Here is a 72,089-nt window from a genome sequence, read left to right as displayed (position 1 = left end):
GAGAATATAAACCTGCCTCTGCTTTCCAAGTGTTTGGATAAAAGAATGCAAAAATATACAAAAAGAGGCCGTGATTTTGAAAATAGCATGAAGGAGTTTAAGAGATTGCTTAGAGAGAGGAAGGAAAACATAAAATTAAAAAAATGCAAAAATTGAAAGTTTTTGAAAGTGGCTCTTAAAGATTTCATTTGTGATCTGTGAAAAACATTAAGTGGTTTATGTGCTGCTTTCTTGACAACCTTCTATGAAAACTGTTTTGTTTTGTCAATTCCAGTATTTTTACTCATGTTCCTTTTTCTTTGCAACTATTTTATTACCTTTTATATAAGTCTTACATTTTGGGCTATTTAAGTAAACATGTTCTATGTACTCTATTTTGTTCATCTAGATACATTAAAGTTACAAGAAAAGACTTTTAGGTAACTATTGGTTGAAAACTTCTGGAGAATGCCTGATTGTGGTGTTACATGCCTTTAATAACAGCATTTGGAAGACAGAGATAGGCAGATACCTATCAGTTTAGTGCTATCCTGGTCTACGGAGAGAGTTCCAGGACATCTAGGAATACACAGAGAAACTTTCTGTCAAAAACAACCCACCAAACAAACAAACAAAGTATAAAACAACAATAAAATCTGAAGAGTTACTTAGCAATAAGAAGTCAGGGTAAAATTAAGTACTGTGGTGAAAGAAACAATAAAATTTAAGTTCAGCACCATAATAAGTTCTATTAAATATAGTAAGAGTGCACTACTCTCTTTCCCAGTTCAGTTATATTTTACCTCCCCACTGATTTGTGTATTCCAAGCATATTCCATAAGATTGAAAAGGTACACAATTTTGAAGTAACTCACCTAAATTCAGTCTGTCCCAGTATCAATTTCGATAAAGTTGTTGATTAAATTAACAAACCACATGTGTAGTCATCTCAAAATTAAAATTATTTTATAATTTTCCCATATTAGTACTAATTCATCAGTAAAACTGAATCAAATTAAGTACATAAGTCCTAATATTTTAGCAACTTGAACAATCTGTAAAGAACAAAGAGGTGTCAGTAAGAAGACAGAAACCTGACAATTTATTTCATGATATTGTTGATTGTTTAACCTGTAACTACTTGACACTAGGGACATGGACCCTGCGGAATCATGATAGCTTATTATGATGAAACATGTAGAAGTAATTAAAAGAAACCTCCCATCAGTTATTGTAAATATAATTTTTTTCTTATTAATCAGTATAAATCATCTCATGACCTAATAAATGTTAGCCCCATAAAGATGATACATATGAAAGTCAAAGAAATACAATAAATATATTACATTTATTCTAATATATCAAGATAATTAAATTTTACATAGTTTTACATGGCATGAAAATTTGTACATAATTTATGAGTAGACATAATTTATATGGAAATAGATCTTTACTCTACCCAAAACATATAGACTAGGAGTACATTCTAAATATTTATTTGACTATGGTATCATTTGTTTGGAATGCATTGATTGTCAAGATCATTCTATAGCTCCATTTATGCATATCAGAACAAAAAGGAGGCACAATAGTTATATTTTAAATATACATGCAGATATTCTTGCTTGTTAAAGTCAAGAGATAGACTCTGGTCAAGAAAACAGATAGGCTAACACCAGAGACTTCACTTTGCCCTCCATTTCTCCAAAACCAAACCAGCAGTCTCATCTTTTATTCTCCATCATAAACACCTATAGCGACCTCCTCCCACTTCATCTTTGCTGGATTCTACATATATTGCCTTTCTAACCTTTTTCTTCCCACTTGTAGCTTGGCCCCACACTCAACTTCCATCAGATATTCCCAGCTAACACACAGGTCACTCAAGCAAGGGAAGCAGGTAGGCTAACCACAGATCTTCACCACTCCTTCTGCTGCTCCAGTCTCATCCCCAGCTCTGCAGCAGAACAATTATAACTTCCCTTCCTGTCTTGCAACTGTCACCAATGGATCAGATAGATCTTCCACTCCAAACTTCTTTTCTTCCAATTATTGCTTTATTATACCAGCCTCAACTACAGCAGACACTGCCCGGGAAAACCACAGACCATTCTGACTAGGGGAGCCAAAAATCTAACTGCATATCTTCATCTCTCCCTCTCTTACTGAAAGTCTAATTCTCTAGTCTCATCCCCAGCTCAAACTTCTGCCATGGCCTTTTCTCAGGCATTGCCCCCATTCCTAAGGCAATAACTAAGAAGACTCTAGGTGGATTCCTTGAACTCTTCTCTCATGTCAATTCACTCAACCGCCCCAGCCATGCTCATTTCTAAGTCTCAGATTCCAACACACAGAAAAATATTTTACCTGAATCACCCCAGTGACCACACCTATCAGGACTAGATACTAGCACCTTGAATGTCAATTTTTTTTTCAATTCCAGATGCCAAGATCCCAGCAAAAAGACACTATCAATAATGACCAGGACAATATATACCCAATAGATGGAGATGCAAAGGGGTATGTGTGTGTGTGTGTGTGTGTATACATAGACAGATAGATAGAAAAATAGATAGACAGATAGATAGATAGATAGATAGATAGATAGATAGATAGATAGATAGATAGATAGAGACATATGTTACCCAAGCAACTAATATACATGAGTCCATGAATATTTCAATATTTTTACAACAGAAATAAAAACCTTAGGACAGTTTTTATGCATTTGATAGTGATCCATAAAGATTAAACAAATAAATGCCTTAAAGAAATCAATGAAGGCATGAATAAATGTCAGATGAAAATGAATAAAATGATTCAATATCTAAACGTGGAAACAAAATCATAAAGAAAAACAAACTAAGGAAAATCTCGAAATAAAAATGTTAGAAACTCAAACAGAAATCACAGGTGCTAGCTACACCAACAAATACAAGAGATGGAAGAGAGAATATCAGGCATTGAAGATATGATAGAAGAAATGGATTTCTCAGTCAAAGAAATTGTCAAATCTAAAAACCCCTGGTACAAAACCTCCAGGAAAATGGGGATAGTTATAATAATAGGAACAGAGAAAGGAAAAGAAACACAGTCAAAAGGCACAGAAAATATTTTCTGCAAAATCATAAAAAATTTCCCTTACCTAAAGAAGGATATCACTTTCAAAACACAAAAAGCATAGAGAATATCAAATAGACTTGGCCAGAAAAGAAAGTCCCCTTTGGCACATAATAATCAAAATACTAAACGCACACAACAAACAAAAGTTCCTTAAATCTACACATGAAGAAAATCAAATAACATATCAATCAGACCCATTTGAATTATACCTGTCTTCTCAATGGAATGGAGACTCTAAAAGAAAAAAGGACTAAACAGATATCCTGTAAACACATAAGAGACTATGAGTTCAAGTCTAGACTACTATACTGAGAAAAAGCCAATATACTATGTAGTGGTATTTCATTTGTACATTAATAGATAAATATTGCCTAGAGATTAGAGAGTAAAACAACTCTACTGCTCAGACTTACAGACCAGGCAGTGGTAATTCTGGTAGCCATACTAGTTTGCCATAGACCCAGGCAGTAGTGGTGCATACCTTCAATTCCAGCCCTGGAGAAGAATATAAGACAGAAGGAGACAACTCTCAGAACAATCTCCTGAGATATTTGGAGGCAGGATTGCCATTTCAGACTAAGGTGAAGGTATGAGCCAGTGTCTGGCTGTTTTGATTTCCTGACCTTCAGATTGAACCCCAATATTTTGTCACTGGGACTTAATTAATTGTGCTACAGTACTATACCAATGGACCTAAGAAACAAGTTGGTGTAGCCAGTTTAATATCTAGACACTTCAAACAAAGCTAATCAGAAGAGATAGCAAAGGATGATATATACTCATAAGAGAAAATAATAAAGTAATAAAGACAAATTCAGATTTAAAAACAGACCTCTAAATGGGTCACAGTGTTGGATTAATGTACATAGGTTTTAGAGAAGAAAAAAAAGAATATAGACAGTTATAAAAAGAAGTAAATGGTTTTAAAATTAAAACAATGTCTCTAAAGAGACAGAGTAAAAATGGTCATACATTAAAAGGGTTAAGAAAAAAGTAAATCATATAAAGATGGAAAACAAACAGAGAGTCTGGATTATGTATATTATTATGTTTTATTTGATTTTTTTGGCTGTGAATGAGTTTGATTGTGAATGACATAACTATAGAGAAACATTTCATTGTACAGGCTTCTAAGTTAACCAACATATATATTTTAAAGATAGCTTGACTTCAAAATTTGGGTTTAAGGTTTGTTGCTTTGGAAAAGAGGTTCTTCTTTATTTCCACAGAGGATGAGAGCCTGTGGATTCCTTTCAGACTAATGTTGTTTGGTGGACCAAGATCCCAGGAATGATTGAACACCCCCCAAAATTACTTTGCTCAAGAAAAGTAGAAAACATTTTGGAGAGAACTACACCCAAATTCCCAAATATTATTTATAAATGTTTGTTTACATTTAAAGAGGATATGCTATAGAGATTTGCATTGATCTGGATCTAGGTTTATTAATCTCTCTCTCATTGTGCTTTTACAGCTCATTTAAAATTGTAATGTATAATTAAGAAATACAGGTTAATCGAGATTTTCTATAATAGTCAAGTTTGTAGTCATTTTCTAGATGTATTTCAGATGGATAGATATTCTTCAGATCTAAAAATCTACAAATTATGGCATTTAAAATGTTTTGTTGATTTAGGAGTTTTCATGACAATGAGATGTGTATGCTCCTGGCAACACCAACCTACATCAAGGGAATGATGGGTATCAGAGAGGCTCTTCATTGAGTTTGTTAGTCATTTGGGAAAGAAATTGTTCTTTCCTGAACTACCTTACTGGACTTGTTGGACCTACAGAGAAATGACTGCTGAAGTTGCCTAAAGAAGGTGAGACAGTTTGTGGGGGTCTCTGCTTCATGAAATAGTCTGCCAGACATTCTGCAAAACACAGAAAAAATTCACTGATAACCAACAATATAGATGGAACTGTCTTTGAAATTTCCTATTTCATAGGAAAGTCTGCCAGATACTATGGGCCTGTAGCCTGAGAATGGATGCTCCAGTGATACAGAAGAACTTTGGGTGACTGTCCAAGCAGTGAGATTGCTATCTCAATTCTAAAGTTTTGGAAGTTACTTATACTGTGCTTCCTGTTTACTTATCTAATATTATATCCTTCTGGAGTCTTTAATGGAATTGAAGAAAGACAGTAATAATTATGAAAGGTAAAGTAGATATAAATATTGTAATTATAATTCTTGCTTGATAATGGTCTTATTATATGTAATTTTACTATGTTAAAGTTAAAACCTACCTTTTCCTTTAGACAAAAAAGGGAAAATGGTATGGGTGCCACGGACCGGCTCAGGGGAGCCACTCAGACCATGGGGAATCAGAGCGAAGGCACAGCAGAAATCAGGATACAGCGAGGAAATTGACAGACAGTCATTATCAACGAGACATACTGCTGTAACTTTATTCTCTCAGTGTGAGGTTTTTATATCTTAACAAACAAAGAACTTTGGTAAAGGCATACATCATCAGATTATAAAATAGAAAAGATCAGCACAAAACAGTTTTACAAAGAGAATCTTTGAAGATGCTTTGGCATGGGTACAAGGACTTTTGCTGCCTCATATTCCGTTAAGTCAGCCCTTTTTTCTTGTTATTATAGAGACCACTGTTCTTGAGTTAGGTCTTCTTTATCAGCTTACACCAGGTGGCTGGCTTGTCTGAGCTAGGTGACCTTGTGTGCCTGGGTGGGAAAGAAGAAGGCTACTATCTTCCTGGGGAAACTTTCTGCTAGGAAATTTCTAAGACATGATCTCAACTCTCCTCCCTTCCTGATGCTCAGGTGTTGTTATCATTCTAGGTTTTCTGGCCATAAGGAAGGCTGCATAGGCCTCCCATTGAATTGCAGTAAATGTCTAATACTGTTTTCCTGTAGAAGTTTTCTAAGGTTTTCCCTAGTAAAATTAACTCCTTTTATTCCACATCATCAAGGAATTATCCTGATGATCCTGCCAATTCCCAGAATTGGCTACTTCTTTTGAGGCTTTAGTGAATGATGGGGCAGAATTCAAAAATGCCCTCAGCAGTCTTGCTTGTATCTGCAACTGCCTGGAATAGTCTGATCTGTTAGCAATATGCAAGGATCATAAGGAACACACAGACAAGGGAAAAGACACACATTGTGGCTCCAAGGACAGCGAAGTCGAGTCAGTACAAACGGTAACTCAGGTGGCATTACACCACAACTGATTGCCACGGGGCAGCCAGGGACTCAACTTTGAGAAGCACGGATCCCAATCCTCTGGCAACACTTGCCTGCCCAGTCAGCATTTCTGCTACACTGACATGACAGCCGTGGATGTAGCATATGGAAAGTCCTTTTGTATATGTGTTGCTTTTATTGATTAATAAAGAAACAGTTTTTGGTCAATGGTATAACAGAATATAGCCAGACTGGAAGAGATATATACAGAATGAATAGGTGGAGTCAGTGAGAAGGCATGAAGCTGCACACAGGAGACAGATGCATCCATTGGAGCCCACCAGAACCTAGTCAGTAAGCCACAGCCACGTGACAATATTCAGATTAAAATAAATGGGTAAATATAAGATATGAATTATTCGGAAATACCTGTATGCTATTGGCCAAATATTAATATAGTTTCTGTGTGATTATTTCAAGTCAGGGTGGTCAGGAAATGAACTAGTAACATTTCCCAACATATTAATACTATATTCAATAAAGAACAATAAGCAAAGGTGCTTTAATCAAGGTCACACGGGCATAGTAGAGGTTTGAAGATAAAGTAACCCAACTCTCAAATCCCAAAGTTCTGTAAACACTCATAGCTACTTTAGTAAATTCTTAATATATTAATTTGTCATTGAATATTCTTGGAATTTATATTTATTTTAAATTTTCTGACCTAGTAATATCTTTATGTTATGCTAGAAACTCAATAAAGTATGGTTTATACCACTCCAGATTATTTAGCAAATTAAAGATAAAGTATTATCAATCAACTTTTCAATTAATAATAAATAAACAATAAGTGTATGGTCACCAATGGCAAAACATTGAACGATGATAAATTTACAAAATATAGAAAAGATTCTTCTTTTTTTTTGTTTATTCAAGTATCCGAAAACACTCTTTCCACTTCCTCCCCTTCTCCCAATACCCTCCCGCTCCCCCCACTCCCTCTCCTCCTCCCTCACCATTCCCAAGAACAGTCAGGGTTTCCTGTCCCGTGGGAAATCCAAGTTCCTCCCCCCTCCCTCCAGGTCCAGGAAGGTGAGCATCCAAACAGGCCAGGATCCCAAAAAGCCAGTCCATGCAGACGAAACAAGACCCAGTGCCATTGTAAATGGCTTCTCAGTCTTCATTTGGACCTTGGGGGCTCAGTCAGCGCCCATGTTAGCCACATTCAGAGAATCCGGTTTGATCAAATGCTCTTTCATTCCCAGTCCAGCTGGCCTTGGTGAACTCTCATTTGATCAGTCCCCTTGTATCAGTGGGTGAACGAGAAAAGATTCTTCTTATGGTTTATGGAGAGAAAGTATATTTCCTAACACCAAATAAAATTTGACAACAGATTCTGGGCACTGTATGGATGATCTGTATCTTCACAACTAAGTTGGGAGTCAAACTTCTTGCAAAAAAAGAATTCTGAATTCTTATTTTTGTAATAAAAATTTTTGTCAGAGGATATTCTGCTCACCCTTTTCTACTCCCACAATTTCTTACAATTCCTCTCCACTCCCAATTCACTGAACGTAACACGCTTCCTTTTACTCCCTTTCTTTATTTTTAAATGCTTTATTTATTTTACATTCTGGACACAGTTTCTCCTCCCTCCTCTCCTTCCAGTCCCTCCCAGCCCGAGCCCCCTCTGTTCCCAACACCCAGTTCATCTCCTTTTCTCTTTAGAAAAGAGCAGTTCTCCTATTGTTATCAACTAAATATGGCATATCAAGTTGCAGTAAGAATAAGCATCTCCCTATATATTAAGGCTGGGCAAGGAAACCAATATGAGCAATAGGGTCTCAAATGTCTGTCCAAGAGTTGGAGTTACCTCGTGTCCCACTATTAAGAGTTCCACAAGAGCACCAAACTATGCGACTGTAATATATACCCAAAGGCATAGGTCAGCCCTATGCAGTCTATCTGGTTGTCAACTCAGTCTCTGTAAGCTCTGGTGAGCCCTGGGTAGTTGATTCTGTGAGTTTTCTTGTGATGTTCGTGACTCCTTTGGTTCCAGTAATCTTTACTTCCACACTTTTATAGGTTGCACTGAGCTTGACATAATTTTGGCTTTGGGTCTGCATCTGTTTCCATTAGTTACTGGATGAAGTCTTTATGATGACAATTGGGTTAGACACCAATTTGTGTGTTTTCCAGAATATTCTTAGGCATCATTACATTGAGAGTTTTTTGTTGTTGTTGTTGTTGTTTCTTTGTTTGTTTTTTAACTCTCATCTTGTGAATTTTTATCCTTCGTCTCTAGGTCATTCACTCTACTGTTCCTGGTGCTCCAGGCAGTGTCAGGGTTCAGCTTACTCTCCTGTCATGGGTTTTGGACTAGACCTGTCATTGGTTCTACTCAATCAATGATCTCTCATGATCTCTCTCTCTCTCTCTCTCTCTCTCTCTCTCTCTCTCTCTCTCTTTCTCTCTCTCTCTAAAGAAAATAAACAAACCAACAAATGAGTGAGACATCTTTCCATCTTGGGTTCTATTTATTATATACATTGTCTCCAATGTTTGTGACTGCCAATATTTATCACTCAGAAGTAAAATTTTAAAGGCAATTTTTGTTGTTGTTGCTGTTCTTCAAGACAGGGTTGACAGCCCTTGCTGTCTTGAAACTAGCTCTATAGTCTGTCCTCAAACTCACAGCAAGCTACCTAAGTCTGCCTCCTGAGTTTTGACATTAAAGACACATACCTATGCCTAGCATAGGTAAATTTCTTTAAAATATTCAGTGTTTCATACTGAAGGTGTTTTAAGGAGATTTTATATTTGAAACTGAATTCTTATGCTAAATTATTGTTTTTCAGAACATCTCACGAATACCAAACTTTTCCAACATTTAAAGCCAATGGAAAGTGAAAAGTCTATACACAGGAAAATAAAGGCAACACGGCAATACAGAAATTTTTTCATGTCAATACAGAAATTTTTTTAAAAAACAAAAAAGTCTCAAGGCTGTTCTGGGTAATGATAGGGTAAACTATAAAACATGAGAGGCAGTATATAGTATCATATTTGAATGATATTTACTCCACATATTTTGTTGGTTTTGTTTTTGTTTTATTTCTTTTGACACAGGGTTTCTCTGTGAAACAGTCATGGCTGTCCTGGAACTCTACTTTGCAGACCTCTGCCTCCAGAATGATGGGATTAAAGGCATACATCACCACCACCTGGCTTGTAGTGTCTTATGGAAAGTCTACTTTAACAAAAAAATAAATGGAAATATTGTGAATGATTCATTCATGACTTATTAAGAAATGATTCTACTAAAATAAAAACATTTTTATATCTTATACATAATGTGTATGATTTAGCTCCTTTCTCTATGTTCATGGAATTTTATGCTGTAATTAGATAAATGAAGTTATAAATTTTTATTGTAACTAAGCTCATTCTTTAGCAGAGAATTTTATATTTAATCTCATCTAGTAGTAGAGTTTGAAACAGGACTTTTATAAATTTTTTTCTGTGTTCCTGAAAGTTTTGTTTTGACATTTTTCTCTTTCTATAGAATTAATTCTTTCAATATCACTCAGTGTTGATCATGTCCTATATTTACACTAAATAGAGAAAATAGAAGTCAGTCTGTACTTAGAAAATAATACTACAGGGTGTCTTGCTCTGTGTGTGTGTCTCACTCTGTCTCCCTCTCTGTCTCTGTCTCTCTCTGCCTCTCCCTCTCTCTGTCTCTCTGTCTCTCTGTCTCTGTCTCTCTGTCTCTCTGTCTCTCTGTCTCTCTCTCTCTCTCTCTCTCTCTCACACACACACACACACACAATTATGTCAAGTGAGAGTGCAGTTTGGATCTCATAAGTCTCCTGACTGTCTCTTTCACATCTTTATTCCTAAGGCTGTAGATAAGGGGATTCAACATAGGGATCATAACTGTATAAAGAGCAGTGGCCACTTTGACAAAGAGCCGTGAGCTGTTTGAGTTGGGAATACAATACAGAAGGAGTAAGATTCCATGGAAGATTGTGATGGCTGTCAGATGGGAAGTGCAGGTGGAGAAGGCTTTTTGTAGTCCACCTTTGGAAGGCATCCTAATAATAGTGACAACTATGAACACATATGAGGCTAAAGTGATAAGAACACTAGAAGACTCACTTACTATAGAAATGACTAAGCATACCATTTGACTAAAGGAGGAGTCAGAACAAGATACAGAGATGACAGCAGAGTACTCACAGCCAAAATGATTAATAATGCCATATTCACAATAAGATAGCTGTAAAAGAGTATATATGAGTATCCCTGCACACAAGCCACCCACCATGTAAGTTCCAGCTACTAGTAAAGCACAGAACTTATGAATCATTACAACTGTGTAGAGCAGGGGGTTACAAACAGCCACAAACCTGTCATAGGCCATCACGGCTAACATGAACATCTCTGTAATCACAAATGTACAAATGAAGAAAAATTGTGTCATGCATCCTCTGAAAGAAATGGTTCTGTCATCCATCACCAAGATCTGCAGCAGTTTGGGTGTAAATACACTAGAATAACATATATCCAAAAACGAAAGGTGGCTGAGAAAAAAGTACATGGGTGTGTGAAGTCTGGGACTGATCCTGATAACCACAATTATGCCCAGGTTCCCAATCAAAGTCACTGAGTAAATGGTCAAGAACAGGAGGAAGAGAGGTATTTGAAGCTGTGGATATTCTGAGAAGCCCACTAAGATGAATGTGGTCACAGAACTCTGGTTCTTCAGTTCAAGTGGCATCATCTCTCAGATTATAAAAGAGGAAGAGGAAAGAAATGAAAGTGAATGGAACTTGAGAAAGTGGAGTGGTAGAAACTTACATGAAGTTCATCATGAAACATGAAATCAGACATGAGTATTTTAAATTTGGAAGTTTTATGCTTCAATTTTGGTTCTTGTGTGGTTGATCAATGATTAGCGATTTGAAGAAATTCTTTGTTCTCCACTACTGTGTTTTGCAGATCTGGAATTAAAATGTAATACTCATCAGTATCATTCTAGGTGAGGTATGGTTATATGTTTATGAGTATATGTATATCATATATACATTTATTTGATGCTAGAGTACTCATGATAAAATATCATCATATGATGTTAAATACATATATTAAAGATATTCAAGAACTAAGAAAATTGCAATGTCCATAAGTTCAAGTTTGAGAAGGTCTGTGCAAAAAATAAATAAATAAATAAATAACATATGGCTCCAAGTGCAAAACATGTGACACAAATTTGAAGGATTCTAGAGTAGTCTTCAAATATCTTCATATTTCACACCCTTTGCTCCTTATTCACTCACATGATCATAGCAGATTATATGAAAAATGACATAGCCAGCTATTTGTTAGCAGTTTGAAGTAGAAATAAATCTATTTTCAATGAAATAAATATAATATTTAATCCGAAACATCTGGAAATACTTTAGTTAACTAAGAGCATATCCTGAGAGAAAAGAAATTGAATTCAATTACAAATTGTTTACTTGATCTATTTTTCTTTTCACCAAAACTATTAGATAATAATTGCAATTATTTATGTTGAATATGTCAAAAACAGGTACAACTCTTGATTTTTGTCCATAAAAAATATTTCACATAATGCCAGTGTCTATTATTTCTAATAGTAGACCAGTATCTACACCATCATACTCTCCAATGCACTCCATATTATAAGAACTCTGTGAACGTTATTCTGTCAGTCACATGTGTTGATAAGAATCTTTTCCTGAGCAATATTTGTCTATGCTCTAGATGAATATTTCAGTCATTGATTTTCTAGAACTGAGAATAACAAAAGGTATAACAAAAATAAGAGAAGTGTAATCAAAACTTCTAAAGCAATCATGCTATGATGTAATATGGCAAATTTTAAAAGAGCTGTCATGTTCCATGAAGTTGATTACAACAGATAAACAGAACTTTGGTATATTACTGCAGGAAATAAATCATGATAATGATATAGTATTTAAAATAAGAGAGGAAAAAAAGGGCTGTACAGCTATATTTTGTCTCCTTTAGATTAAGGATTAAGATTTACTTTTGGAATTTTAAGTACATTGATGTTTCCGTTGTCAGTGTTAAGTTACCAATAGTTTTCTTTGCTTTTCCACTACTCTGTTGGATGATTATCCTACTTACAATGCTGGATAGTACTTTATAATCAGTAATCAACAAATCAAAGGATTAATATAAAGTAGCTTCTGTTTTTTTCTTCTATTCCTTCTCTGCCATTCCAAATCACATATTTTGATTGAGGGTCTCTTGTTTGCCTTTTATGAAATAATATAACTTTTATTTAATAATAAAAACACTATTTTTCTCAACTTTGACATAATTTTTAAAATACACATATTAATATTTATTTATACAGACTCCACTGCATCCCAGAAGAAGGATGTGAACAAATTACTTTGCTAATTTTTATCAGCATTTTTGTAAAACATGGTCTCACTATGTTGAGCTGGATGGTCTGAAACTCATTATATAAACCAGGCTTTCCCTAAACTTGAGAATATATACCATCTCTGCTTTTCAAGTGCTTGGATAAAAGATATACATAAATATTGTAAAAAGAGGCCGTGATTTTGAAAAATAGCACGGAGGAGTTAAAGAGATTGCTTAGAGAGAGGAAGAAAAACATAAAATTAAAAAAATGCAAAAATTGAAAGTTCTTTTTAATGGAGCTCTTAAAGATGATTAAATTATATGTAATCTGTGAAAAACATTTGGTGGTTTATGTGCTGCTTTCTTGACAACCTTCTAAGAATAACATCTTTGTTTTAGCAATTCCAGTATTTTTACACATGTTCCATTTTCTTTGCAAGTATTTTGTTGCATTTAATATAACAACTCTTGCATTTTAGGCTATTTTAAGTGGACATGTTTTATGTACTCTATTTAGTTCACCTAGATCCATTAAAGTTGTAAGCATAAACTTATAGGTAACTATTGGTTTAAAACTTCTGGAGAATGCCTGATTGTGGTGTTACATGCCTTTAATCCCAGCACTTGGAAGGGAGAGAGAGGCAGATATCTATCAATTCAATGCTATCCTGGTCTACAGATTGAGCTCCAGGACATCCATGAATACACAGAGAAACCTTCTGTCAAAACCCCACCAACAAAGAAAGAATAAAAATAACAACAACAATATCTTAAGAGTTAATTAACAATAAAAAGCCAGATTTAAATTCAGTACAGTGGTGAAACAATAAAATTTAAGTTTAGTACCCTAATAAGTTCTGTTACACAAAGAGTATACTAGTCTTTCTCAGTTCAATTATATTTAACCTCCCCTTGATATGTGTGAATTCCATGCATATTCCATAAGACTAAAAAGGTACACCATTTTGAAGTAACTCACCAGAATTCAGTCTTTCCCTGTATCTAATTTGATAAAATTAGTAAACCACATATACAGTCTTCTTCAAAATAAGAATTATTTTATAATTCTCTTAAATTAGTAGTAATTCATCAGGAAAACTGAATCCAATTGAGTATATAAGTACAAATACTTTAGCAACTCTGAACAATTTGTAAAGAACAAAGAGAAGTCAGTAAGAAGACAGAAACCTGACAATTTATTTCATGATATTGTTGATTGTGTAATGTGTTACTACTTGGCACTAGGGACATGGACCCCGAGGAATCGTGATATCTTATTATAATGAAACATGTAGAAGTAATTAGAGGAAATCTTCTTTGTTATTGAAAATATAATTTTTTTCTTACTAATCAGTATAAATCCATCTCATGATCTTATAAATGTTAGTCATATATAGATGATACATCTGAAGGTCAAAGAAATAAGAATAAATATATTACATTTATTCTAAGATATCAAGATAATTAAATTTTGTGTGGTTTTTCATAGCATCAAAATTTGTATTTTACTTAGGAATAGACATAATTTGTATGGAAAAAGAGCTTTCTCTACTCAAAACATATACTAGTAATTAAATACTAAATATTTATTCAACTATAGTTTCTTTGGTTTGGAAAGCACTGAGTGTCAAAATTCTTGTATAGCTCCATTTTGGCTTATCAGAACAAAAAGTGAGGCACAATATTTATATTTTAAATATCCTGGTTAAAAGTCATGAGATAGACTCTGGTCAAGAAAACAGACTATCGCCAGAGGTTTCACTTCTCCCTTTATTGTTCCAAATCCAAACTACGAACTTCATCGTCAATTCTCCAGCAGAACGAGCTATAGCAGCCCCCTCCCACCTCATCACTGCTGGATTCTACATATATTCCCATACTAACCTTTTTTCTTTCCATGTGTACTTTGGAACCACCCCAAAATTCCATCAGACACCGGCTAACACACAGGCCACTCCGGCTAGGAAGCAGGTAGGCTAACCACAGATCTTAACCACTCCTTCTTCTCGAAACTAATTCCCCAGTCTCATCCCAGCTCCGCAGCAGAACACCTGCTGTAACTTCCCTTCCTGTCTGGCAACTGTCTCCAATGGATCAGACAGACCTTCCACTCCAAACTTCCTTTCTTCCACTTATAGCTTTATTCTAGCTTCAACTACAACAGGCACTGCCTGGGAAACCACAGGCCATTCTGACTAGGGGTGCCAATAATATTATTGCAAATCTTCATCGCCCCCTCTCTTAACTGCAAGTCCAATTCTCTGGTCTCATCCCCAGCTCAATTGCAGAATTTCCTCCATGGACTCTTCTCAGTCATTGCCCCCATTCCTAGAGCAATAAATAACTAAGAACACTCCTGGAGGACTCCTTGAATTCTTCTCTCATTGAATTCCCTCTGCCACCCCCAAGCTCATTCTCATTTTTAAGTTTCCAACACCTGGAAAACCATTTTACCTGAATTACCCCAGTGACCACACGTATCAGGTCACCTTGAATGCCAATTTTTCCAATCCCAGATGCCAATACACCAGCACAAAAACCCTCTCAATAATGCCCAAGACAATATATATCCACTAGACAGAGGTATATTATGTGTGTTTGTTTATATAAGTGTATGTATGTATGTCTGTATGTATGTATGTATAATAGACATACATCTCCCAAACAACTATTATATAGGAATCTGTGAACATTTCAATACAGTTGAACCACAAATAAAAAACATTAGGCCAGTTTTTATGCATATGATAGAAGTGCATAAAGAAGAAATAAATTAATGCCTTAAAGAAACCAATGAAAACATGAATAAGCACCAAAAGAAAATGAATAAAATTACTAAAGACTGCAAAGTTGAAAAAAATCAATAAAAACAGACAAACTAAGGGAAATCTAGAAATAAAAAGTTACAACCTCAAACAGAAATCACAGAGGCTAGCCACACCAACAAATACAAGCGATGGAAGAGAGAATCACAGGCATTAAAGACATGATAGAAGAAATGTATACCTCAGTGAAAGAAACAATCAAATCTAAAATCTGCTGGCATAAAAACCTCCAGGAAAATGGGAATAGTTAAACAGTATGAATATAATAATAATAATAATAATAATAATAATAATAATAATAATAATAATAATAATAATAATAATAAATAATAATAATAGGAACACAGGAAGGAAAAGAAACACGGTCAAATCATTTTCTGCAAAATCATTAAAGAATATTTCCCTTACCTAAAGAAGTAAATCCCTATCAAAGCACCAAAAGTGTAGAGAACACCAAATAGACTTAATCAAAACAGAAAGTCCTGTTTGGCACATAATAATCAAAATACTAAACACATAACATGAATAACAATTCCTTAAATCTGCAAATGAAGAAAATCTTCAGTGCTTGAGATTCTCTCTTCCATCTCTTGTATTCTGCTGTTTATGTTTGCATTTGTGGTTCCTGATCATCTTCTCATGATTTCTGTTTCTATAATTCCCTCGGCTTGTGTTTTCTTTATTGTCTCCATTTCAGTTTTCAATTCTTGAATAGTTTCTTTTATATCTTTGATTTTTTTCTTGGTTTTCTTTAAGGGATTTGCTGATGTCTCGATTTTTTGTTTGTTTTTTCCTTCATTTCTTTAAGGGAATTTCTCATTTCCTCTTTAAAAGTTTCAAACATTTGCTTGGAGTTATTTTTTAGGTCATTTTCTTCTGCTTCATCTATATTTGGTTGCTCAGGTTCTGATGTTGTAGGTTCTGTAGGTTTTACTGGTGTCATGTTGCTCTTTGTGGTGTTACCTGTGTTCTTACCTTTTCTACTCATTTTTCCTCTAATAGGTTTGATAGGGTGCAGGTACCAAGGTCTTTTTCCCTTCTCCTGGCGATTCGCAGGGCCGTGTGACCTCCGGCTCCTTGGAGATTCTGCACTAGCACTGGCTTGAGGGGATAGCTTAGCAAGAACCTGGCTCTCTTTGTTATGGTGATTCCACCTGTATTCAAGGTTCTAGCAGTGGGCCCACAGCCTGGCCTCCCCCAGCTGATTCTGGCTGAGGGGCAGGGGCCTTTATTCTCCTTCCTGCTTCTGTTGGGAGGAGGTCTTGCCCTTTTGATCCCACTTGCCCACTTCTATAAATACCCGACTTGAGTTTAATAAAGTTGCCATTTACTCTTGGTAAATGAGCAAGGTCTTTTGTGTGTGTGTGTCTGCTTTAAACCCTCAGGACAATCGTCCATTCTCGTGGGCCCGAGATCAGGAAGGCGCGCGCCTGGATCGGGTGTGGGTATCCACAGAAAAGTGCGGGGTCTTACATTAGGGGCTATCTGAGATTCTCTTGATTAAACTTCTAATTACCAGTGAATCCAAAGCTCAGATGGTTGTTCCTCTTGGTACAGTCAGTGTCACAGTTCTAGTTACCCCATTGTTTACTCCATGTTCCTGGAGATAGCTCAGTGCTCCTGTATTTCACTCTGCTCCCTTGGAGTTTGCTGTCCCGAGCTTGTTTTGGCCTAAGTTACCAGCTTTGACCTGTTTCTGTAAATCCTGGTCTGCATCCCCTCCTGCAGAAGTCTCTGGCTTGGAGTTGGTCCTGCAAAGGTTTATGGCCATGGTCTACTGCCTCAGAGTTCCCAGGCTTGGGTGCACCCAGAACCGCAATGGACCTGGCTCTGGCCTACTCCCTCTGAGGTCCCAGACTCATGCCTGGCCCCTCAGAGAACTCTGGTTCCTACCTACTCCCTCAGAGTTCCCAGATTCACACCCAGAGTGACAGAGGTCTTGGCTCAGGCCTAGTTCCTGGAAGGTCCTGGACTCACACCCAGACCCACAGGGGTCCTGGCTTAGGTCTACTCCCTTGAAGGTTCCATATTCTTGTCCAGACCATTAGCGGTCCCTGGCTCTGACTCACTCACTTAGCATCCTTTGATATCTCTTCTGATTAGTTTTTGCTTCATGTCTATAGATATTAAACTGGCTACAAGATATTAGCTTGTATCTTGGGTCCATTGGAATAGTATCAAATAATTAACAACATTTTGAGATTGATTAATTAACTGCATTTTGAGATTCATTAATTAAGCATTCTCTGTTTAGATGTGTATCCCGGTTTTCGATTCAATTGTTTGTTTATTTTGATGCCAAGTTTCTTGAGTTCTTTATGTATTTTGGAAACTAGTGTAGGGGTCTACAGATGTGAATCTGGTCTACCTTGTCTAAAAGTCAGAGAGTTTGAGCTTACTCTTGCTCTCTTAAAGTTTTTGACATGAGTGGCTACAAACAAGAGATCTTAACGAAGGGTGTGGTTAATTAGTATTTTGAGTATAGTTGTAGATCCACTTCACCTTGACCAGAGGTCAGAGAATTGAAGTCTATTCCTGCCCCTTCAAGGATAGTGACAAGACATTCTAAGTAATTGCTGCCAGCAATGCACTTGTTCTAATGGTGTGGTCGTTGTATGTCTTGTCTAAATAACAGAGTGCTTGACTGGGGATGCTCTGTTTATTCCTTATATCATATTAACGAAGTCTGCTGCCTCTCACTTCCTCTTTAGAAGTGGGGTATATAAGCATGTGCAAAAATAAATGCTAAGCGTGGGTGATTTCAGTAATCACTGAATTTTCCTCCCAGTGTTCTGTGATACTGTCTTATTTCTCTTATATCTCGGTTTATTTTGCTTAATAATTCTAATTCTCATGCTCCTACCCTTTAATGTTTGAATCCTGTTAAGGCTGAACCTAGACATACTTTACAAGATTTTGTGAATACATGCACTGTACATGTGTGTGTTGAAATTATCACATATTTGTTTAATTCTATCAGCATCTACTACATTCCTAGCAATGTTTTACTTACTATCATCTTTTTTTATTATCCTCTGTCTTTTGACCTATTGTTTCCAACATATTGTGTTAGTGCTTTGCACTGCTGGACCCTGAGCAAATGGTGCTTATATTGAAATATTAGTTACGCGGTCTCAATAAATAAAGTAACACTAAATCATGCTTTAAGGAGGTCATTACAAACAGTGAAGACTACTACAAAATATTAGCTTAAGGTGTGTTACTTTTGTTTATATTGTGGAATTTTTATTTAATGGTTCAAAGTTGTGTTGCATTCTTTTATGTTGTTTGCTCAGCTTTGCAAGGCTATGCTACTTTGCTGCATAAAACACCTAATTGGTCAAATAAAGAGTTGAATGGTCAAGAGGTAGGCAGGAGGAAGGATAGGTGGAGAAAAATTAAGTGTCTGTAAGTATGTGACTTTATGTCTGGGTTTTCAATTCAATTCCATTGATCAACATATCTGTCATATTTCTCAATTTCTTTCAATGTCTTGCAGTATTTATTACCATAGCTTTGTAGTACAGATAAAAATTGGGGATAGTGATACCTCCAGAAGAGTTCTCTTTTTTATTATACAGGGTTTTTTTTTACTATTCTGCACTTTTATTTTTCCTACAAAGTTGAGTATTGTTTTTTCAAGGTGCGTAAAGAATTGTGTTGGAATTTTCATGGGGATTGCTTTGAATCTATAGATCATTTTTAGTAAATCAGACTTATCTATGAGCATTAGAGGGCATACCATCTTCTTATGTTGTCTTCAATGTCCTTCTTCAAAGATAAAGTTCTTGCCATACAGTTTTTTCACTTGCTTGGTTAGAGTTACCCAGAGGAGGTATGTATGTATGTGTTTTTATTATTATTATTATTATTATTATTATTATTATTATTATTATTATTATTATTATTATGCTTGGCAATTGTGAAAGGTGTTGGTTATCTAAATTCTTTCTCAGACAATCTGGGCAATCTGTGGTTTGTATATAGGATAGTTACTGATTTTTTAAAGTTAATGTTATATTCAGTCATTTTACTTAAGGTTTCTGTGAGCTCTGGGAGTTCCATGGTGGCATTTTGGGGGTTGCTGTTCTATACTATCATATTTTCTGTAAATAGAGGTACTGTGACTTCTTGCTTTCTAATTTGGGTAATCTTGATTCTGATTACTTATCCGATTGCGCTCATTAGAACTTTGAATACTATATTCAATAGAGACAGACAGTGTGGAAGGCTTATCTTGTTTCTGAATTTAGTGGAATTGCTTTAAATTTCTCTGCTTTGAATCTGAGATTTCTATGGGCTTGGTCTAAGTTGACTTTATTATGCTTATATATGTCCTTTGTGTTCCTGATCTCTCCATGACTTTATAATGAAGTGGGGCTGGATTTTTTTGAAAGTCTTTTTCACCATCTAATAAGACAACCATACAGCTCTTTTTTTTTCAGATTTTTTTATGTGATCGATTATATTGACAATTTTTTTATAGGTTGAACCATTCCTGCATCTGGAATAAAGCATACTTGGTGATGGAAGGTGATCTTTTTTGTGTTCTTGTATTCAGTTGGCAAGTATTTTTAGAGTATATTTGTATCAGTGCTCATGAGGGAAATTATTTCTGTTCACTTTCCCAGACTTTCTATTCTCTGATTTCCCTCATTGTGTCTTATTTACCTCCTCTATTTTAGTTTTTATATCTTGAACACTTTCTTTGTCACCGCTCCCCACCCTCAGGCCTTTTCTGGCATTTTTTAAGCAAGTCATTGATATATTTTTCAATTTATTGTTTCTTTTCCTTGATTTCTTTAAGTTTTTTATTTCCTTTTTAATGACCTCTATCATCTTTACAAAATAGTTTTTAAGGTCATTTTACTTGTTCTTCAGTTCTTCAGCTGTGTTGTAATATTCAGGTCTAGCTGTCAGGGGACAGCTGGGCCCTGGTGGTACCATATTGCCCTGTTTTGTCAACTGTGTCTTCAATACCAGTATATCTACAGTCGTTTCATATGATAAATTTTCATACATAAAAGAATTTATATGTGCATATTTGTGTACATTCTTGTTCAAAAATACACCCTCCAAACATTTTACCAACACCTGATACATAAAAAAAAATGTTATTTTTTTGTCTTATTTTCTTATTCTTTTCAGCATTCTTTTTTACAAAACATGATGTTAGAGTTTTGAATTGCAGGAATGAAATACTTAGACCTGGAGTCAAAAATAATTAATATGGCAGTTTGGAGATACTTATATAAGTACACAGTAAAATTAAATAAAAGTTGAAAAAACAAGATAGATGGAGAAGTAGAACCTACAACAAAGGATGCATATAAAGAGAAATAAATTGGAAATTTTCCTTAAAGAAATGAGCAATGTTGATGAACAGAAATTCCATTCCATCACATAGGAAGAAACTGGAAGTTCAGTTGCAAATACCACTTTAATTTCTTAAGAGTTTTTTAATTTTTATTTTTATTCAATTATTTATTTTTTACAAGCAAACAGCCCTTTCCTTTGCTTTCTCTTCTTCCATTCCCTCCTGTAACACCTCTGCTTATTCCCTACATCCACTCCTTCTCCTTTCTATTGAGAGGATGGACTCCCAAGGATATCAACCAAACATAACATATGAAGACTGATCTAGGCAACTCAGTATGAGGAAAAGAGTCCCAAAACATGGCAAAAGAGTCAGAAACTACCTCTGCTACCACTGTTTGGAGTCCCACAGTTAGATAAACTACACGACAATATCATATATGCAGAGGGCCTAGGTCAGTCCCATGCAGGCTTTCTAGTAGTTGGTTCAGTCTCCATGGGACCCCATGAGACCAGGGTAGTTGAAAAGCTTTTACACAGTGACGTTAATCTCTTTTTCAAAAGTGGAAGATGACTAGATAATAAGTTGCAGCTATTTATGCATACAAAATTCTGCTTCCAAAGATCTCCCTATGCTAATATTATTATAAGTACAATGATTTTACAATAAGAGTATCATTGATGATAGAAACTCTGTCATTGATTTTAATATCATAATCAAGCAAGATTTCTGTGGTTTCCAAATGCTATAGACCAGTTTGCTTCACTTCCTACGTAGCTGTTGTCAAATCTTCAAACCATAATGTGCTCATCTTTTCAACATATATAATTTTAATTCTCCAGTTAACAAAATCTTTCCCCCACACAATGAATTTAAGCAATTGCCTATAGAAGATACCCTAAAGTTCATTTACTTCAGGATCATTTTGAATTGCATTTTAAATTTTTGAAGTTCAATTAAAATCTTTTGCGTTCACAAGACCACAAATTTATTAGAAAATTAACCATTGAATTTGCATTGAAACATGAGGTATATAATAAGTAATGTGAAACTAGTAAACATTCATTAAAGAGGGTAATCAAAACTACTATGAAATAAATGTGTCATCAACTAAAATAAGCAAGAAAAATTTATAGTCATGAGTGCTATGCATTAGTCTTAGACATATGCTGAAAGTTCACATATTTTAAGATCTGCTCAATTTACTATAGTTTGGTGTTAGTACAAGTGAACAGTTTTACTGATTTTAACTACAAATTACAACTTTTCTCTTTGTCATCGTTACATTTTCTGTGTGGGGGGGGAAGCATTATTTATAAGTGTACATGCTTGTATAATGCAATGTGGTTTAAATCCACATTTTTATTTTCAGTTTTTTAATAGCCTCTTTCACATCTTTGTTCCTCAGACTATAAATCAGAGGGTTTAGCATGGGGATCACAAGAGTATAAAACAGTGAGGTTATTTTGTCTTGATCCAGGGAATATGAAGAACTTGGCCGAAAATACATGAAGAGTACAGTTCCCTGGAAAATGGCCACTGTGGTCAGATGGGAGGCGCAGGTGGAGAAAGCTTTAAATCTCCCCTCAGCAGAACGGATCTTCAAGACTGATAAAATGATGTAACAATAAGAGACCAGAACTCCTGAGATAGTGCTCAGTTCAATGAAGCCAAACACTGTAAATAAGGCCAGTTCATTGACTTGGATGTCTGAGCAAGAGAGGAGATAAAGTGGAGGCAAATCACAAAAGAAGTGGTTGATCTCATTAGACCCACAAAAACATAAGTGGAATGCCAAGGTTGTATGTATTAAACCATCTGTTGTTGCTACCAGGTAAACCCCAGCCATAAGCATGGAACACACCATGCTGGACATGTTCACTGTGTAGAGCAAGGGGTTGCTGATGGCCTGGTACCTATCAAAGGCCATCACTGCTAGCAGAAGACACTCAGAATCAGCAAAGACACAGAATGTCAAGAATTGCAGAGCACAACCAACAATGGGAATTGATTTCTCCTCAGCCAAGAGATCCACCAGCATCTTGGGTCCAATTGCTGTGGAATAGCAGAGGTCACAGAAAGAGAGATTACTGAGAAAAAAGTACATGGGTGTGTGGAGTTGAGAGTCCACTCTAATTAAAATGATCATCCCAAGATTGGCCAGAAGAGTAATGAGATAAACAGGTAAGAATGTGGTGAACAGGCCTACTTTTGTGCCAGAGTTATTGGTAATTCCCAAAAAAATGAATTCATCCACAGAAGAGCAATTTCCCTTGTCCATTCTTCTTTCTTCTTATTTATATTTTAAAAGATATTTCCAAAATTGAGTAGGTGTATTCTAGTTACATCTAAAAAAGAAAATAAATAATTCTCTTACTTTTGATCTCTAAGAAATCTACCTGGTCACATTCTAATCTGTAAGTAGATCTTTATGATATTGATCATAATAAAACATATCGGAGAGTCTTGGGGTTAAGTTGTCATGAGGTGTAACATCCAGTTTGCACTGTGAAATGTGTAACTTCTTACATTTTCAACATATTTGAATCTCCCTTTCCTTTTTGCAAAGATATTTTGATTAACTTAAACTTACTGAATATTCAACATATGTGACAAAAGAATAATCTTAGTGATGTGAGGCTGTAAAATAAAATGTTTGCTATTTCTTCATAATTTAAAAGATTCGCCTGAACAAAATATTAATTACTAGTATCTAGATTCTCCAAATTCTGAAAAATATATTTGTCAGTTCAAAAAGCAAAGGAAGTCTATGCCATATGCTAGTGAAAATTAAAATCATTTTTATTCTAATGCTCTGTAGCCTATAACATTCAATAACATGGGGAACAAATCAGATTTTCAATAGTAAATATGTTTTATTTTTACATGTTTGCTCCAAAAGAATGATCTATAAATAAAGTCTTAGATTCTGCATTTGAAGAGATATAACTAAATTGGAAATAAAATTTGAAAATCTGTAACTTAACCCATTTATATTTGCTCTACTTCAAATTCTTAAGTCATAAGTTTTATTTTGAATTTGAGAAAAGCATAAGGAAATATAAAGTTTGCAGAGATATATATGTTTGACTTTTAATGTGTGATACATTTGCAATATTATACGTAGACCATTATAAGAAATACAGAGAAGAGAACAGGGATGGATAGACCCTGAATACCTTTTCTATTATTTTGGCTCAATAAGTATTGTGTATGACTTACATGATGTTGAAGTGAAGTTGAATTATCTCAGGTTGTTATTTATAAAGTGGTACAATAAGCTGTTAAAAAAGAAACATAGAGAAATAAGTGAACAGAGAGAAATTGATTCGTGAATATTGTTCTTATTGTTTACCAAAGAAGAGGAATATTTTTAACATTGTGCTTTTAAGAGTTGAAACCTGGGAATTTACCTGAGGTGAACAAATCAATGGTGTAAGAATATTGGGAAGCTGGTGCTGTTTTCTACAAGTGAAAATTCCATGTATATAACATCCATCCCTGAAGTTCCATCCCTAAGGCTTTGGTGTAATGAAAACATTTAATTTATTATGTTTCTAGTTCTGTGTTTTCCCTAGTGAATACATATACATTGTAGGCAATGCTTTAGTTTAAGTCTTGATGACTGTCATCCTCAATTAATTTCACACTCTAAAATATAATTTATAGGAATGTCATTTGTAGTATAAAATTTTATCTTTATTCCAAACTGAAATGTATTTAACTAAAATGTATTCATACTTAAACATTATTTATAGCCTTCCTGCATTTAGTTCATTTTGAACCATTATCTTAAATACTTTATTGGATTATTGCTAACTTTCACTGTTGCTGTTTTGAGATATAATTAATATATAATGAAATTCATGCAGTTCTGAAAGTAAGCATTATTTATTTTTTCCATTACAGTAATTTGATTTTTCCTTTTCTGCACTTCCAGAGCATTCATTACGTCAATATGAAACATATACTGAGCTTTACTATTTACCTTTGGTCTTTAGAATGCTGGGAAATACTTTCTGATTCCTTTAAATTTATCTGTTTGTATATAATATATATTATATATTTATTTTTACATGGCATATATTGCTTATTTGTTTATAATATCAGATATAAAGAGCATTATATTTTGCAAGTTCTTTGCCTTTTGTCTTTTATGTACTGTGGCCTGAAATAAATACTGGATTCTGGAACCTTCTGATTTTGTTGTCCATTTTGTTAGAGTATTTGCAAGTCATGTTAATAAACTCTCTGTATATATACATGTATATGTATTCTGTATATTTTTTTTCTCTAAATAAACCTGACTAAGGCTGGGAGAGTGGTCAGTGCCGAAGGAATAGAATGGGTGAGAAATAATTAATGCTAAGGATGTCTAAATACTGATAAGGAATCTTATATTATAGTCTCCAAAACTTACATATAATAATAATATGCATAGTATTCATATATATATATATATACACACACACACACACACACACACACACACACACAAAACATAAGGAAACTCTGTTTGAGTACTTGATCACAAGAGTCTTTTCGACTCCTAAAGAATATAGGTTATTGCTGTTGACCTTGGTTCCTTTTAAGAGGTTGAGATAAGTCTCTATTGCTGAATACATGGTATATTTAAGACTTAGAAGACTCTAGCTGTATATCACCTAAATGCCTCCTCCCTGAAGAGGAGGATGTAATATTTCATAGTCTCCTAATTTGCCCTATAATCTGTCAAGGGACCAAAGCAGCCAAAGTCTGCCTAGATAAGATATCTACTTACCATAACATTGACCAGCATAACACGACAATGGTGCAATAGGGGGCTTTGTTTGTTCCTTGGCATTAACCATCAGCTATCTGATTGGACTGAATTACTCTTATCATTAAGGGAATCATGCCTTGAAGTGGCAACCTAGATAACCACTCATGGATAGTGGGTCAGGGCAGGTGTTTAAGACAGGCAAAGTAACACAGCTTTATTTACAGAGTTACACAAACGCAACATAAAAGAATGCAACACATCCTTGCATCATTAAACAAATATTACACAGCATAAATAAATGTGGTAACACATCTACCACATTTCCCATTTATGTCTAGCTAAAACTTAAAGGTTTTAAATTTAAGATTTAAATCTGCATACAACCAAAACAGTTATCAAGTTAAGAATTATATTTATAATCAAGTCTCTTGTAAACCCTAAAATGACTCCCTTAGTTGAGATATATATTTCCCTGATCCCATATCCATCCTTCCTCCCTCCCTCCCCCATCCCTGTCCCCCGAGCTTTCCCCATTCCTCCCCTACTCCCTTCTCTCTAACCCTCTCCCCTTCCAACAACCCTCCCACCCCGCCATGCACCCGAGGGTACCTGGCACTCTTGTCTATTTCCAATCTCCAGGAGGATAACTACATGATTTTCTTCAGGTTCACCTTCTTATTTAGCTTCTCTAGGATAAAGAATAATAGGCTCAAAGACCTTTAATTATGGCTAGAATCCACTTATGAGTGAGTACATACCATATTCCTCTTTTTGGGTGTGGCTTACCTCACTCAGTAAAGCGTTTTCTATGTCCATCCATTTGCATGCAAAATTCAGGATGTCATTGTTTTTTACCGCTAAATAAAACTCTAATTTATATATGTTCCACACCTTTTTAAACCATTCTTCTATTGAGGGGCACCTAGGTTGTTTCCAGGTTCTGGCTATTACAAATAGTGCTGCTATGAACTATTTGTAATAGCCAGAACCCCTTGATTATAAAGGGGATCCCAGGTCCAAGGAGAGATCCCCAGATTGTTCTCTGGACAGAGGAGAGGGTGCCTGAACCGGCCTTGGGCCACAACCATACTGATGAATATTTTGCATATCACCATAGAACCCTTGTCTGGTGATGGATGGAGATAGAGACAGAGACCCACATTGGAACACTGGACTTAACTTCCTAGGTCCAAACGAGAAGCAGAAGGACTGAGCCCCCCATGGTCCAAATGAGGAGCAGAAGGAGGAAGAACATGAAAAAGGAAATCAGGACCACGAGGGGTGCGTTCACCCACTGATACAAGGGGACTGATCTAATGAGAGTTCACCAAGGCCAGTTGGACTGGTACTGAACGAGCACGTGATCCAACCAGATTCTCTGAATGTGGCTGGCATGGGGTCTTTCTGAAAAGCCATTGACTATGAGACTGGGACTTGTTTCCTCTGCATATACTGGATTTTGGGGATCCAGTCTGTTTGGATACTCACCTTCCTGGACCTGGAGGGAGGGGGGAGGAACTTGAACTTCCCACAGGGCAGGAAACCCTGACTGCTCTTAGGGCTGGAGAGGGAGGAGGAGAGGGAGTGGGGGGATTGGGAGGGTGTTGGGAGGAGGGGCGGAAATGGAAACTTTTTTATATTAATACACTTTGAAAAAAAGAATTATATTTATAATATTCAGTCCATTGTATTAGCAAATTCAGAGAAAATAATCTATTATCTACCTTATCTTAATGATTCCAAAGTTTCATAGCTAATTTACTTTCTATCATAAACAAGGAGAACTATAACTATGTAGTCTTTAACTCCATTAAAGATACCAGAAGAATGTAATATTACCTAAAACAGAGATATATGACTGTCTGGACAGTCACCCAAAGTTCTTCTGTAATATTGAGATATCCATCTTTGGCCTACAGGCCTAGAATATCTGACAGACTTTTCAGTGAAGCAGAAAATTTGAAGGACTTAGAAGATGGAGACTGTACTTTTGGTTCCTGGCCACCCAGACCCAAAGAATCACACAGAAACTATACTTTCATGCTTCTGAAAATGTTCTGTGAAATACTCTAGGCCTTAGCCAAAACTGGTTGCCCCAACATTGCAAATGAGGGTTTGAGTGGTTGCTTAGTTAGCTGGTCGTCTAATTTCCTGCACCTTTTAAAAGTTGTTTGATTGCACTTCCTGCTTACTCAGGTAATATTTCCCTTCTTGGGTCTTTGATGATGTTCAAGACTAGCTTGTCAAAGCTACTTTCCTCTAATAACTTAGCAAAATCATTTTTAGTATAAGAGGTAGACTGTTCAGACTAGAATAACTACTGAAACAACCTCTGTTTTTGCTAATTATCATGGACGTTTGGCCTGTTTATTGCTTGATGTCCATGCTGGTTGTAGTTCTAATTTTTATGTATGTTTTTGCCTCTTCATTTCCCTGGATAAGCTGATATTTCATCTTATTGGATAAAGTTTTATGTGAGGCTTAGAACCCTCTTATTTAGATAAAAGGGGGAGGGGTTGTAAGAAGTCCTTCAGACAATACCTTTTATATATCGGCCCATTTGGACATGAATGGAGATACTATATGGATAGATGAAAAATGTACATTACCCCCTTTTTTGGCTGGATTCAGTTCCTAGATTTCAGCACCCACAAAGGACCATTGACCCTTACTATGAATTTTATCCCCAAATAAATAAACCTTTGTTGTATTCCATTCTGGGCTAATGTGGAACTCTTGAATATACATATAGATTTTTCCTACCTCATACTGGTAAAGTTTGCTAGTCACTGCCTTCTGTGTCCTGCAGAATCTCTGACAAACTCTTCTGTGAAGCAGGAATCTCAATGGACTGCCCTGCCTTGTTTTTCCCAAAGTCCAACAGTCTTTTCTTCTGTGTCCTTGCCACATTGAAAACAAACCCTATAAAGACTTTTTTCAACGCCAATCATCCTTTTATAAAGTAAATCTGTATTGCTAAGAGCAGATATGTCTCATTGTCATTCAAAACTTTAGGTTAATAAACATCTTAAATGCCATAATCTATAGGTCTTTGAAGTCTTTGAAAACCATCTATCTATCTAGAATAAACCTGTCTTACCTTGAAAATATACCTAATATGACTAAAAGTTTGGTTATTATACATTAATTATTATTCTTGTTTCTTAATTATAGATTGAATTTTTGAATGAGCTTCATTAGCATATTTTCCCAAATAATAATAGAAATGTATAAACAGCACAACAAGAATAATTTTAAAATTATAAAATTATACCAAAACCCATGCCAATGTAATATATCTGAGATTAATTCCTGTCTTTTTATCTTATATTCCCGATTTCCCTAAACATCCATAACCCACGAAATATCCAAAAATCATCAAATCCTGAATTATCCCACGGTTCAGGTTATGTCTGTGGATGAAGGCATGAATGTATCTTGAGGGGACCCTGAGAAAATGAGATAATGGCCAATCCCTGGTAATACAAGCTGTAACTTTTGTAGATATATATCATCTGTCCAGATTTAGGTCCCTGATTAACCCTAATCCATATCAACCCTGAAGGAATTCATAACCACTCTTTTCCTGTGGAATGAATTTTTTGAGTTTGATTTTAAAGTCAAGACATTTTTGTTGTTGTTGTTGTTTATTTGTTTTATCCAAGACAGGGTTTCTCTGTAGCTTTGGGGCCTGTCCTGGAACTAGCTCTTGTAGACCAGGCTGGCCTCAAACTCACAGAGATCTGCCTGCCTTTGCCTCCTGAGTGCTGGGATTAAAGGTGTGTGCCACGACTGCCCAGTAGCATTCTAAAAATATATAGAATGGTTTATTTTAGCAGTCTAGTTCACTAATCCATGTCTTTCAGCAACTGCTCTTTTCTTATCAGCAATAAAATTTCTGAAGGTCATAACATCAACACACAGAATCCAGACTCTCTCATTTACCATATCTATGTGGATTGTACTGCTACAGTCCACAGGATTATGCAGTGAGATTTCAACTGACCATTTAGAAGGTCAACTAATCAGAATTATGAATTCTGATAGAGATAAACCCAGATGAAAGATGATGGTGCTATTGCCTTTTGAATAGTGGTTCTTCTTGCTGTAAGTCTCATGCAAGGACATAGTACTTTACTTTAATAATGGAACTCAACTCAAAAGCTTCAGTTGTGTTAATCAATTACTGAGCTCAATTTTTCCATTTACTGTTATACCAGGTCACCTTTCTTCCACACTGTGGGATTCTGGTGAGAAAGAATCTTTTGTTCCCACAGTCCAATCTATGTTCCATTCTCTATGATACTTAGATTTGAAACTGGGTCCCCACAATTATAATTTATGGCAGGATATTTAGCCAGGAGAAGAGTTTGCAAATAGTTCACATTTGGGACCCTCACAGATAATGTAATGTGTCTACACTAGTGTCGGCAGAGACTGCTTTTTCATTTCCTGACTGCTCAGACCTGAATAATCTTACCCAAACTATATTAATTACAAGAATATTTGGTCAATAGTTTAGACATATTTCTAGCTATCTTTTATACCTTAAATTAAACCATTTCTATTAAACTGTGTATTGCCCTGTGGCTGTGGCCTATCAGTAAGGTTCTGGTAGATCACTAGCATCTTTCACCTCCAGCAGCTACATAGCGTCCCTGTATCTCTACCTATGTTCTCTATCTGTTCAGATTTCCTGACTGGCTTTACTCTACTAAGCCATTGGCCAAATTTCTTCTTCAATAACCAATTATAAAAAACATATTCATATTATACAGATAGGAATCCCTCATCACCCTATGATGAAAAGTATGGAATGTCTGAGTTTATTGATTCATAGTCCTCATAAATAAGGGTGACTGGGTAGCCTGGATTCACCCTCAGATGATATGGGAAAATGCAATCTCAATTAACCCTGCTAAAGTCTTAACAGGTTACTAATATGTAAGGTACTAACTTTCACCACAGTTTATTGATACAAGTTCTTAGTCTAGAAAACTGTTTGTGTCTTAACATTAATTTTCTCTTATTTACGAAGAAACAGCTCTCATTGTTCATTTTTTATATTGCTTTTCTTCTCTCTTAAAGACTTTATTTTAAAACTCTTCATTTTTTCTATGACTGTCCCTACCCCTTTTCTTTTCTTATGACTATGCACATTGTTAAACACACTGGAACTGGTTTAGAGGGTTCCCCCCCATCTGGATATGTATTTACTGTGAATCTCTAAACTCTTTTGTCTGCATAAACATAAAACTGCAAATCGGCACAGCTAGGAGAACCTCTGCTGTGACTTTGGCAGCTGGTTCTGTCCTCTTCTTGAATAGTGAAAGCCACACCCAAATCTTGATAGCCTGATTGGAAGTAGGTGACAGAGAATTGTACTTAAACCCCCACCTCTCCCTGTACTGTAGCAAACATTTTTTACTTTGTGGGTTTTTTTTCTATTTACTGCAAAAATATCTTTTTAAATATTATGCTGCAGAGTTTCTTATAGGATCTGTATCCCCCTTTCCTTCAGCTTTCTCAGGTCTTACATGTAATGGGACTCACATCGGAATGCCAAAATACAGTTAATTTAGTTTTGTTTTGTTTTGTTTCTTTTTGGGAACCCACCACTCAGCTTCCAAATAAATCCATGGAGACTTATTCTTACTTAAGAATGCCTAGTCTTGACTTGTTTATAGCCAGCTATTTTTAAATTATCTCATCTATATACTGACCTCTAGGCCCTTTATCTTTCTTTATTCTATATATCTCTTTTTTCTTTCTTCTCCACGGTTTGCTGTGTGGTTGGTTGGCTGACACTGACCTCCTGATCTCATTCTCATTTTCTCACTCCTTCATTTTCTCTCTTCTTTGGGACATAGATTTTTTTTCCTCCTATGCATTCTCTTTGGGGCATAGATTTTTTTCTTCCTATTTATTATCTCTGCCTGGCAGCCTCAACTATTTCTCTCTGCTGCCAAGATATTGGCCATTAAGCTCTTTATTAGACCAATGAAGTGTTTTCAAAAGGAAAAGTAACACAGCTTTACAGAGTTAAACAAATGCAACATAAAAGAATATAACACATCTTTGCATCATTAAACAAATATTACACAGCATAAAAAATGGAACATATCTTAAAATAATATTTGACAATAGAGGTTGGCAATAATGCAATTATATTTTCATTAAGCAAAGACATTGAATATGAAAATATTAAATTAGTGAAAGATAAATGTAAATTGTTAGAAATAAGCAACCTGGTAGGAATAATCAAAGTTTTAAGCAAACCTTACTTGATACAAATAAATACTAACATAAGGGAAAATTCTTAATAGCCATAGTGATTAAAACGTCAGAGATCTATTTCATGTTAATGTAATGATACTATTATTCTGATTCTTGTCCTGTTTTATTAATATCAATGAATTTTTACAATAGCAAATTTAGGTATTTTATTAACAATGATTCTAATCTTTTGCATTCCATGTTATTACATTAAGCTTGTTTATATGAATAGTATCTCATGTTAAATTAAAATGAAAACAATATCAGAAGGTAAATCAAAACTCAGATATTATATCATACTGCCCAACGAAACCTGTCAATGGCTAGGTGGTGGTAGCACGTCTTTAATCACATTCTTAGGAGGCAGAGGCAAGCAGATATCTCTGACTTATAGGCCAGAGTGGTTTACCACGAATTTGAAAGAGACAGAGTGAGTTCCAGGAAAGCCAGGGCTATACAAAGAAACTCTGTCTTGAAAAAGAAAAAGAACAATCTGGCAAAATGAAAAATCTATACAGGAATACCAACAGTTAACATAAAGCTTTAGAACCTTATGGCTCAGCAGTGAAGAGCACTTCTGGTTCTTCCAAAGGTCCTGAGTTCAATTTCCACCAACCACATCTCAACTCACAACATCTGTAATGAGATCTGGTGCCCTCTTGAGGAAGAGACCTGGTCAGTTGTCCTCATCAACCTAGATCATGAAACCCAATATGGAGAAGTTCAATGGAACTGTCATATACAGGCTGCCCATGTATGCTTGAGCATTGTCAGGGCATTAATTTCAAAATTTCAATTTTCAAAGTAAATTCCAGGAAAACCAGGGCTACACAGAGAAACCGTGTCTTAAAAAAAAAGAAAAAGAAAAAAGAAAGAAAGAAAGAAAGAAAAAAGAAAAACCTGGAAAAATGTAAAACCTATACAGTAATAAAAAGCTTTAGAACCTTAATTTTTTATTTGTTTTTATTTTTATACCTTTTATTAAACATAGGGTCTCTATATGAAGTTGGTAAGTGTCCGTTCAAGTACTGTAAAGAGTCAAGATTTAGTTTTAATAAATATTTCATGTAATCCATTGCTTTTATTTTATTTATGTATCTCCCTTATATCTCTAATCTCTCCAGGACTTTTATCATAAAGGGGTATTAGATATTGTCAAAGATCATTTCTGCTTCTAATGAGATGATCATGTATTTTTTTTCTTCTTTCATTTTGTTTATATGGTAGATCACATTTATTGATTTTTGTATATCAAACCATCCTTGCCTCTTTGGGGTAAAAACTACTTGATCATGGTTGATCATATTTTAATATGTTCTTGAATTTTGCTTGTAAGTATTTTATTTAGAAAATTTACAGTTTTGTTCGCAAAGGAATTTGGTCTGTAATTCTCTCTTGGTTTTAAGTCCTTATGTGGTTTAGTTATCAGGATAGTTCCTGGAGTGAATTGGACAAATTCTTTCTGTTTCTATTTTGTGGAATAGTTCTAGAAATATTGGCTTTATTTTTCTGAAAGTTGTTTTAGAAATCAGAAACAAATCACACTGGTCCTAAGTAGTATAAAAGTGGGCACTTATTGCTGTGAACTGGCCTCTTAGATTTGCCTCCACTGAGTCCTTTGAATTTTAGTATGTTATATTTTCATTTTGATTAAATTCTAAGACATATTTAAATTACTCCTTAATTTCTGTCTTGACCCATTTTTCATTCAGTAATGAGCTTTCAATTTCCATGAGTTTGTCAAATTTTAACAACTTCTGTTGTTATTGGTATTCATCTTTGACCCGTGGTGGTCAGGCAGGATCTATGGCACTATTTGAAACTCCTTGTCCCTTGGGAGAATGGGTTGCTTTTTCACATTTATTCTGTGTCTTTTCATTTGGGAATTAAGACTGTTCATGTTGAAAGATACCCATAATATGTGTTGATTCCTGTCATTTTGTTCCTGTGGTGTGTGCATGTGTGTGTGTGCGTGTGTGTGTGTGTGTGCTCACATGTACTCCCCTATTTCTTTCAGATCTACTCCTCCTTCTCTACTCACTCAAATTTTAGTGTTCCCCCTTTCAAAATCAGCAAGGAGAGTTTCTGACGCCCATATATTCTAGGGTATGTGACCTTTACTGGAGCACGATCAACTTACCAGGTACTCTAAACTTAATGAATAGTGAATTTCTCTCCCCTAGAATATGGACATGTTTTAAAATTTAAAAAAAATAATTTGTAAGGCTAAGACAAGTGGAAGGACTTTTCAAGGAAACTCATTTTCATCAATAGTGCAACGACAATCTTCTGAAAAAAAAGTACAAAAATGAATATGTCATTCTTTCAAACTAATTAAAATGATAAATTTGATTTATGGCTTAAATAAGCTTGAGGAAAAATTAAAAATGGTGTAAGTATAACTTCTGAGAAGAGTTTCAGTACAAAAAAGCTCAAAAATGTATACTTACTGAAATAAACTCATGATATTTTATGCAAAAAAATACGATTTTCTCATTAATTCAATCACTAAGTAGGTAGTTATTTTTGTTAATTGACAATTAAAATCCAAGGAAAAATAAGTTAACATGGTACAATTTAAAATGTAAACTCCTGTGAAAAATTGTTATATGTGAAGACAGAAATTGTTATATGTGAAGACAAAATCAAATAGAATCTTTTAATACTCAGAAATTTGAAAGCAGGAGAGATGACCCTCCCTAGGAATGAGTACACCAATAATCTGTTCAGAAGTGCCAAATTCTCTCCCTGAAAACATACATATAAGTACATTATACAAACTGAAAACATGTTTGGAAATATTCCACAATTAGGGGAAAACAGGCCTTGAATTAGAAGGAGAGTGGGAGGTGACACATGGGAGGGTTTAGTGGTAGGAATGGGAACGGAAATGGAGCTATAATTTAAAAATTAAGCAAAACAAAATGAAATGACTGGTGTACATGGGTTATAGCTAGTGTTTCAACTTATGCTTTGTTATAGGCAGTATTTTCGTATAAAAAAATCAATGCCATTAACTTACAACAAATCCAATACAATATCTGTTTAATAGAAATATACAAGTAAAGAAGAAGGGTGAATTGTGAGGGCTTAAACGTGGATGCAGTAAAAGAGCCTAAAGTAAACGTTCGGGGTAGCATGGGTGCGAAGTTCTGAAGAAGACTTTTCCTTCTCCATTCTTATTACCCTAATTCTACCTGGGGAGAGTCTAAAATGTTGTCTTTTCTTTAACTGCTCAGTGGGAGTTAATCAGACTATAGAATATTTGCATGAAACTATAGAAAAGGCAGTCAGGATGCCATGGTTCACAGTTCAATACTGGATTGAAAACATAAACACATATTTACTAAACACTAATATGTCATTGATAGTGTACATGAAAAAGAGGTTTATTTAGATTGTTAATAAATACATAGTAAGTTAAAACTTCATTCTATCAGTATTATATTGAGTGAGAATGCAGTTTGGAACTGATGAGCCTCTTGACTGTCTCCTTCACATCCTTGTTCCTTAGGCTGTAAATGAGTGGGTTCAGCATGGGGACCAGGACAGTATAGAGCACAGTTGCCACTTTGACCAGGAGCCGTGAGCTGTTTGCATTGGGCACACAGTAGAGAAGGAGAATGATCCCGTGAAAGATGCTAATGGCAGTCAGGTGAGAAGTACAGGTGGAGAATGCTTTTTGGAGTCCACCTTTAGAAGGCATTTTGATAATAGTGAAGACTATGAAGACATAGGAGGCCATGGTGATAAGCAGGCTACTACCCTCACTCAATATGGAAATGACTAAGCATGCCATCTGACTAAATGAGGAGTCAGAACAGGATACAGAGACGATGGCAGAGTACTCACAGCCAAAGTGATCAATGATGCCAGGTTCACAGTAATAAAGGGAAGTGAGAGTGTATGTGAGTATCACAGCACACAGACCACCCCACATATAACTTCCAGCTACTAAGAGAGCACATAGCTGACGTGACATAGCAACAGTGTAGAGCAGGGGACTACAAACAGCCACAAACCTGTCATAGGCCATCACTGCCAGCATGAACATCTCTGTAATCACACATGCACAGCCAAAGAAAAACTGGACCATGCAACCTTTTAGTGAGATAGTTCTCTCTTCCACAACCAAGATCTCCAGTAATTTTGGTGTAAACACACTAGAATAACATATATCCAGAAATGAAAGATGGCTCAGAAAAAAGTACATGGGGGTATGGAGTTTAGGGTTGATCCTTCTGACTACAATTATGCCAATGTTTCCTACTAGAGTGACTGCGTATATAGCCATAACCATAAGAAAGAGTGGTGCTTGGAGGTGTGGGTAATCCGTGAAGCCCACCAGAACGAATGTGGTCACAGAACTCTGGTTTATCTTTGCATGCACCATGAGTTACCATTTACAAAAACAAGGAAAGGGGAAAAAAATGAAGAAATTTGATCAGTAGAACTTAAAGGGTAAAAGCTCAGATGACACCTGATATAAATAATAACAAAAATATGACAGTCTTGAACTCAGTAGTGTTCTGCTTCAGGATTTATTCTTTACCTCAAACTGTGCATGTTTTTACAAGTTGGATCTGTTCTTTAATCCTGTAATGTTCTCATCTGAAATAAAAATAATTATTATTGAAGGGGCATATAAATTCCTCATGATTATTTCTGATCTTTGAATACTTCATCACAGAAAATAATTGCAAATGAGACATTCAGCCAAATAAGAAAATCAGTATGATCAGTGCATTCATGTTCTCATGTTTGAGAAAACTGGAAAGGTAAAAACATATAGCATACAAGGAAAATAAAATAATAGGAACTAGTCATACAAATTAGTCACATAAAATTTCACAATTCTTTCTATTAAAGGTGTTTTATTTTGTTGTGCTGTATTTCATTTGCTTGCTTGTTTGTTTTAGTAGTGACTCAACCTATGTGACTGCTAGACAAGAATACGACTCTGCAGTTAAAAAAATCTTTTTACTTTTTAAAAAATATTGAGAAAAACCTGTCTTTGGTGCCAAGGCTGACTGGAATTAATCTTGTTAACTTCTGAAATTGCATCCAAATCAAAGCAACATTGATACAGTTTAAAATCAAATGATTGTTAATGACTTATATAGTTTTTACTTTCATCTTAGCAATACTTTCTCCCTATTTTTTTCTGAGTCTCCTCTCCTAACACCTATAACCTCTTTAGTTTAATTTGACTATAATCATTACACTGATAATCAAAATTAATTTCATATTCAGTTGTGTAATAGGAAGCCCTCCATTAATAATTACTTTTATTAGTATTACCACTAGTAGTAATATTTTCATTTGCTTTCTCAGACTAATTAAATATATATGAATATATATACAATAGTGATGGAACATCTATAAAATATTATTTTTATTTTTATAAATCTTCCATATATATGTGTCAATCAGTTTCATCTTCCTTTAAGTCTTTACATAGTTTCTCAATTGTTTTACCCTCACAAGTTCATATTTTTTAAAAGAAACTATTATAATATTGTCCTGAGCTAAATTCAGTATTAAAATCTGGATCTACCACATTAGAATAAAAGTGTCATAGACAATAAAAATATGAATTAGGAGACCTACTATGAATTTTTTACTTATTGTATAACTATTAAATAAGAGTGTAAAGTTGTTCGAACTCAGTAATTTTACTGGTCTACAAAAACTATTCATGCATTACACATCAGACAAACACTTCATTCTTATGTACTGAGAAATCTTAGATAAATTGGAGGTCACCAGTTTATTGTTAAATTACAAATTCCGATTAACTTTGTTCTAAATTTTGTAATATGCATATTGTTATCAATTTATATGTTATCTTCTTGAATCTTTGACACCTATTTGCCTTAAAAAGGACTCCCTGAATACATACAATCATTCAGTAAAATTCCAGTGTCCAGAAATTGTTGTAAACTTTGGTGTAATCTTATCATTCTACATACTATTAAAATTGGAACATGTATTAATAGTTTTAACCGTTATCTCACTGTAGCAATTTAAGATCCACACCCACACAGATCATCATCATTTCTTATGTAAAAACAAAGGAGGAGAGGAGCATGGGTCTGCATACTCATGACTCAAGGGCTCAGGAGTCTTTAGCAAGTGAATAATGGATTGTAAATTAGACTGAGTTACAGAGTAACACTTTGTCTCCAAAAAAAAATTCAGGGAAATCTACAAGAGCACTACCTGAAATATAATGTTAATGATATATTTTTATGAAAATAAAGTTTTCTTTATAACTAATTAAATTAAATACCTTAACTACCTCTGGGATTACTGCAAAACCAGAGTTTATATCATTCAAAATAAAAACCAAAAGAGCAGGGGGATTCAAATATGTATACTTACTCTTAGATTTTTATGATTAACGTTCAATTTTGACCTCTGGTGTCCAATGATTTGTCACCCAGAACTCTGGACTGTCACTCGAAGTTTCCCAAGGCTTTTATTCACCATCAGAGAGAAAATCTATGATCTTTAAAGTATCTCATTTTGGGACTATTGTGGCATAAACCAGGATTCATGGAAACTACACAGAAATGTTTGCAAATGCCCCCAATCTCCATCTGTTCCACTCCAATCAGTAATTTACAAAGAAAAGCCCTTCCTATGTTATCACACTATAATCAAACTTTTACTAACATTAGATGCAATACTTTAAGAAATTTTTACAGTATGCTATAAAATTTACAAGATTAACTCTTCTAAATTGATTTCCAAAACAACTACATGAACAAGGCAATTATTTTATTCTTGAGATTTAATCTCTTTTAATGCTGAAGAATAATTCCATTCTTTCTCTTAATTTTTAATGCTATCTTTCAGTCAGAATTTTCAATATGGCTTCCCTAGAAAGACGTTTTTCTATGGATATCACTTGTTCCTGCAATTTTATTTTTTGCATCTATAACTTCTTAATATCTGCAGTGTATTGCATATTTTACTCTGCTCTGTGTATATTTACACGTTTGTTGACCTTCGTGTACCTAAATAAATCAAATTTCATGTTGTGACAACTTGTATTTAACATTTAGTTTCAAAACCTTTGTATTAGTAACACAAATAAAAGAAATGGCTCAAACAATCAGTATTGGTAGGAACAAAGGAAATAGCACTTTAATATATGCTATGTACTCCAATGAGTAGATGTCACTGTCTCAGCTCACTTTTCTATCCACCATCCCTCAGGTTTTAAGGATTTTCATATACATTCCGGAAGATTCAAACAGTTTCAAGTAACTCACCAAAAGCATGATTTTCCAGATGTGCTTTTAAGATTATATCATTTTCTTATTAATAAACATGAGCCATACCTTTCAAAACTAAAATGTTTTAAGTTTCTCAAACAAAGGCAGGAACTGATCCTTATAAAATAGAAATTAAATAGAGAATGCAACCATCAAAATATTTTAAATGAAACATACAAACATCTTGAAGACACGGGTTTTTAATCTGTTTTAAAGATGGCATTATTTACTGTGAACCAACTACTTGACTTTGGGGAAATGCACCCTAGAGTACCCACACCGATGATTGTCTTGGACTACAAACATCTAATTAGAAGAAACTTCACCTTTTGTTTTTAGAATGCATAATTTTCCAGGACAATATTGTGTTCATTTTCAGACCTCATATACAAAGTTTCTTTCAGAAAAATTTATATTTATGAGAATTATTAAATTAACAAGTGTATGAATATGTGGACAAATCTATTAGAATTCACCAAGAATAGTTATACTAGCTATGGTTCCTATGTTCAGGACATTGGCCTATTATATGTACATTTGCAACAGCTCTAACTGAACTTAGTGGTTTATAACAAAAAAGTTGGGAATTTGTAGTGTGCAATAGGAGGTGTATTTTATTTTCTTTTCATTGTATACAGGTACAAATTTCTCAATTATACATAAAACTTTAAATAAGAGAGATCATAATTCTTGATTATATTGTGACACTGAGTCAAATATACTTGTCCAAAAAATTAAACAAAGATAATTAAAATTTTGTTTTAAAGAAAGGTGCCAAATGCTGTTAATCATATAACAAATGGAAAAAATGGATTTGTTTATGCCATTTATGGTTTACTACTACAATAAGTATCTAAGGAGAAAAGAGAAAATAATGTTGACACATAAGAACACATTTTAAAAAGATATTTTATGATACAGCAGGCTCCAAATTTATTCTAAAAGCATATTAAACAATTGTAATTCTCATTACTTTTATTTGATTTAGAGTCAAATGTATATCTTAATTTAGCATAAGGGTTTGGACCACAGTTGAAAAGATTTTTATAGAGGATAATAAGAAATGCTAAATTATGTGTAGAAGAGGAGAATGTGATTAAATATGTTATTTATATGCATGAAAATGAAATAAAGAAATCTATTATTTTGTAAGACATATACTAATAAAATGTAAATATCAATAGTTAAATTTCAGTATTGAAATTAGAACATATAGAACATATAAATAATATTAAAGGGATAAAATACATTCCAAATTCTTTCCATATTACACCTGAATTTTGAGAATTTTGTCTTATATTCCCAAACACTAATTAATATATTTTGCTATAGCATTACAATAAAAAGCCACTGTAATTTTGTTTTGAAATTTTTCATATCTGTCTACCTACTCAAATTTGGGCATTTTAAGTCCTCACTCTCATCATCTGTCCATCTCCTTTAAAATAAGTTGCTTTTTTTATGTATACAGTATTCTCAGTATTCTGTCTGCATGTATGCCTGGAGGCCAGAAGAGGGCACCAAATCTCACTACAGATGGTTGTGAGCCACTATGTGGTTGCTGGGAATTGAACTCAGGACCTTAGGAAGAGCAGGCAGTGCTCTTAACCACTGAGCTAGGTCCAAACGAGAAGCAGAAGGAAAGAGAACGTGAGCAAAGAAGGCAAGAGCAGAGAAAACCTTCATCCGACGATGGATGGCAATACAGACGGAGACCCATATTGGAGCACCGGACTGAGCCACCCAGGGTCCAAATGAGGAGCAGAAGGAGGAAGAACATGAAAAAGGAAATCAGGACCACGAGGGGTGCGTTCACCCACTGATACAAGGGGACTGATCTAATGAGAGTTCACCAAGGCCAGTTGGACTGGTACTGAACGAGCACGTGATCCAACCAGATTCTCTGAATGTGGCTGGCATGGGGTCTTTCTGAAAAGCCATTGACTATGAGACTGGGACTTGTATCCTCTGCATATACTGGATTTTGGGGATCCAGTCTGTTTGGATGCTCATCTTCCTGGACCTGGAGGGAGGGGGGAGGAACTTGAACTTCCCACAGGGCAGGAAACCCTGACTGCTCTTAGGGCTGGAGAGGGAGGAGGAGAGGGAGTGGAGGGAGTGGGAGGGTGTTGGGAGGAGGGGTGGAAATGGAAACTTTTATATATTAATAAACTTTGAAAAAATAAAAAAATATATAATTTGCTTTTTAATAATGTTTCAAAACACTAATAAAAAACAAGTTTGGCAAAGAAAGTTTTTGCTTGGCTTACATTTTTATTTCACAGTCCATCAGTAAAAAAGTCAAGGCACAAACGAAAGTAGAAACCAGGAAGCAGAGGCCAAGGAGAAATGCCATTTGCTGAAAATCTCAGCCTCCTTTCTTATATAAACTAACACTTTATGTTCAGGTGTGGCCTCACCTTCAATAGACTGGGCCCTCTCACATGAATCATTAATGAAGAGATGCTCTTTGGCCAATCTAATGGAAATAGCTCTTCACACTATGTTCCCTTTCTAAAAGCAACTTCACTGTGTGTCACGTGGACAAAAACTAACCAGCACTCCCACTGAAAGCCTTCTCAATAAACTGATGCTTTGATTACTTTTATGTTGTGAGCTTAATTACAACTGCCCATATTAACATGAATGGATAAATATTCAGTGGATCATGGCAATGTGCATACCTTCCCCTATTACCAATAACTATCCATAGTCCACATTCCCTCATAGTAAAAAGAATAAATGTTCAAATCTTGTACTGGTCTTGTTCAAATAAACACAGTTGTAGTTTAAGTGAAAATTCTGCATTATGTTCAGAAGGCATGGATTCATAGATTCCTTCAATACCTCTAATATAATCCAACTAACTCTTCTTCCACAATGTTCCTTGGGACTTAGAAGGGAAGGTGTTCTGTTTTGTGATGACCATTTGGACCAACTTTGAGTTTCTGCAAGGACTGTTGAAGACAAACAACAACAACAACAACAAACCTCTTTCCTTATAAAGGCTGAGAGCCACACTGTTGTCTATTTTCCCTTTCCAGGGGGATATATGCATGCTTCTTTGGGTTCTCCTTGTAACTTAGCTTTTCTGGTATTGCGGACTATACTTTACACCTAGTATTTATCCAAGAGTGAGTACATACCATGCTCATTTTTCTTGTTCTGGGCTCCCTCACTCAGGATGGTTTTTTTTTTTTTCCATCCAATTGCATATAAATTTCAAAATGTCTTTTTTTTTAAAACACTGAGTAGTACTCCATTGAATAAAATGACTCTGAGATACCATCTTACACCTGTCAGAATGGCAAAGATCTAAAACATCTGTAATTTCTTATGCTGCAGAGGATACAGAGTAAGGGGAACATTCTCCATTTGTGGTGGAAACACAAACTCCTACACGCACTCTGGAAATCAGTATGGCAGTTTCTTAGAAAATGGAGAATCAATCTGCCTCAGGATGAAGTACTAAGCTCTGAACGTGTAATTGATAGTACATTCTGGAAGGATCAGCAAACACGCCAAGATTCCAAAGATAGGTATTAGGAGCGGGAATACTATCTTCCAGCATGGAGCAGCTCTGGAAAGCATAGCTACAGTTGTTTGTACTGGCTGTACATCAACTATAGCTATTCTGGACATGGGCTTTTGATTTATCCTGGGATTATCTTCATGAAACTTCCTTAATATATGCAGATATCAGTACAATCCCATGTCAAATTCTATAATGAAATAATTTCATGCTTCTAAAAAATTTTATTCATTTGTTTATTTTTTAACGTACATGAATGTTTTGCCTGCATAAATATCTATGTGCCATATACATATCTGGCCCCCAAAGAGGTCAGAATATGTCTGGAGATTCCCTTAAACTGCAATGGCATGTGACTAGCACCATGTAGTAGCTGTGAATTGAGTCTGAGCCTTCAGTATAAGGAAATGCTATATTAATCCATGGTAACCTGCTAACATGCAGGGAGTTATTTCAGTTATCTTGTATTTGCTGAGCCTTACTTCATGTTTGAACACATGGTAAACTTTGGAGAAAGATCCAAGAGGTGTAAAGGTTTATCCATTTGTGTTTGGGTGAAATCCTCTATATACTTTTAAGGACCATTTACCTTATAGTATCTATTATTTCTCTATTTGGTTTTTGTCTGTATGACTAGGACATTGGTGAGAGAAGTATATAAAAGTCTTCTACTATCAGTGTGAGGGGGTCAATTTGTGATTTAAGCTGCAGAAGTGTTTCTTTTACGAACTTTCATGCCCATATGTGCAGGCAGGACATTTTGTTCATTGTTAGCTCTTTTTGTTCATTGTTAGCTCTGTCCCACCATCCAGCTCTCTCAATATCCACACAGAAACTTATTTTTAACTATAAATGTATAGGTGATAGCTTAGGCTTCTTACTAACTACCTCCTGCATTTTAAATTAAATCATATTTCTTATCTAGGATCTGTCATTTGGCAGTATCATTTGTCGATGCCATATTCATCTCTTGCTTCCTTTGTGTCTAGCTAGTGATCCCATGTCTCCACCCTTCTTCTTCCCTGCGCCCTCTCTCACCTGAAAAACCTGCTTAATTATTGGTCATTAAGTTTTCTATTAAACCAATCTGAGTGGCAAATCTTTACAGTGTATGATAAGGTTATTACATAGCACATATGTTTGGGTTACAGATGTTAAGAATATAAATGTCATATTACCGAATTTTTGCATTGATGAGTATATAGTAACCTTCTCCATCTTCTTTGATTAGTTTTGGTTTGAAGTACATTTTGTTAGATGTCAAAATGGATCCACTACTCTGCTTCTAAGTTTCTCAGACTATAAATATGTAATTTGAAGATAACTATTCTTTTTAGAATACATGTAATTCAAAACAACAACTGTATTCCCCTTAAGGTGTCATACATAGAGCTTAACTCAACAAGATCTATACTTCTGAAAATTATTAAATTAACAATTGCTGAATATATGGCAAAAATAGAACAATGCATCAAGGGCACTTAGGGTTCTTGCTCTGGTAATAACCCCATCATGCATATGTAAGGAATAGCACTAACCAAGTTTGGGGAATTGTAATAAAAATAAGTGAAGTTTGGAAGAGGTATGTTTTAGGGAGCATCGGAAAGCAGATTTGATCTTACTTCAATGTATACATGTGTTAAAATCTCAATTGTCAAGAAAACATTAATAAGAGAGCAAGAAATTTTATGTGACCTTGAATCAAATATACCTACAGAAAAAAAATTCAACAAGACAAATTAAAACTTTGTTTTAAAGAAAGCTGTCAAATGATTTTAGTCATTAAACAAAAGAAAAAATGGATTTGTTCAAGAAATTTGTGTTTACTATTACAAGTATTTAAGGAAAAAACAAAATACTGCTGTCACATAGGAAAACACCTTTTCAAAGATATTTTCTGGTTCAACATTTCCTGAGTATAATCTAATAACATATAGAACAATTTTACTTGCCATTGTTTTCATTCATTTTATATTATAATGGATGTCGTTATTTACATTGTGGATTTCAACTAGAATGAAAAGAATTCAGATTGGAAATAAGAAGTGAATGCTAAATTATGCTGAAAAGGAGGAGGGAATAAGCTAGTGAAAACTCACTGACTCTGAAATGATAGCAGGGGAAGGTGCATAGGGCCAAACTAGGCCCACTGAATGTTAGTGACAGTTGTGTGGCTTGGGCAATCTATGGGGCCACTGGCAGTAGGACCAGGATTTATCCCTGCTGCTTTATCTGATGTTTTGGTGCTCATTATTTTTGGAGGGATACCTTTCTCAGCCTAGAATTAGGGGGAAGAGCCTCAGTCCTTTTCCCTAAAGTGATGCGTCAGACTTTGCTGACTCCCTTGAGAAGCCTTATCCACTCTGAGAAGTGGATGTTGGGTTGGGGTTGGGGAAAGTTGGGGAGAGTGGGAGAAGTGGAGGCAGAGGTAAGTGGGATAGAAGCAGGCTTGAAGTATTCTCCTGAGAGAAGACGAGAGCCAATTTGGCCACCTGCATGCTGAAGTCTTGGGTAGAGTCTGTAGAGTCATTCTGTATATCTTCTCCAATTTATCGACATACTTCCTCTGGAAGTCAGGGATGCTGAAGAGTACCTGGACCACAGAGTTGAGGTAGCAGCTGTTCCCCATGTTCTGAATGCCAGTGTAATCAGGCCCAAACAGAGGCTTGAATTGCACACCTGACTCCTGGATCAGCTCCCATTCACCAATCCTCTGGTTCATGTCTCTCTCCAGCTCAGTCTTGTCCATCCAACTTCTGCATCTTCAGCAGAAGTGAGACAAGAGCTCCGCCAGTATAGGGTCCAGAACCACGTCAACCTCATCATATAAATAGAAATCAGCTCCGTCGGTTGTGATGGTGCCCAGTTTAACAGCTAATGGGTAAGCCAGTCTCTCTGTAGTGCTCCGTAGCATGGTTGTTTTCCACACTGTCATCAAAGCAGCGTCGGCAACAGAGGATGGAACCATCTGCCAGGTTGAGTTACAGGTTCTCTCTCATGTGACACTTGGAGCACAAAATGGCCATAAACAAAAATGCTAAGAATAGCCTATGTTGGAGAGGATGTGGAGTAAAGGGAACCATCTTCCACTGCTGGTGGGAGTGCAAACTTGCACTTGGGAAATCAGTGTGGAGGTTTCTCAGAAAATTGGAAATCAGTATACCTCAAGATCCAGTAATACCATTTTTTAGGAATATACCAAAATGTAGCAATGTTTCATTTCTATCTTAATAGATAAATCTTGCCTGAAGTTCAAAGAATGAAAAAGGCACACTGATCAGTTTTAAAGACTAGGCAGTGGGGACGCACATTTAATCCCAGTAGTCACTTTAGATTTCCTTAGAATCCAGGAAGTAGTGGTGTACGCCTTTAATCCCTGAACCAGAGAGGATCATAAAATGGAAAAAGACAACTCTCATTCACAGTCTCATTATAAGATTCATGGAGACTAGATTGTCATTTTTGACTCTGATAGAGGTAAGAGCCAGTAGCTGACAGCTTTCCTTTTCTGACCTTTGGGTTCAACCCCAATTTCTTGTCACTGAGTTTTTATTTATCATGCTATGCCCAATGAATGCTATGAATATGAATACAGTTGAACAAGTGTCCTTATGGTATGGATATTCAACCATACCATAAGGACACTTGGTCAACTATATTCATATTCATAGCATTCTTTAATAGGCAGAACCTGGAAACAACCTAGATGCCCTTCACCCAAAGAATGAATGAAGAAACTGTTGTATATCTACACAATGAATTTTTACTCATAGGCAAAAAAAAACAAACAAACAAACAAAAACGATGGCATAATGAAATTTGAGGGCGAATGGATGGAACTAGAAAAAATATCATTCTGAGTGAGGTTACCCAGACCCAGATATACAACATGTTATGTACTCACTCATAAGTAGATAGTTGATAAAACAAGGAGGATCCTAAAGGGGCACGTGGATCTCTCTGGGAAGAGTAAAGAGATGCAAAGTCTTGTGTAAACTGGGGGTAGTTAGGGAGGAGTAGAGGAAAGGGGATGGGGCATGATGGTTAAGTTGTGGAAGGGATGGGGGAAGACAGTGAGATATCTTGATAGAGAGGATATTTTGGGGGTTAGCAAAAAACCTGGTGCCAAGGAGGCTCCTAGGAACCCGTAAGAATGATTTCAGCTAATACTCCAAGCAATAGTGGAGGGGGTGCCTGAACTGACCTTCCCCTGTAATCATATAGGTTATTTCCCTAGTTATCATAATAGAGCATTCATCCAATACCTGATTGAATCAGATGCAGAGATTCAAGGCAGTCACTGAGCTGAGCTCCAGGAGTCCAGGTGAAGATAGTGTGGAGGTATTATATGAGCAAGGGGGGAGGGTCAAGAACATAATGGGGAAGCTCATGGAGACAGCTAACCTGAGTTTATGGGAGCTCATGAACTTTGGTGGGATAGCTAGGAGTCAGTATAGGACCAACCTAAGTCCTCTGCATCTGGGTGAGAACTCTGTAGCTTAGTCTTCTGTGGGGACCCTAGCAGTGGGACCAGGAGGTATTTTTGACTTATGAGCTGGCAGTTCGGAACTTATTCCTAATAGTGGGATGACTTGTTCAGTCTTGATGCAGAGGGGAGGAGCTTGGTCCTGACTTAGCTTGATAGATCATGTTTTGTTGATTCCCATGTTAAGACTTACCCCATCTCAGTAGAGACAGGAGACATAGGGGGAGTGAACGGAAGTATAGAGGAGATGTGGGGGAGGGAAGAAGATGGGGAAACAGTAGTTGGTATGTAAAATATATAAATAAATGACGAAAGAAGAAAAAGAAATAAATAAAAACGTAAATATTGGCAGCAAACTTGGTTACAAATGTATTTATTCAAGGCCTTGGAGATCAAGACATTAGGAATAATCACTGAAAATTTACCTGGGAGGCTAAAGTTTGATCTAACATATGTGACCATGTCCTGGGTGATTGCATGTTATATCTCTAAAGCTCTGGGGCATTCATACTATCAATTGTACTCTAATAATAAAAATGTAATGACTTTAATGAATATAAAATGAAGAAAAGCTTAGGAAAAAGAGTTAGCAATAACAGTTCAGCAAATCATATATATGGGTATTATGTAATTATTTATGCATATATATGTGTATTATATCCTGCGTGTAACAGTACATATGTAGGTATAAATAACACACATATATATATGATGTAAATATAAATCCCTAATATTTAATTTATAAAAGTTTATATATAGGTAAAATTATTGCATGTAAGTAATATATGTCCATGTAATATATATAATTTCCTTAGTTGTATATATGCTATTATATATAATATACATTTATATTTCATATATATTTCATTCTATCATACATTATATATGTTTGGTCTGAAATGTATATGTATTATTTATGTATGCATATGTCTGTCTGTGTGTGTGTTATATGTACACACACAAATATATATATAAACCATACCTGTCGTAGACATGTGCTTTTTGACATCTCCTGGAATTATTTTACTGAATCAATATTAGGACCCATGAAATCAAATTTTAATGACATGATCCTGTTCATTTTTAAAAATGTATTTCTTTGCTTATTTTATGTGTAGTGGGGTTTTATCTGCATGTTTGTGCACAGTACATGTGGCTGGTAGACAAGAGCTAGATATGCCTTGGCATAGGTTTTACAGGTGACTCTAAGCTCTCATGTTGGCCCCAGAAATTTAACTTGGCTCCTCAGCAAGAGCAGCCAGTGTTCTTAACCCCTGAGTTGTCTCTTCAACCTTCTTCCACTCTTTTATGTATGCGTGTGTCTTTGAGATTTAATGAAGTTATATGCCGGTGAGGTCTTGTGCCTTCATAGGCCAGGGTGGCTTACGCTAAAATTCTAGATACTGACAGACAATAATGGGTCTTATGGAAGTGTAGGATGTGCAATTAACCCCTGAGCCATCTTTATTTCCACAGAAACTCATTTTTACACCTAATCACAAATTTTATTCTGATGGATATGTTTGATATATAGATAGATATAGGTAACATTGATTGTGATTGGGTGACAAAACTTATCGAGACACTTGCACTAGAATAACCAAATAAATACATACATATCAAATTATATCATAAAAACCTGTGCACATAAATGACGTTTAAATGTTAAGGCAATTTTAAATTTCTAACAACTAATTGTATCATTTTATAAAATGCTTGAATATTATTTTTTAAATATTTCTTCATTTACATAGATAATAACCACTAGTTACAATAACTAAAATGCATAGAAAAACCATATCTGGAATATTCCCCTGACAGATCCACAGGTTAAGGACTTTAAATTTACTAGCTTGAGTGTATATCATCTAGATAAATGCGCATATCAATGCCACAATGGTATAACATATACTACAGTAAATATGGATATAATAGAAAAATTCACACCAAAACTAAAGAAAATGTAAATATTTATGTAACTACAGCCACCGTCTCTGGCCAGCTTTCATGAAAGTATCATCATTTCTAAGGAAACAATATAGACTTGTGTTAAATACATACACATCTATTGTTATCAAATAAAATTTCAGTAATTAACTATAAATATGCAAATACATTTCAATAAATGACTTTACATATTTGTGAATATTTTCAATGCTATTTTTGACATACTTTAAAACAAAATGTGAGCAGAAGTGATTATTCAGTGGCTAAGAACATATACTAGGCTTACATTGAGTCATTAAGTTTGGTTCCCTGCACCCACGATGTTTGTTTCAAAGAGTGTGTACTGAAGCTGCTGGGGAAATTTATGCCATCTCTTGGTCTCAAGAAAGACACACACACACACACACACACACACACAGAGAGAGAGAAAGAGAGAGAGAGCACACCTCCACACATCTAAATAAAATTAAAACAAAAATCTGTTTAAAAGAAGGAAGCAAAATGTAAGGGAAACTGGTATTGACATATAAAAATCATAACTATATAATATATAATACCGAGTATATTTTAAATATACGAATTATAAATATGTCAAGAGTTATTTTTAAGATTTTAATTGCACATTTGTGTCGAGCAAAACGGCCAGTGTAAAAATAACCCTTAAAGAATTACATGACACTTTTCCCTCATTTTCATTACTGGTTATTGAATAGCTCTAAATATTTGCTTTCGAATTATTATACAAACTTCCTTGATGAGTTGCTTTAGATCATCCGAAAAGTCCTGTATTTTCAATATACAACTTGATTTAAACATTTTCCTAGGCAGCATTATGCAAACATACACAAACATGGAAATATACAAGAAGTAATTGTTCTTAAAATATCTGAAGAAAATATGGGAAAATGGCCTGAGATTCATTTTCTATCAATATTTAAAGTTTGGAGGTTATTGTAATGCATATTTGGTGAATTGGAATATTGGAATGATTTATATAGGGAAGCTGAACAACAAGATCACTGATTGTTGTAACAGACTACAGGACCTTAATAAAAATACCTCATCCTTCTAGAACTACATTTTCAATGACAAATGAGAGCTCATCAGCTTCTTCACTGCCTCCTTCACATCCTTGTTCCTGAAGCTGTATATCAATGGGTTCAACATGGGAATGATGACTGTGTAGAACACCGAGGCCACCTTGACCAGCAGCCAGGAACTTTTGTTGGTGGGAACACAATAGAGAAAGAGGATGGTGCCGTGAAAAATGCTGATGGCAGTGAGGTGAGAGGCACAGGTAGAAAAGACTTTGTAGCGTCCCCCAGGAGCAGGCATTTTCACGACAGTAATGACAATGAAAACGTAAGACGTGAAAATGATCATCAGACTGCTAAGCTCATTGAAAGTGGCAAAAATAAAAATGATCCTTTGACTAATGGAGGGGTCAGAGCAGGATACCGCAACAATGGCAGCATGCTCACACACAAAGTTGTTTATGAACTTGGTCCCGCAGAAAAACAAAGTTAAAAGAAAGTATATGAATATAAAGGAACAGAATATAGCCCACGAGTATGATGCAGCTACCAGTGAGCAACAGAGCTTCGGAGACATGGCCACTGTGTAGAGGAGGGGGTTACACACTGCCACAAACCTGTCGTAGGCCATCACTGCCAACATGAATGTTTCTGTCACCACAAATATGCATGCAAAGAAGAACTGCAGGACACAGCCTGTAAAGGAGATTCTCCTGTCTTCTACAACCAAGTTTTCTAAGAGTTTGGGTGTCACAACAGTGGAGTAACAGAAATCCACAAAGGACAGGTGAGTGAGGAAAAAGTACATGGGGGTGTGAAACTTGGCGTTCAGCCTGATGATGGCAATCATGCCCAGGTTTCCCAACACAGTGACGGAGTATATGATCAGGAAGAGGAGGAACAGGGGGACCTGGAGGTCCGGGTATTCTGAGAAGCCCACAAGGATGAAAGTCACTGCAGAAGTCTGGTTTTCAGGAGTACTATGGAGAAAAGAGGAAAAAATTATGTGTAAAATTCAGAACTAATATTTGTAATAGAGATGAATTAGAAAAAATACTGCACAGTTTAAAAGGTACTAATGAATATGGCTGAAAATAATAAACCATCATCTCTCACATTAATGCCTGTTTATAAAACATGTATCCCATAAACCCATATTATGTTATGATATAACTTATCATAAAAAACAATTTCTTGATGAAAGGAGATAAATTGTGGCTAGATATATTTAAATAAATTGATTCGATACTATCACACATATCCTACTGAAAAACGTCCATTCTAACTACATCCATTAACTGAACTAAAGGTAAGGTGGAAAATTTGTTGGAGGAAACATACGTCATAAATTTCCAAACTTTTCATGTCTCTAATTGTTATTTAGTCTTATAGATAATATTATATGCTCTGAATTACAATATTTGGGAGTTAAAGCAGAAAAGTAATACTATTGTATACTGTATGATACTGCTTTAGAAACAAAAAAGAAAAAATTAAAAAACACTATCAATGGAGAAAACAAAATTTTCCAGGATAAAAACAAACTTAATTTTCTTATTTTATTCTAACTTCAGTGTTATATTGGACATTTTAAATTATGCTTTTAAATGCTATATTTTATATTTTGAAACTAATTATTAGAGCTATTATAGATATATAGCGTGGTGATATAAAAGCACTTAAATTCTTGTTAAATTTGAATTCATTGTATTGTGTGTACAGCCAAATACAGGCTTTGCCTGCTATGATACAGTAGTTAAAAAAAGAGTAGTGAATATAAAGCTGCTCTTTTTCTGGATTTGGTATTTTTCACAAGATAAGAAATTCAGACATAATAGCCACTGATATACACTGGAAATATAAACATATTTTAAGCCATTGAAGAAAATATTTTCTTGAATTTTAAAGAATTGACAAAAATAATTGTTAAAACAGAGATCTAATATTATCCCTATCTTAATGCTTTTAGTTCCATCCTCAACAGTTGGAGGGGGATTTACTAATATGAAATGAGGTTTATCATGATATATGGGTGACAAAAAACACTATGGTAGAGAGCAGATACACATCAATGTGTTCATCAGGCTTTGAGCCATTAGTATTTTGTTTTATTTTTTAATGAACTGTATACTCATAATCAGGCACACATGTGGACAGCTGCCTGTAGTGGTCACCTCTTGGGATTGAACAATCACACTCTCTCTCCCCGAAACTGTGAAACTGATATGCAGAACCTCATCTGGGAACCTAGTCAAGGAATTCATGTCTTCCTATCCTCTTCTACCTCTGTCTTTACCCTTTCTCTGCTTCTTCTGGGCTTCTTCCTGTGGTAGTAGTATCTGTCATAAAAACATACCACGCAATTGCTAGACAACACTCAACAGATTTAATTGCAACACTCCTGGATTCTGATCATTTTATTAGAATTTCCCTATGATTTTAAAATAGTCTATTAACACTTACTAAGGATAATTTACCTCACCACTCAAATCTGATTGTGGTGATTTTATTGATTTACATGTTTTATTAAGGAAACATAAAATCTACATTCACCTCACTTCTAATACCATCCAACTAAACAATCTCAGTACTATCAACACAGATTCTATAACCCTATAGATTTATCAACCTGATATATTGTACATATTCATCACAAATGTTAGCTTTTTCATGCCTTTCTCAATACTATAATACATTACTGTACCGGGATATATGGCAAACTATCTCTTGTTCTCTGTATGGAAGCTAGCAAGAAGGTTTTTAGCTGTCAATTGCAAAACCTTTATTCTATTTTTTTTCTTTTTACAGTTTTTCTGATGTAAGATCTCATAAAGTTCAGGCTGATCTTAAACTCCTTTCATATCCAAAGCTAATGTCACATTTGCAATTTAGTTGACAGGTGCCTTTAAACGTTGAGGGTGGACCTCAAATTCTGATTCTTTCTTATACTTTCTGCATTCTGGAATCCAAGGTCTGAGGCACCATTTATTGCTTGATTATTCTTTTATTGTATATATTTTTCAGGTGGGAGCATTACTCTTCCTTAACTTCTCAGAGATTGTAATAATTTTAAGATGCATTTAATAATTAACTAATGTTTTAAATGTTGATTTTATTTATTAGTTCAAAACAGATACAAAAGTGGAAAACTAAGAAAAGTCAGAATATAGTACATCTTATTCTTAATGGCAGTTTCATTAGTTCATTTGAAGGTGTTATTTCCCCCTGAAATGTGACAGTCAAAATTCTCTCATTGGAATGAACAGCAGAACAGAATCAACTTACCCAAACATGTGGGCGTCTAAATAAGTAATACACTTACTGAAGATGTCTTTGCTAAGGGTTGTGAAGTCCTAAAAAGTTCTTGCTTAGCAGTTAATCTGAAAAAATAGCCATGATAATGGAGTCCACTGGATATATCATCAATCATGTCATATGATGTTAGGCTACACCATTAGGAAAAGTTAAAAATACCAAGAATTAAATATGGATAACAAGTCATATCACAAATATATGTCATCAAGTCATCAGGGACCTGAAATCTAGGGAGTGTCAATAAAATAATTCCAAGGAGGTTACAGGTTGAGCAATTAGGAACAAGTTGTCCCTTGTGATGTCTGGATTGTATGCTACATTTCTAAAGCACTGGGACATTTCCATAATCAACTTTAATAGTCATATAAAATACATAGTGCCTCTTTAGGATGTAAAATGTAGAAATACACAAGAAAAATAAGTAATTTAATGATAGCTCAGAAAGATGTTATTAATTAAAGCCTTAAAAATATGTAATTGTATTTCTAATTATCAATTTTTTTGCCAAAAATAAATTCTATTGTCATTTTCTTTTTTTATTTATGAATATTAGGCCAAATACATTTACTATTTGTGTGACAATTTGTGTTAATGTATAACAAGGTATTAAATATAAAAGTAAATATAAAATATAAATGTAAGGACTACCAGTGTCTTAGTAATAAAATCTAAATTCTTATTTAGTGTGAATTGCACTGACTGAGCAGTGATCCTCTCTCCATTGATATAAGGATCCTCTTTCGTTCACCTGAAGTATTTTCATTATAATGCACCAGAATTTATGATTTCTTTGTCATGAATATTTATAAAATAAGGACTTACAACTGTACTTTCCTTACTGATGGCAATTAAACTTACCAAAATAAATATCCAATTTATTGCTTTAATTTTTTATTATTTTTAAAAGAATTGTTAAGTATATTGAAATGTTCAAATTTATTTAGAAGAAGTCAAGACAGACTTCAAAAAATTTCTCATAGCTTTGAGGTTATAATATAAATATGTCATTTCCCTTGTCTCACTCCTTACTTTAAACCCTCTCTTATATTCATGCTTAATCTCTTTTAAATTCATGATATCTTTTTTCATTAATTGTTCTTATTTGCATGCATATATGTGCAAATATATTCTAAATAAGACTGCCTCAGGCTACAAAATGTTACTTATATGTATGTTTCCAGGACTTACCATTTGCTATTGATAACCAACTGATGCTTTCTGATCACAGTTTTTATATTTACTAGTATCTCCTATCTTTTCATAGCTTATTCATGAAAGAGTACAGTTTACAGGCATTCATCTTTTTCCAACAGTTTATAAAATTTGTTGGCAAATTCTTTTGCGATTCACTTCAAATTCTTTTTTATTTTTCCGGCATCAGATTATGTGCTTACTCATTCATTTCTGATGATTTTGAGGCTTCTCCATTTATTTCTTACATCTCATATATTTTGACCAATTAATTTTGTGTATGTCTAAAACAAGTACCTTATTTATGTAATTTCAAATATTTTTCTTTCTTCCCTTTAAATTTGTGTTTTACATGTGTCTTAGTCAGAGTTCTATTACTGTGAAGTGACACCAAAATTATGGCAATGTTTTTAAAGGAAAATATTTAATTGAGGCTAATTTACAGTTTCAGAAGTTTAGTCTGTTGTCCTCATGGTGGGGAGCATGGCACATGAAGTGAAATATGGTACTGAAGAAGTAGGTGAGAGTTCTACACCTGGATCAACAGGCAACAGGAAGAGAAAGGGACTAGGCCTGGCTTAGGTCCTTGAAAATACAAAGAACACTACCAGTGACACACTTCCTCTAACAATGCCATACGTCCATAGTGCCAATGACTTTTGACCTAGTACTCAAGTCTGTGAGCATTTGAAAATCATGCTTATTCAAGCCATCATAACAGATAACTGTATGGAAAATTTTTATTTTTAATTGACTCATATTAGCTGTTCATATTTATATTTTGTAGTATGATACTTCATAACATGTGTGTTGTCGTGTGAACTTGTTCTGAAGAAATGTGAACAAAGAATCTTGTCATCCAAGGTAGGTCACCAAGAATAGAAGCAATTTCAATCAAGTAGCTTGAAACAAAGAATTTAATCAGGGTTTCTTTAAAGAAACAGAATAAACTATCTGTGTATTCTCTATATATTTTTCTGTTCAGATTTCCTACCTGACTTTGATCTGCTAAGCTGTTGGTCAAAAGAACTTTATTCATCAATCAATAAAAACAACACATGTACAGAATAACATTTAATATCAAGGCTTACCATATTACAAAATTAGGAGGAATAACAAACAAACTTATGAATTGTAATTACTAACATATCTCTGTTCCTAAATTTGTACAAATTTAGTAAAATTAAAAGTAAATTTTTTTCTGTTATTTTTTAATGGTAAAATATTTATTACTGCTTTAATTTTGTTTCATATAAGTTTAATGTGAATTTGTGTTTATAATTAAAAGAAATAAAGTTGTAAGTGTAAAATCATGTATCCATTTTTTTCTAGGTTTTCCAATTGATTGACACAATACACTCAAAAGGGTCCCTAGTAGCACACAGTGTGCCTATATGATGGCTCTTTATCTGTTTGCACAAATTTGTAATTGGGTTTCATAAGTTTTCTTTTACCCTAACAGAAGGAATGTTTACTGTCTTCTTTTCCCCCAAACGTCAATTCTATTATATTAATGGTGCAACTGTGTTGAAAGTTACGCATACTCAGATAAATTCTTTAATATATTAGAAAAACTAACATTTATATTTAGTATGTCAACAAATTCTACATAAGAATGGCATATACATTGCATATTAAAACAATAGCCTATACCATCACTTGATATAAAATGTGATCCCATAATTACTTGTTGGAAACTATATGTCCTAGTTTTAGATCAGCATGATCATCTTGTTTTTTTCTGAACCTCCTCAGATTCTACCCTTCTTTTCCTCAGTATTCTCGGTTTAGTTTTCCCATCTACCTTATTTTATTAAGCTATGAGCCAGTCAGTTTCTTTATTAAACTAATCACAGCAACATGTATTCATACAATGTAAAGGAATATTCCACAGTCCTCCATGTCCCTCAGGCTGTTCTCCAACCTGACATTCTAAGTTCTGAGTCCAGGTGAGTTTTGAAGACCTGGAATGTGCATTTCAATTCTCTGAGTGCTCTCAGTAATGAAAAAAAAGATGTTAATAATGCCTGAATGGTTTTTCTTCACAAAATTTATTTTCTTAAGGCAACATTATCAGTGGGTTGAATTTCCTCATATACCTTAATGTTTTAAGGTAATTATTGACTAAATTAGGATGATGAAACTTGGTTTAACTTTGTTTTAAGTTCACATGTACCCAGGGATTTTATTCCCTCCTGCCCATGCAGTTATTGTAAAACATAGCATCTAAATTTGTCCTCTGAGTCTGACTTCCCTTCAGAGAGACATTCTGTGAAGCCCAAGGTATTCTTTTATAATGGGAAGAAATCAGATTTCTTTGCTTCCTTAGAGGCTACCAATTTGCAAGAAACTTTCACTGACAGGATAAGTATGGGCAAACTGGAAAAAAGTGTATATTTTAATAAATTACTTAACAGAATAAAAATCCATCAGTAATTAGTCCTGTGGATTTGCTTAAGTTTGCCTAGTTTCCAATGAATTATTAGTCAAACCTTACATATTAGCACATTTTTATTTTATGTGGAAGTTTTTAAAATATTACATTTATGTCATAAAAATATTGTTTTGACAGGAGTATCTGCTATATCCATCTCACCAAGTAGGAAATAACACAAGGTATTATATCTTACAAGCATAAAATATTTGAATGAGTTTGTATTCTAAACTCATTTATTAATTTAATAGTATCTAATAATTTTATTAGGAAAGTAATATTTTTTAATTCTGAATTTTTACATATATTTAGGAAATATTTTGTTAAGATATACAGCAATGACGACATTTAGTGGGCTTTATGTATTTGGAATTTTCTAATACGTATTAGAAGCAAATAATTGAAGTTTATTTTTGATATCTGCATTAATCCCTGATGTTTTCATGAAGGTTGGTCTGGGACTGGATAGAAAAGTGACTGCATTCATATTTTATAGAATTTTAAGGACATAATTATTGTTAGGAGAGAGAGATGGGGGTCATGAAATGCTTGTTCCCTGGGAGAATGCAACATCCAAGGCTGTCACGCCAGTGTAGCAGAAATGCTGACTGGATGGACTGTTGCCGTAGGATTGGGGCTAGTGCTCCACGGAGTTGTGTCCCAGGCTGTCCCTTGTCAATCAGCTGTGGTCATGATGCCACCTGAGTCACCATTTGTGCTGACTTGACCTCGCTGCCCTTGGCACCGATATGGCTGTCTTTTCCTTGCCTTTCTGGTCTTTGTGATTCTTGCATCTTACCAATGGATCAGACTTTTCCAGAAAGTTGTGGATACAAACAAGACTGCTGAGGACATTTTAAGCTCTGCCCCACCATTTATTCAAGCCTTTAAAGAAGTAGCCAGTTCTGGGAATTGGGGGTCATTGTTAGGATAATTCCTTAATGATGTGGAGCAAAAGGAGTTAATCTTACTAGGAGAAACCTTAGAAGCCTTCTACAGAAAAACAATTGCAGCAGTCCCTATTAGGCATCTGCCTGGGGAGATATGTGCAGTTGCAAACAAGAGGTCTATGAAGCCTGCCTTATGGCCAGGAAAGACCTAGGCTGATAACAACATCTGAGCCTGAGAGTCGGGGAGGGAAGAGAATTGAGATTAATGGTGTAAGATGAGTTTCAGAGAAGTTTGAGATCATGAAATTTCCTAGCAGAATTTTTCCCAGGAAGATAGTGGCCTTCCCCTCTATCACCCAAGATATTCTGAGCACAAGGTCACTTAGCCAAGCCAGCCACCTGGTACAGACTGAGCAAAAGTCCTTGTACCCAAGTCAAAGCATGGAGCAAAAGTCCTTGTGCCCAAGTCAAAGCATTTTCAAAGATTCTCTTTATAAACTGTTTTATGCTGTTTCTATTTTATGATCTGATGATGTATGCCTTTGCCAAGTTCTTTGATTGTAAAAGAATATAAACCGTGCACTGATTGAAGTAAAATTACAGCAGCATATTCAACCACATTGAATGTGTCTGTCTTTCATTTCCTTGCCGATTCCTGAATTCTCCTGAGCCTTCATCCTGATTCTCCCAGTGTCTGAGTGGCTCCCCTGAGCCGGTCCGTGGAAGGAGACTGTTTGCTGTGTCACTTGGAAGACTGACTGTAAGTGTAATTAAATAGCACTCTCAATTATTTTTACAGTCGGGCTATAGATGTGTACTTATTTTCATTAGAACCCAGACAATTTTAAAGACAGTTGTCGATTTTAAGGGAAGGTACAGAACAAAAACATGTTAGTATCTACCATTTCCTGACTGAGAAGTGTTGCAAAGTAAAAAAAAAAGAAAAGGAAGGGCTATATTTTCAAAATCTTTTATTTGACCTTAATCTGTATTCTTGGAGCCAGAAGTGTGTGTGCGTGTGTGTGTGTGTGTGTGTGTACAAATACATAAACACAACTGACTAAGTCTCTTTTTGTTGTTTGTATATGTTTTCAGTGCTTACCAGTCTGCACTTAACCAATAATGAAATGATAGCAACAATGTCAATATGTGTTATGCCCACGTCACCAGCAAGGAAGATGCAGCACCGGACTCTTCTTAACTGCAGTTTATTCAGGACCTTTGAACAATCTTCTCACCTTCTTGCACCTCTCGCACCTCTCGCCCTGGGGCAAAGCCAGTCTACAGCTTAAATAACCTCTGGGAAGCCAACCCCAGCAAACCATGTGGGAAATGCAGATAGGTTCAGAAACGTGGAAGCAAGCCAGATTCTTAGTGTTAGCCATATATGAAATTATTCACAACTGAGAGCACTCACCATTGGGAAGGTGGAAGGCAGAAACCAGTGCCACCTTTTAGGCGTGGCATCACACAGCTCTCTACAGTTCCCCCTTTTTGTTTTAGATGCAACAGGCAAAAGTAGAGGCCTGATCTCTGAATACAGAATGACATTGGGGCCTTGTACTGATCCTCATTCAGGTGTCATCCACCCGAAGAGTATCCGATACCTCTTTTCAGAGGTGGGATCTAGGGTATCAACCCACATGCAATCAGGCATGCCCTTCTCTGTGCCCAAAGCGGCTGACCCTGAGTGCAGTGTTTAGCCTCACATCCTGAGCATAACAATTGTATGGTCGTCAACCATGTATGGGGGACTGTCCTGCTTCAATGGCTGTTAAGGCTTGAATAATCATGGCTGCATTGCATTGTAGATTAAACCTAATCTTGCATATACACTACAGGCAAGCCAGGGAGATCAACACCAAGAGGCCTGCTAACATTCCCATGCCCGCCCATTCCTTTAGATGTTTCATGGCAGTGAAGATCCAGGATGAGAGTCTTTCAGTCACACCAGCATCTACTCGGGTAGAATTCATGGTGACGATGGTCACCCTCAGCTGTTTCATCACAGCATCAAACCCTCCAGTCCTGTTACCTAAAAGATAACTAGACTACTGTTTAGATAGATTTGGAGCATGGTTCAGGTAATAACCAGTCATTGCATCTGGGATCGTAGGGGTGTAACCCACCAGCTGCATCAAGAAGTCCACCAGAGGTGTGCTGGACACTACGGTCATCACTTCTCTGTTGGCTGTGCTCGGCAGGGTGTAAACCCCATTAGACATGGGGAGTCGTGTTGCCCACTGCCACAGAGGCCGGCCTGCGCCGCTCCGCTGGCTCCCCGGCTTGTGCGGCTATGGAGCCCGTGCCCATAGTGGTAGCTCCAGCCCCGGGCCCCCCTGCCGTCCCCGCGGGGTTGGCCTTGCTTTCCTCAGCTATGCTGGTGGGGAGCATGGTGGGAGCTGACACCGGAGGCACCGGGCGTGCGACAGAGATGGCACAGGCCGGCGCCACCTCAGGGTCCGCTCCGGAGTCGCTGCAGCTCAAGGGGCCCTGCAAGATCTTAGTGAGGTTGCTGCTTACCTCCCCTTTATTAGGAAAGACCTTTTAAGCTTTTATGCCAATCTTATTAATCTGTTCAAAAACTTGTACTAGGTATCCTGTCTGCTGATTGGCAAAACGGCCTTGTCCGAGCAGCATATCTCTGTCCCAGGCAGGATTTCCAGCTGCCTGATTAGCCGCAGCCTGCTTGCTGGCAAACTCAATCAAAAAGGCTTTCCAATCTAAGTACTGTCCAAGGCTCAGGCATGCCTAAGCAAGCCCACTCCAGTCGCCAGGTATCATGCAGTATCTATTCAAGGCTTCCACCTGTGCCACAGTAAAAGAAGCTGCAATCCCACAAGTTCCCACAGATTCAGCCAATGACCCAATCACCTTAAAATCCTTGAAACTCTGGGTAAACCAAGTATATATACAGCAACCTTTCAGGAGGTCTCAGTGATTCAAACCACATGAATCTCGAATAAATCCTTAGGCTCTCATTTTCTGTGGAGACAAAAACAGAACCTCTTTTGCAAAGCATCAAATCCTTAGGCCCATATTTTAAAGTCAAAATACTTTTCTTAGCAGTTCCTAAAATCAAATGTCTTTCTCCTGTCCAGAACACAAAAGACAACACAATCAACATTTCATATATCTGTACACATTTATCCTTTTGAGCTGTATACGAACGCTTTTACTTTTTGGTTTTACAGCTTTGCTAACTCATCCTAACTTATTCTATCTTTCCTAACTTATCCTAACTTATCCTATCTTTCCTAACTTATCCTAACTTATCCTAATTTTCCCAGCTCACTCTCTATTTACAGAGGAGAGCAGACTTTCTGCAGAACTTTAACCCCACTCTTGATGTGGTCATAACCCCTGCTTTTTTTGTGGAAACTTACCAGTGCACTATCCAGCCCCCAGCAAGTTCTGAGTCCAGACGAGAGGTTGTGTCACTGTATGCCACTTGTCGTTTCTCCGTACGGGCCACCAACAGTCATGCCCGCCTTGTTAGCAAGGAAGACACAACACCGGACTCTTCTTAACAGCAGTTTATTCAGGACCTTTGAACAATCTTCTCACCCTCTCGCACCTCTCGCACCTCTCGCACCTCTCACCCTGGGGCAAAGCCAGTCTACAGCCTAAATATCCTCTGGGAAGTCAACCCCAGCAAACCACGTTGGAAGCACAGATAGGTTCAGAAACGCGGAAGCAAGCCAGATTCTTAGCATTAGCCATATATGGAGTTGTTCACAGCTGAGAGCACTCACTGTTGGGAAGGTGGAAGGTGGAAATCAGCGCTACCTTTAAGGGGTGGCATCACGCAGCTCTCCACAAATATGAACTACAATAAAATAAGGCACATAGAAGAAATCAAAACAAAACAGATATAAAATCAGGGGTCACAGTATACCTATTCTCAGCGACTTAAACTGCTAGAGATGTACTGAGTTCTTCTCTGTCCTCAATTTTAACGAACTTCAAGATGGATTTCATCTGTTGTGCTGACAGATTGTTGTAGCTGCCTGTGTAGGAATGGTGTTTTATATATGATAGTCTGACTTTTCCAAGTTGAAGCCATTTAAATTAAGTCTTTTACAGAGGACTTTTTTGCTCCTCTCTGGCCTGAGGCAACAGATGTTTACAAATAGCACCTACCATTGACCTTGGTATTGGCCTGGATCAATTTTCCAGGAAGATCCTTGGAAAGTTGCCCTCTTACATTATTGTCTTTTTTTATAAAGAATTTATACCATGTTAAATATTTCAGTTGATATTCAAAATTGACAGGGATTTCAATGAAGCCTACACGTTAATATTAAATGTGGTAGAATTATCAATATTTTGTGAGTCCTGACTAATTTGTGAAGCTCGGTAAGACTAATATGTTTACATATGATAATGTAATAGACTTCAAGGACTAATACCAATGTCATGATATATTGCTGTCATAATAAAACTCAGTTTCCTTAATATTTGCATATTTTATGGTTCATAATTATTGATAAACATTATTTATTGTCCTTTCTAAGATGCATTTATAAATAGACAGGGAAGCAGTTAGATACACAGAGAGATATAAGGACTTAAATCTAAGTGCTTTATCAACACCAGAAAGATAATAAAACATTAAAAATTCAAAAAATGTCTGAAACTCTTTATTAGGAGGAATGATGTGTAGATTTCTGGATCCTTTTCAGATAGAACAAGATAAGAAAAATATTGAAAAACCAAATACCAGTTTTATTAGAAAAATGTGAAGTTATGCATAGACTGTTCATATGGAAATTTTTATGCAGTTTTGAATTTAGCATATTAGTAGAGCATTTGACTACAGTCATCCTGAGATCTGGATTTCAGTCAACATCGAGTGATAATGTGGTGTGGCAATGGTTTTCTTTTTCTTTTTTCTTTTTTTTAAATTTTTTTGAGACAGGGTTTCTCTGTAGCTTTGGAGCCTGTCCTGAAACTGGCTCTTGTAGATCAAGCTGGCCTCAAACTCTCAGTGATCCACCTGTCTCTCCCTCCCAAGTGCTAGGATTAAAGACATGCACCACCACCACCTGGCAAATGACTACTTTCTACCCTAACAGGGACTTGAACCCTGGACCCTCAGATTAAAAGTCTGATGCTCTACTGACTGAGATATCCAGGGTCTTTTGTTTTCTGACAGTATAAACATAATACGAAATTCCTAGGTGGATACAGTCTCAATATTCCTAGTTTCAGGGTCATTAGTATAATATATCTTGTTTCTGCGAAGTTCAGTGTTCAGCCTATTTTTATTTTCTTTTTTCTAATATTTTTTAACTTTATTTAAAATTTTCTATTTTAATAGAAATTCTCTTTTTATTTTTATTTCTATTTTTATTAGAATAGAATAGAATAGAATAGAATAGAATAGGATAGAATAGAACTGAATCTTGGGAAAGATTTAGTAAGAGTCAAAAATAAGTTTATATTTTAACTTTAACAAACATATATAAGGCAAGGATTTAATTTGCAAATGTTTTGATTTAATTTATTGTTCTGTAGCCAAGGAAATGAATACGTAAGGCATAGGGGTGCATTACAGGATCAAACAGTATGCAAAGATTCAAGCCACACAAAAGAGAAACCAAACTTGAGAGTAAGGATACTCACTTATTGATATCTTTGTCATTGTCATCAAGATCCTTACTAAAGGAGCACTCCAAAAAGCAGTCTCCACCTGTGCTGAAAGATCCTTAGAGAGGCATCTATCAGGGAGTTCTTCACCCAAGAACCAGAACTAATCCACTGAATGCAAAAGCATGAGGTAGTTTATTGGATACATAGGCGCCTACGGATGCTACAGCAACCAAGTTACTAAGCATGCCAGGCTGAAGGCACTTTATGTATTTATAGGGATTTAAGAGTTACATAAGAGGCTGCATAGCAACAAGCATTTCATTGGTTCTCAAATTGGCGGGCTTATCTCACCCCGGGGAATGGCCCCATGTCTATTCTTGAATTTCCCCCCAAAACCACAAAGCTAGATAGAGAACCCTGCAACAAGTTGGCAGTTTCGATAGAATGTCTTGGGGGTGGGGTACTCCCTCTCCTCAGCCTAGTCAGCGAGTCTGTAGCCCATAGATGTCCAGTTTAAGCTTCAGCTGGGCCAGGGGGTGGGGGACGGACTTTCCTTCTATGGCCTAGCTAAATTTCGCAGAGTCATTAGCTGAACCTGGGGGCTTTCTTTCTATGGCTCAGTTAAGTTTCAGCAGAGTTTAACATAGTATGTGGACATGGGGGTCTTTCAAGTATGGGGAGAACTTTCAGTGGTTTCACCTGTGCCTAACAATGTTCTGCTGTACTCATAGATCCATGCTTGGCCCAGTATTAGCCCAATATTCATCAGAGAGGTTTCATCCAGTTACGAGTGAAAACAGAGGCCAAGTTTCCCTCCTTTCACTCAAACATTAGGTTGAGTTTAGGCAAACCTGCTAAAGAGAAGAAGGATTGCAGGAAGCAGAGAGGTCAAGGATACCATAAGAAAATCCACAGAACCAATTAACGTGGGTTCATAGAACTTACCCAGACTGAACAGACATCCAAGGAGTTTGCATGGGACTAAGCTAGGTAATCTGCATATAAGTAACTCTTATGCAGCTTGGTCTTCTGGGGCTCCTAACAGTAAGAGGAGGGACTGTTTCTGACTCCTTTACTAGTTTTTGGGATACTGTTCCTCATACTGAGTTGCCTTGTCCAGCTTTAATACATGGGAAGATTCTTAGCCTTAGTACATCTTGATATGCCATGTTTTGTTGATATCAGTGGGAAGTCTGCCCTTTTCATAACAGATATGAAGGAGAAGTAGAGGTGAGATTCACAGAGGAGAGGTGAGAGAAACTGGTAGTAGAGGAGGGAGGGGAAATAAATGAGAAAAAAAACTTGACCATCAATCTCATATAAGAGAATACCATATTAAATGGGATAGAATAAATGAAAAAATATACTCAGGTAAGTGATAATTTGAAATCCAATTGACTTCCTTTTGGCAAAATTAGTAGACAGGTGGCAACACTTTACTTTCAGTCTGCTGAATTTTCTTACTTCAAGTTTTACGTGTGGTAAGAGTGTAATCCAAGACACACAATTTGGTAATGCTTTAATAAAATAAGATTTGGATTACTATGCCTAAAATCATTATAAATAACAACAAACTTTAAGGATGCCCCCTTAAAGTGCTTCTATAATGCAACTTAGTAAATCCTCAAAATAGTAACGCATCCATCAATTGACAATAAGTATGTGTATGTATAATCAGCTTTATTATAAGATTAGCAATTTACTTAAAATTAGATATTAAAAGACAATTAATGCTACTGAAAGTTTGTTATTAACTTATTTAGAAATGCAAGCTGATAAGCAAAATATAATTTTTGGAGAAGTAATATTTTCAACAATAAATTCATATTATTTTGAATTGCACTTTTGTTGCTGAAAGTTTGCTGTAATTTTCTACTAATGATTACCAACCTATTTACTGTCCCATATGATTTGGTGATTTCAGTTAATTATGCTCATAATTGGGAAGCAGTTCTTAGTCATCTTGTTTCTAATTCATGGTAAACTTTCTCAAGATTTCTGTGGTTTGATTCCCTGGGGCCATGCTTTGAGAATTAAAACACAATCTTTGACCGTCCTATTTGGTTTCTGAGTCTTACTCACATTGTAAGAATTTTTAAGCTGAACATTATCGTTTTAGTAATAAATAAATTTTCTTGGCTCTTCTCCTGGCATATTTTGAAAATGGAACTCCTAAGGCTTAATTACAAATTAGATTCATGTCTTTAATCAAAGTTTTATAATTTTTTGTAGTTTATGGAATTGATCAAAAACCTTCAATTAATGAACCTACAGAGGGAGTATGGTTTTGGGTGGTTAGTTAATTAACATGTCATATCATAATTCAGATGTGAGAGACTCTAAGTTGAAAGCTTATTTTTATTAGGGAAAGAGCTCTGTGACAACATATGATTCACCTGAGATTCGTAATACAAGGTACTGAACTACTTATTACATTAGTAAAAATCTTGACTTGAGTTTGTGTTTGAGGTTTATTAGTGTATTGAATGTGTAATAGACATTGAAGAATTAAAGTAATATTTATAAATATTTAATTTTGACAATAATTTGGCAGCATGTACATATAAATGCTTCTCTTTGAGACACTGGTAATTTGATAAGTTTAAATGCTATGAAGTTAGAATCCACACATGAATGCATGTTGAATGATTCTTCTATTTCACCTAAACTGTAACAAAAAAGAAGATGCAAACAATGTGTGATAGTTTGGGAAACAGTGGGAACCTAAATCTGAAAGCTTAATAGTAATCATAATAAGATCAAGGAAGAATACCACTTCTAGTGTATCTTTGTCAGAGTGTTTCCATTTATGGTTTCTCATTTAGTTACACAAGTCATAATTTACAAAATGTTGACTGTAATTCTATATTTGCTTTTCATGTATTATAAATTTTAAGTCAACTCAAGAAACCATGAAATAGCAGGAAAGAACAGCTTTTATTTTGTGGGCATTCACTGATATGTGTCAAAAAATATTTATTGCTCTAAAAGTAACTTATTTAAGCTATATGATAACAATGACAGTGACACCAATACTGTTAGTTAATAATTACTCATTATGTTTTCATGTCCAAGGGCAATAGACCTTCTATAACTTGTTGGAGCCACATATGAATAGTTTGTTTAAGCAGAATTTCAACATAGGCTGACCCAATCCAGTCAACGTTTTTAACGAAGTCTTATCTGTACATTCAAAAGAATCAGTAAGTGGCCTGTTATTAAGACTTGAGTAGCAAGCCCTGTTGTTCACAATACTGGGACTTAGTTATTTTTGGAGAATGTTAGGTCTAGAACAATTCACTTAAACGTCAAATTAATGCAAAGAGAAAGGAGAGACATTTCAGAAATTTGTGAAGTCAAAATTGCATTGCATCTTAAATAGTAATAAAGGTAAAGCACATATTGAAAACCTATATTGTGTACTATTGAAAATGTGGTATTACTCTACCCAAGTTTCAATTATCAGAAGTACAAGGAAAGTCTTATATATGGAAGAGTACAGAACAGTACTGTTTTTCATACTTGCTTATAACAATGTTTCTATGAGGAAGCATATATTTACTTCTAAAGGTCAAATTTCAAACAGAACACTATAAACTTTTAAGATTTTAAAAATAGGCCAAAAATGTCTGTAACCTTATTTTAGGGATTTAGGTTTGCTAGAAAATGTTAAGTAATCTAAGTATTCAAGATTACAAATGATTGGACAAAAATAACTTGTTCTTGAATATAAAATACTGTATGAGATACCCCATTAAAAGTGAATCTCTGTATTGGCATTCTCAGTGTAGAGAATCAAGACAGGTAGAATCCTGCAGAGGGAATTTTAACCTACAAAACAAGAAGTAGAATAGCCACTGCGTATGGCTTGATATCGAAAAGATAAATCAAGAACTTTTGCTTTTCATTGTAAAAAATGATGATTTATATTAGACCTCTGTCTTGCAAAACAAAATTTCTCTAAATTACATAAATTAAATTTTTGTACTAAAAGCGAACATTTTAATTATTTAATTATCTGTTCAACAAAATAAACAAAGGAGGAGACAGGAACAAGTGATGTGACTCTCTACCCTTTGTATTGATGTTTTTGGGTAAGATGAGTCAGTACTGGAAAAGAACTGACTTTATAATCTTGTCTTTTATTAAAAGATTCTGTGGAGTGCTGAATATTAGAGTGTATGCTAAATTTTATTTATGTTTCATGTCCCAGTTCATAAGATCATGACAATAATGCTAAATTCCTTTGTAAATTTCTGTACTTTTTACATTATGCATATATCATTGTACCTCAAAAGAATTTGAGATTTTATATTGTATTCCTTTTCATGCATGTCCTTTTACCAACGTGCACATGAAACCCTCTAATTCCTTTCCTTTTAGTAAAAATTTTAACGTTCATAACTACTAATAGAGGTATTTTATATCTTAGAATATAGAAACAGGAAGACAAAAACAGAAATAGACACTAAAACTCAAACACCATACAATTAAATAAGACAATGTTTAAATTTTTTTATAAAATACCAACCATTATTTAAGAAGAGTTATTTGGGAATCTAAAGCCATTGCACACATCTATATAGTAAGAGCCTTGTTTACAAGCTCTACACCAGTAACAGAATTATCAGAGAAGGTGTTCTAAAAACTTAGATGAGGAAATGGGATTTATATCCAGTTTGGAGTGTTGACTATCCCTGAGTGATAACATTAAAGTGTTTATACAGGGGTGTTCATGACTTCTTAGTTTATATTAAATGAGATAACGTTTATTTCCGACTGATATAAGAAACCTAAGTGTATAAAAAATTGTGATTCAAAGTCACACTATGTTCTTTTCAAATACCAGTTGGTGTGTGCTATAGCATGAATTAAGGTATATTCTTCTCTTTCCCTTCATACTATAAACGTCTTCCACTGTATCCTGCTGCCTGGAATGAATGTTCTGATTTTCTCCAATAGGATCCAAATGCATCGCTCAAGAAACCAGAGTACTGGAGTCTTCTTTGTCTTCTTGGGATTCTCAGAGTATCCGAACTTACAAGTGCCTTTGTTCCTGGTGTTTTTGATCATGTACACTATCACTGTTTTGGAAAATCTGGGTATGATTTTGGTCATCAGGATCAATGCCAAACTCCACACTCCCATGTACTTTTTCCTCAGTCATTTATCCTTCATTGATCTTTGTTACACCACGGTGATTGCACCAAAACTCTTAGACTTTTTGATAACGACAGACAGATCTATGTCCATCAAAGGATGCATAGTCCAGTTTTACTTTGGCTGTGCTTGTGTGGTTGCCCAAACCTTCATGTTAGCAGTGATGGCCTACGATCGCTTTGTAGCCATTTGTAACCCTCTGCTCTATACTGTGGCCATGTCTCGTAGGCTCTGTACTTTCCTTGTAACCATAACTTACCTCTGGGGTGGGCTCTGTGCTACCACACTCACATATTTTCTTCTGGCACTATCTTACTGTAGATCTACCATCATTAACCACTTTTGTTGTGAGTACTCTGCCATCCTCTCAGCCGCCTGTTCTGATTCTTCCTTCAGCCAGTTGGCATGCTTATTAGTTTGTATGTTCAATGAGATTTGTAGTCTCCTGATCATCATTGTCTCCTATATTGTTATCTTTGTCACTGTCATCAAGATTCCGACTAAAGGAGCACTCCAAAAAGCCCTGTCTACCTGTGCACCCCACCTGACTGCTATCTCCTTCTGCCACGGAATCATTCTCCTTCTCTACTGTGTGCTCAAGTCCAAGAGCTCACTGCTTCTTGTTAAGATAGTCACTGTGTTTTATAGCATGGTCGTCCCTATGCTCAATCCTCTTATTTACAGTCTAAGAAATAAGGATGTAAAGGAGACTGTGAAGAAGTTAATCCATGTCAAAATCCTTTCTCCTTCATAGCCACACACATGCACACACACACCTAAAGAATTTTTTATTAATATTTTTATTCATTGATTTCATATTATTCATGTAATGAAACAAAAAATTCTGAGAAATTAGGGATAATGTGTGTGTTTAACAGTTACATGATTCACTACAAATGGCTTTATAGAGAATGTAAACTATGGTTCTTAATCTTAGAATGGAGAGAGCTAAATCATGATTCTATAATGATATATAAATATAAATTTTATTATATTTTGTTTTTCTCTTTTTTCATTCTTTCTTTTCCTTTCTCTTTCTTAACTCACACCTATTTCTTCCCTTTCTGCCCTTTATAATTCCCCCTTGTATGCATGTTAACTTTTGTGCAGGAGGACCTTTATATTTATATATGAGTACATATGAATGATAATTCCCTTTGTTTGTTTTTCCAGCACACAATAAGAAGGCATATTATATTATGCACATTCTTTAAACTTCATTTGAGCACTTTTAGAATCAATTGTCTTGCCTTCCATCAGTAATGAAGAAATACACTTTGGAAATTGTAATGTTTATAACTTTTTAGCAATCACAGTTTCTAACTGCTGGTTCTGAGAATACATAATTTGCTTTTGCATACACATCTGAAACTTATGCATATAAAATTTTAATGTACAGAACATACCAAGGCTAGATAAAATTTTAAAGATTTTGTTCAAAGCAGTATTTACACTATTATTTGAAACATCACTTACTTTTATATGATCTTTAAATATCTGTTTATCTGTATTACAGGTAGATTCTTTCTTTGTTTTCCGTTGTCAGTCCTGCATGCTTCAGTCATTTAATCCTTGTATGTATCTTATTAAAGAAATTTATCTGTAATTATTATGTGTATGTTGGAATGTAGGGGCTTATGAACTTGAGGGCAGTGCCCATAAAAGTCATAAACAGTCTTGGATCCTTTGGAAATGGAATTACAGTCATTTGTGGGATGCCCTTTGTAGGAGCTAATACATGAGCTCATATCCTCTGTAAGAACAGTGTGTGTCCTTGACCAGTGGACCATTTTTCTGGACCCTGCTAGTATGTGCATCCATGTTGGCAGGAGTTGGACTATAGCTATTTGTGGTGATCTATATTCATGTTTTCTATAGTCTCCAGGAGGCTACTTTCTTTTCATTGTCTACATCACACTCTTGAGCTACTGATGATTCTTTAATATTAATGTGTTATTTGCTGACCTGATCCTTTCTCCATACAAAGTTCACAAACTATTCTCCATGAGCTTGGCACTGGTGGAATATCCTACTCTGAATAAGACATCAGTCAGAAGATTGTTTTTTTTCTCTCTAAAATTTTGAATAAAATACATAGCCTGAATTTTTATTCTCTCTTCCTATATTTATATTTCTATGAATCAGCGTAATCATGATTTCAATGGTGAGATGATACACAGCTATCCATACATGTCTTTCATAAGTCACTAAGATTTTCATGGTACCTGTCTTCTTTGTCTTATTTTTTTCTCTAAAATATCAAGGCTTTCAGAAGATATCCTTTGTCTTTGTTTAATAGATCATCACCAGATTATGGCCTAAGCAACCATGATGTGAAGGAGATAGATAATAAATACCAACTGATATAGTAAAGCATATCATTTTAGACATTTTATTTGACATAGAAAGAAACTGTACTATTGTTCAATGTCGAATTGTCAAATCACAAATTTAAAGTAACCCACTGATAAGAAATTATTATCACATTATTTTACATTATAGAAATTAATAGGCCTAAAATCACAGATATCTTAGAAGTAATCCCTGAAGTGACTATTCTGGCTAGAATATTTGAGTATCAGCAGACTCTTTCATCTCTATCCAGATCAACATTCCTTTCAACTTGTATCTCATGAAGTAAAATTATTTTGAGATATTCCCAAGTACATGTAGCTTTAGTGCTGAGCTTTCAAACATCACTTCTTTCAGCACTCTGTGTAGCTGTGAGACAGCCTTCATTGAAGTTTGCTAGATAAACTTCACTGACTCAGACTGTTAGCGATGGATATAAACGTATATGTAGAAGGTATTTTCATGCTAAGCATCAGAATTAAGTCTCACCCCCTAGATTCAGTTTCATACCCTACCATAGGCTTTGTAATAAATTTACATAACAAAGTATGGATTCCTTCCTATACCCTCTAGTGGGTCTCAAATCTATTTCCAGAGTGAGTGGTTACCCCAACACAATCACTTTTTTGTAGTTTTGTTTTCTTCTAAAAGTGAGGAAAGCCAGTTGCAGTGTCAAAATTATAATTTAATGTATAAATATCAGATATGGTTTTAAAAATTGGGATATGCATTACAAGTTCATATAAGACAAATAGAGTTCATTTTTATTGTTATTTCATTTCCCACTACATTATTTCTTGGTCAAAACATTACTTTATTTAAATGTGTATAACAATTGGGAGAGTCTTTTGTTAAATGCATATCATATCTAATTTACAGACCACCAGATATGAAATAAAGGAGGTATCCCTATAGTTAAACTTCATGATTGATGATATATTAATGTTTATTTCTAAGCACCTAGAAAGCTCTGATTGGATAACTTTTTTTACAAATCATTAATAATAAAAAA

General features: G+C 35.3%; 5 protein-coding genes and 1 non-coding gene across 6 annotated transcripts; 1 reads left to right on the top strand and 5 right to left on the bottom strand.

Moving 5' to 3' along the window:
• Positions 1 to 10,084: 10,084 nt before the first annotated feature.
• LOC148122463 (olfactory receptor 1165-like) lies at positions 10,085 to 11,038 on the bottom strand. The gene has a single exon (XM_087903818.1). The coding sequence runs from the start codon at positions 11,036 to 11,038 to the stop codon at positions 10,085 to 10,087; it is 954 nt and encodes a 317-aa protein (XP_087759944.1).
• Positions 11,039 to 22,168: 11,130 nt separating this feature from the next.
• LOC148122462 (olfactory receptor 5W2-like) lies at positions 22,169 to 23,104 on the bottom strand. Its single transcript, XM_087903817.1, has one exon. It carries the CDS (start codon positions 23,099 to 23,101, stop codon positions 22,169 to 22,171), a length of 933 nt encoding a protein of 310 aa, XP_087759943.1. The 5' UTR covers positions 23,102 to 23,104.
• A 12,196-nt stretch (positions 23,105 to 35,300) lies between these two features.
• Positions 35,301 to 36,251, bottom strand: LOC125399482 (olfactory receptor 1165-like). The gene has a single exon (XM_048432892.3). It carries the CDS (start codon positions 36,249 to 36,251, stop codon positions 35,301 to 35,303), a length of 951 nt encoding a protein of 316 aa, XP_048288849.3.
• A 13,929-nt stretch (positions 36,252 to 50,180) lies between these two features.
• On the bottom strand, positions 50,181 to 51,122 carry LOC148122461 (olfactory receptor 5D3-like; the record flags this gene model as incomplete). The annotated part of the gene is made up of 1 exon (XM_087903898.1): positions 50,181 to 51,122. A coding segment is annotated over one exon (942 nt), but the record flags the coding sequence as incomplete, so codon positions are not given.
• An 11,915-nt stretch (positions 51,123 to 63,037) lies between these two features.
• Trnak-uuu (transfer RNA lysine (anticodon UUU)) lies at positions 63,038 to 63,111 on the bottom strand. The gene has a single exon. It is a non-coding gene; the product is annotated as a tRNA-Lys (tRNA).
• Positions 63,112 to 68,501: 5,390 nt separating this feature from the next.
• On the top strand, positions 68,502 to 69,479 carry LOC125399389 (olfactory receptor 1165-like). The gene has a single exon (XM_048432833.3). It carries the CDS (start codon positions 68,502 to 68,504, stop codon positions 69,477 to 69,479), a length of 978 nt encoding a protein of 325 aa, XP_048288790.1.
• Positions 69,480 to 72,089: the final 2,610 nt, after the last annotated feature.

Source organism: Myodes glareolus, chromosome 3 (assembly GCF_982192425.1).
Source record: "Myodes glareolus chromosome 3, mMyoGla1.1, whole genome shotgun sequence".
NCBI lineage: Eukaryota > Metazoa > Chordata > Mammalia > Rodentia > Cricetidae > Myodes > Myodes glareolus.
The sequence above is the reverse complement of the archived record's forward strand: the minus strand, read 5'-3'. Positions and strand labels throughout refer to the sequence as shown.

What these genes read in the sequence shown, in the direction of transcription:
- LOC148122463 (XM_087903818.1), bottom strand. Translation starts at nt 11,038, where the DNA reads ATGATGCCACTTGAACTGAAGAACCAGAGTTCTGTGACCACATTCATC.
- LOC148122462 (XM_087903817.1), bottom strand. Translation starts at nt 23,101, where the DNA reads ATGGACAAGGGAAATTGCTCTTCTGTGGATGAATTCATTTTTTTGGGA.
- LOC125399482 (XM_048432892.3), bottom strand. Translation starts at nt 36,251, where the DNA reads ATGGTGCATGCAAAGATAAACCAGAGTTCTGTGACCACATTCGTTCTG.
- LOC125399389 (XM_048432833.3), top strand. Translation starts at nt 68,502, where the DNA reads ATGAATGTTCTGATTTTCTCCAATAGGATCCAAATGCATCGCTCAAGA.